Genomic DNA, 72,089 nt, shown 5'->3' with positions numbered 1-72,089 from the left:
AGAAGTGGAGCTCTCACCATGTTTACATCTTCAGTAGTTGGGCCTGTTAATCTTTAGTTTGCATGCTCCATTTCATGCATCTCAGCTCCAGCTTTCTTCCAGTTTCCCTTAGTCAGTGCAGCCCGCATTTTGCGCCGAAAAATGCAGGCTGCTCTCTGCTCTATCCCTGGTCACTTTTTGACTAGCCTAGGTCACTTGCTGGTCACCTAAGTCAGTTACTTTTGGTCCCATGTGGACCTAGTGGACTTTTGACAGTTTTTGGCAACATTTTTGGGTTTTGTCTATATTTTTGTACCTGAATTAATGTGATTTATCCAGCAGACTGTCAATTACTTCCAGATGTCCAAGTTATAGGTTTCCATAGACTTATTTTTCATAAATGTACATGGTATAACTGCAAATTATATGCTAAATACAAAAGAACTTGTATAACTAAGGTAGATATTGGATAATAATGCCTGAATTTTGTATGCAAATATCCCATATAATTCCCAGTGAAACTATAAGAATCCCATGATTTATATCATGAATAGTAAACTCTTTGACATTCACCCCCTCCTAACCTGCACATCCTCCGGCATGTGCCATTTCATAAGATTACAGGTCAAGGAGGGTCTTCTTCTTCATCTTCATTCCCTAAGTCTTTTTCTTCCTGCATGTCTTCAAGTAAAGGGCTTGTATCAAAGTCATCAAGTTCATAAGTTGAAGATTCTCTTCGTTTGAAGAGTTTGATTCGTTTCCCAGCTATTGGAGTCTTTATCATGGTCCCATCCATTTCAGCCAAAGAGTAAGTAGCATTATGATGTACTACTTTTACAACATATGGTCCAAACCATCGCTTGGCTAACTTCCTATGAGCACTATGTTGATTGTCCAAGCTGCTATCATAAACAAGAACCCAGTCATTCTCTTGAATAGCTCTTGGACGGAGTCGATGGTGCTTGTCAAACCTCTTCTTATTCTTTAATCTTGCTGTTTTTAGCCTTTCAATGGCTATTTTAACATCTTCTGGCCTTCTTTCAAGTTGCCTTATGCGTAAAGACAACAATTCTTCCCTATTCATGCCTTCATCCCAAGGCAAGATACTCCATGTAACAATGGATTCCTCAATAGGCATAATAGGTGGCTTTCCATACATGAGTTCAGCTGGCATATATCCTGTTACTGCACTATGGGTTGTTCTATGAGCCCATAATGCGAATGGTAGCATTTTAGGCCATTCCCTCAACTTTCCTTTGCATGATTTCGCTAAAGCTTTAAGAATTGGTTGATGGCCTCTTTCACTCTTACCATTGCCTTCAGGATTGTAGGCTGAAGTAAGGGATAGCTTAATTCCCAATTGAGCAAAAAAATGGCGAGCTTCATCAGCATCCAATTCTCCTCTATCAGCAGTTACTTTAGCAACATATCCATACTTGCAAAATACTTCTTCAAGTAAAAATCTACAAACAACATGAGTGGACTTTGTTGTCAAGGCCTTTCCTTCCACTTGATTTGTGAGATCTTCTCTAGCAAGTACTAGATATCTCATGTTCCAAATTCCTGTAGGCATGGTTACTAAATCAATAACCCATCTATAGTGAATGGATAAAGGATAGGTAGGCTGAAGCCCATCTCTATGCTTTACCATAGAATACATTTGACAAACATGACAAGACTCAACAAAATGCTCAATGTCTTTATACATGTTTTGCCACCAAAATTTCTCTTTTATTTTGGCAAAAGTATCCCATATGCCTCTATGACCAGCCAATAGGTTTTCATGGAATTCTTGCATGACCTGTCTTTGTGTCTTTTTGTTACCTAAGACACGAACACGCGCCCTTCCTTTCTTTTTTGCATGCCTCCAAAGGTAGCCATCTTTAAGAAAAAAACCATAGGCTTTTCTCTTAATTCTCTTGAACTCTTAAGTGTGAACAAACCATAACAAAACATGGAATATGTTGTTTACTAGCTGACCATTGTCCTCCTTTGGTTGATTCATCTATCCTTGCTGATATAAAAGTTGTTTTTATCAGCTGAACCTGTTGTTTTTGCTGAAATTTTTGTTGTACCTGCATTAACAACATCATTTATAAATTCTGATTCTTCTTCATCCATCATTTCTTTTTCATCCATATATCTGGCACATGAAAGCATGTCAGCAAACTGGATTATCTCTTCCTGCAATATGTTTCAAATCAGGATTTAAGGATTTAATATAGGCTATCCATCTTAGCATGGCTATGTCAGGAGTGGAACAGTTGGTTATCCTGCCCAAGAGTGGAAGGCAATCTGTCTCAACTATAACATGTGCGCCCATGAAGTACTCCCTGTCACATTTTAATGCAGTTACTACTCCCCAAAGCTCTCGTTTAATTTTAGCATACCTTCTTTGTCGTTCATTAAGAACCTTTTCTCCAAAGAGGATCACATATCTGTTGCCTTCAAGGTCATCTTGACCAACTGCCCATCCTATTCCAATAGGACTTGTGTCCACTGTGAGTATAATGGGCTGTCCATTAGAGTAGTTAGCTCTCTTTAAAGTAGGAGCTGAAGTCAGTATTTTCTTGAGTTTCCAAATAGCCTGGGTGTGTTCTTTTGTCCATAGAAACCTTTGGCCCTTTCTTAGAAGATGATAAAGACTTTCAGCAACATGAGCAAAATGTGGTATCCAAATAAGGTAGAAGACACATGCACCAAGAAATCTTCTCACTTCTGAAACATTTGTACATTCTTCTTGCATTTTTCCGATTGCATTTATTTTAGATGGAGAAGGCTTCCGGCCATATGGACCACACATATGTCCGACCACAAGAACTTCTTCAACTCCAAAAATAGATTTAGCTCCTGAAAGAGTAAGATGGACTTCTTCTAATTTAGACATGATTTGAGCACAATCATTAATATGATCAAAAACAAACTTTCGACATCCAAGTTCATTGAGTTCTTCATTTTTCTCATGAACTTCACATCCTTTAATTGGAACATCATCAAGAAAAGGAAGAGTCAATTGAGGAATATAATCCCTCAATACTTTATGCATGGCATTCATCATGTGAGCTACTGAATTCGTAGCCCCTTGAGGTAGAGTACACATGCAGACTAGGCTAAGAGGCGTCTTCATTGTAGTAATGTCACGGCTTTCCAAAGCAAGCTGAAATTGGTCGTAGCCTGAATATAAGTCTCCCATGGAATAGATTGCCCTTCCTGCAAAAGCTTTAGCAAACTCATCCACAATTGGTCCTGATCCAACATTTCTAATAGTGACTTTATTAACGGGTTGCAAATCTTGAATGAATCGTAAAGATCCATTCTTCTTAGGTACGGTAAACCATCGGTTGGAATATCAAGCTGAAGATGGCTCCAATATTCGCATTTTTATCTTTTCATTTCAAAGTTCCAATAACTTAGGCAAATGAGCCCTTGGAACCGGAATTGGTTTAAGATTCCAAGGCACATGTGGGACCGTAAAAATTACCATTGATGCCACAATGCTTGGATCCACATAGCCGATTTCATGCGCCTGAAATGAAAAGGCTTTACCATGATTCTTTAACATCTGCATGAAGATTTGCTTTCAACCGGAAAGAGGAAAGAGTCTTCACCAATGTTCAGCTTTTGTAGACTTTCAGCTGTAAATTGATGACCAATATCTTTAGGATCACGAAGGCTTGGTTGTTTGGATACCCTTTCTGCCAATCCTTCGCTTTCAGGTGGCAGAGGAGTAGCTACCGGCTTGACCTTCTTATCAACTGTTTTATATTTTGTTTCTACTCTTGCTTCATCCTTGTTTGGCTGTCCAAAGGCTTCATAATCTGCAAATTCTTGAATTATGTCATACATATCCAATGTACATACCTGTATGGACTAATTTTCAGCTTGATTTTTTGTATGAACGGTTGTATAAATTTCAGCCATTGTATCATTATAATTCAGCCCATAAAATAGTCCTGAAATTTCTTCATCTTTAGGTAAAACATCAATTTGCTTTAGTTCTTGCTCCATATGACTCAAATACTTTCTTTCAGCCCTGTTTATGGCTGAAAATTGTTTATAACAACCCACTCCATTGGCTGAAAAAACCTGCAAATCAGCTTTTGACCTTGCCTCCTTCATATGTGGAGGCAATTCTTTATAACATGATGCACTGCCATAGCCTCCACTTATAGCAGCGCTACCCGAAAACCCTTAAATTCTCGTGCATTAGGAGGAACGGGATGATCTCTCAATCGATCCCTATTCCGATGGTGATTAACACAGACAGTTAGGAATTGAACAGCCTTATCATTATCCTTGCTTCTTATCCGAGCATATGATGAACCATCATCAAGAGCCTTTGTCTCTAAATGAGACTCGGAAATAAATGGTTGTCCAAGAATGATTGGATAACTGCAAGAATCTTGAACAAAGAAATGAAATTCATCTTTTACATTACCAATAGTAACTTGTATATAAGGACATGCTGCATAAAGGTCACCAGAAGAGTTATTGGCTGCCTTCATGCGCCATCCTGGGTCCACATCAATGGGCCATCCACCATTCTCATAGAGACTTTTTGACATAACATTAATTTCTGAACCATGGTCTATAAGGGCAATGCATGGAGTTTCTTTCTCAACCGATTTTGACAACAGTTTCAGTAGTCGCCCTTGCCCAATGGGTATGGGAATAGTGACTACTTGGAATGAAGTGAGTTTCACTTTCTTCTTGCATGTTGTGAAGGAGAGTCTCTTTCTTATGCATGGGCTGCACTTTAGATTGAGAAGTTTCCACCATTATGGCTTCTTCAGTTTCTACTTTATAAATGTCTTCATCTTTGGCTTCAATGGCTGCAATCAATTCTTTGATTACCTCCAATCGAATCCCTTGGGTTTTTAGCTTTTCTTCATCCTGCAAATACACATGAAGTACTTGCAAAAAAGCATGTACAGATTCTTCAGTTTCCTCACCAACATATTGTCTTTTTCTTTTAATACATCAATTATTACATCATGAAATCCTCGTTTTGCAATACCGAGAATTTTGCCTAATGTAAATTCAATTATGCTTCCAAGAATCCTTTCTTCTAGGATCCGTTTAAGATCCGTTGCGGTCTCTATGTTAGACTGCAACTTGTAACTGGGATGTTTGCTTTTTCTTTTTCCTTCCGTTTTCTTTGCTTGAGGGGCTTCTCCCATATCAAATTCTGGTGGTGGCGGATTTTCAGTAGCCTTCTGTTGGTTTGGTTTGCTTCTTGTTATGCGTTTAGTCGGTCCTGAAGAGGAAGGACACGCAACATCTTCTTCTCTTCTTCTCTTTTCTTCTATCATGGCTTCTTGATTATTTATTTCAGCTAGCCAGGCAAAAGCTGAAAATGAATCCACAGGCTCGGACCATCCGGTTCTCCCTCGAATACATTGACTGGCAGTGGTTAAATCATCCTTAGTTGTCTTGCCTTGCTCCATGCGTTCCAAGGCCTGCGTCCACACTTTAGATTTTTCATTAGTTTTACATGCTTTAACAATTTCATTAGTTGGCTCAATTTGCAATCCATAAGTTGCAGCTTCAACAGTTGCATAGGCTGTTCTTGTTGCCAAATCCTCCAATCTTTTCTTCATGCCGCCGTTACCAAAGTTTGGCTCAAGAGGAAGCTCGGTTTCGGTTGCATGAATTTTACATCCTTCCAAAAGACTAATTTTTGTGCTTCAGCTTCACGGAATGCACCGCAATCCCTCTTGTCATGCTGAAGGCTATCACACCAAATGCAGCGTCTTTTGAAGCCTTCTCGTGCAGGTCTTTGGGCGGTTGACCGACCCCTTTCTTCTACTTTAACATCAAGCCTTTCTACTTTAGAATTAATTTCTATTAAATTAAGATGGAGATCTCGCATGCTTTTAATTAACTCATCCATGACATCCTTCTTTGGAGAAGGAACAACAGAATTTCTTGGTTGCTCGGCCATAGAGACAGGAGGTCGAGAAGCTGGAACGGGCTCCTTCATAGGATTAGTTGTTACAGGGGTTGATCCCCATCTTAGGCGCAATCGCTCTCTTCGAGCAATCATATTAACTGCTTCAGTGACATCACTCCAAGCAGTCTTTAATCTCGACTCAGAGTCAGGGTCTTCAAGTCGGTCAGTCAATTTCTCCTGAAGAGAAGAATCTACAACTTTTAAAAATAACTCAATCTTTTGACTTTCCATACCTTGTTGGTCATCGGGATCTAGTTGGGCAAATTTTCTTTCAAACTCTTGATGAAGAGCAATAGCAGTTAGACCCTTATTGGGCCTTTCGACCCATTTGGTGAAGATTTTCTTTGTCGTAAGGCCAGAATCTTCAAGGAAAAATTCTTCTCGAAGAGCCTTTTTGAACACAGTCCATCCAGCATCTTTTTGGGAAAGACCATGAATTCGGTTCTGGAGGCCATGCACAGCCAGGCGGGCAAAGTAACGGCTCCAGGCATGTTGAGGAACTCCAAAGAAGACCATCTTGTCAGTGTAGAGATGGATAAAAGAGGACACATTTTGCCCATTAAATTGCTTGAGCTCATGCCCAACTGCTTCTAAGGCCTTAATGGCAGCATCATCAATCCGTTCTTCTTCTGGTCTCCATTGTTGTTGCAATTGCAACTGCTGCTGAAATTGCAGCTGTTGTTGTTGACTCTCTTGCATTAGACGAACCAAATGTTGCAAAGCATCTCCTCCCGAGCTTGATGATTCTCCCATTGGACTTCTTCTTCCGCAGCGGACCTTCACGTCAGGTTCACCACTGTCGTCGTGTTAAGAGTTGAAGGTCTACCACCGGGGCTTTTAGTGCAGAAGAAGAGTTTAGGATTCAAGATTCAGAAAGGAAAAATGGATTGGGTTTTAATAAGATTCGGGGTTTAGAAATGATTTAGGTACGGAAGGGGAATACAAGCCTTCTCACTTTGTCCTTAGCATACTTGAACAGAAGGATTAAGACTAACTTGAATACATCAAATGCTTCAGGATACATACATCATTTCATAAAGGATATTTTCAGATTTCCAATTCATTTATGAATGTCAAATGCAGGCTCTAATGGCATTTATTTTATGTACAAAGATGGATTTCAATCCTTTGGGTCAAGTATATTGATGCTAGAATCAAATGCATCCAAGATTTGGGCCAAAGATGCATGAAATGGATTGAAAAAGAATAATTTCAGCTTCAGCCCTATTTTAAAACAGAAAATTCTAGCCCATAATCAAGTTCAAATTGAGTGCATAAACTCAAGAAGAAGCACTCTTGATCATCTATGAACAATGTCTTGAAGAAAAGAGGTCATTTTCCTCTATTACAACCATAAAAAACCCATGTTTGCTCATAAAAATAAATCATAACAGTGGGCTGCCCTGTTTTTGACTGGTTATTACAGCCCATAACAGTCCACAAGTCTTCAATATCCTCACCCTTTGCTTGCCCCAAAGTCACTCAAGTACTTGGTCGGGCTTCATTGGACCAATAATAAGGTAGAGAAGATGAGAGAAGTTGTGCATAAGAGCATGTTGAATACTCTTCTCTCAGATTTCCCCTCTTTTATAGACAGTTTCAGCATGCATTTTCATCAGACCAAAGAGACAGAGAAGTGGAGCTCTCACCATGTTTACATCTTCAGTAGTTGGGCCTATTAATCTTCAGTTTGCATGCTCCATTTCATGCATCTCAGCTCCAGCTTTCTTCCAGTTTCCCTCAGTCATCAGTGCACCCCGCATTTTGCGCCAAAAAACGCGGGCTGCTCTCTGCTCTATCCCTGGTCACTTTTTGACTAGCCTAGGTCACTTGCTGGTCACCTAAGTCAGTTACTTTTGGTCCCATGTGGACCTAGTGGACTTTTGACAGTTTTTGGCAACATTTTTGGGTTTTGTCCATATTTTTGTACCTGAATTAATGTGATTTATCCAGCAGACTGTCAATTACTTCCAGATGTCCAAGTTATAGGTTTCCATAGACTTATTTTTCATAAATGTACATGGTATAACTGCAAATTATATGCTAAATACAAAAGAACTTGTATAACTAAGGTAGATATTGGATAACAATGCCTGAATTTTATATGCAAATATCCCATATAATTCCCAGTGAAACTATAAGAATCCCATGATTTACATCATGAACAGTAAACTCTTTGACAGCGGGAGACACCATGTACTGTTCTCTTAGACCATGGGTTTGAAATTAATGTAATGGCATGCAGTTTGTATGAGAATGGTGGATGGCCAAGGGATATGGATCCTAGCTAGCATATATGGATTGTATACAACTCATCATTGAAGCTTTATGGTGCATGACCAAGTGTTTCAATGACTATTGGAGATATCTGAGATAAATATCACTTCTTTGTGCAAGATTTATATAGTTATCTAGTTATCTTAGAGTAGCCATACATTGTGGAATTAAGGATGGAAAGTAAGGTGATGGATGTTGATTCTTCTTATGCTCATGTGCAAAGTAAAGATGGTAAAAAGGTAGTTCAATTTTTAAATCTATTTGTTAATAATCCTCATAATTGAGATACACTCAAAGATGATATGATTTCATCTAGCGCTAGAGAATTAAAGGGTTTTTAGACAGCAATATTATAAATGGAGGCTATGCTAGCGCTCGCTAGAAGATGTTTTTCCTCTAAGAAATCTGAAAACTATCTTTGTGGTGGTTGGTTTTCACAAATGGACAACAAAAAATTGTCAAAAGTGCGGATCTAGAGCATGGCAGGAGCTATGGAGGATGGAAGATGAATATACAACTCATGATGACATAGACTTAGATAGACTAATTGTTACACAAGTGAAATAGGTTCCAAGATAGATTATCTTGGACTCATAAACACATTCTTGTGTAAGATGGACAATGACTCAAACTGATAGTTCCATTACCTTGTTATGAGTGTCAATCAAGTACATGCCTTTATAGCTTTTTGGATAGTACCACTTTCCTCATTGTGCATATGGGATTCTAAACATCTCTTCCTAGAGCATACATCATTTGTCTATCTTCTAGCCTCTTTAGGTCATACATCTAGCCTCTATGGGCAAGTGTCATTTTCTATTCTCAACACCCCCCCTCAAATGATGAGTTTCTACCCTTGTTGGCTCCCCCCCCCCCCCCAACACACACATGTAAACATGGACCAAGAGACTAGCTCTTTGGTACCCTAGTCATGTTAAGGCTTGAAACTTTACATTTTGGTAAGGGTTTTTACATCTACTATGGGAAATAAGATCCACTATAGGAAACAATATCAACTATGGGAAAAATTCTTGGTTGTCAGCAGTGAAAAATTCTTTATCTTCTTCATGCTTCTTTGGTATCCTTTGGTCTTCATGCTTTTCATCTTTGACTTGTTCTTCATTATCTTGTGCTCCAGTCTTCTTTGTGAGGTCTTTTTGGTCTTCTTTCTCAGTGAGTTTGAGATGGGTACATTGCTGTGAATTGACATGACTTGTTGAACTATTTCATAAATCTTGGGATACATAAATTTTGGGATTTTGTATGGCTTTGACTCATTGGATTTTTTAATGAGATCATACAACATCTTATTCTTCATTTTACTTGCTTTGTCACTCTTTACTTTGCTTGCAGCTTCTTTGAGTTTGACATTTCTCTTCTTGTCCTTCTCAAGAAAAGGTATCATTATTTTTGTGAGGCAGCAAAAATGTCTTCAAGGTCTTAAAATAAGATCATTTATTGCTCTTCAAACAAGTAAATCCAATCATCCCTGTAAGTGAAACAACTAGTTCTTCCATGTAGTATAGATGAGTAGTATGAGTCATGTTACTCTTCATGAGAAACATCTGTTTAAAATTCTTCATGATTGGCATTCTGTGATAGGAAATCAACTTCAAATGATCAACAACCCACATGATCTTGACTATGCTAAAAAAGCACAAGTGCCAAGAAGCACTAAATTAGTATCAAGAGATACTAGTTTGATGTCAGGCTTGATGATGAGCTTGAATCCTTCAAATCTTCATAGATCTTCCCCTCCTTTACTCTTTTGATGTGCAAATCTTGCTAGAAGCTTACTAAATCAAGTAATCAGAGTGGTAAGAACTTGGTTCAAGTGGTAGGAGTGAGAAAATGTAGTATTTCATGAGCTTCAACCCAAATGGCTATGGCTTCATGTTTAGGGTTTCAGGACATGGGCTTGATTTTTCACTTATTGTAGCTCACAGAGATGATCATTTTGAAAACCCTTTGAGTAGAGAGAGCTTAGGTATGGAGCTTCACTTGCCCTATGAACTCGGCAAGAATCGCACTGTGTGTAGGGAGAGCAGGCCGTACGAATAGGTAGAGGCGCAAACTAGGCAGTGATGACAAATTATTGGAGCATAGAGTGCTCAATTTCGTGAGTTGTTGTAGTAGGGAGTTGCACCTTGAGTTGTTGAACAACTTATCAAAAGAAATCATGAGCTGAAATGGCCTCTACTATGAGATCCAGGACCTCAATTGGCTACAAGTCCTATTTGGCTTTGGAGGACACATAGAGTAGAAGTTGACACAGTGCTCAGCTATACATGACCTAATGTTGAGCTCTAAGGTGACATAGAGGAGCTTCATGAGTAGAACTAGAGATCTCCAGAAGAATTTTTGTCAAGATCTTGTTTGGTTGAAGAGATCTAAGAGCTTCAAGTAGGGTGGCTATGGTTGCCAGGCAGGGAAGTGAGAAGGAGTAGGAGATGGGGTTCTAGACTTGTCTGAGCTCAAGCTAAGCTAGAGGAGTAGTGCCATGCTTGACAGAGCTTTGATACCATGTCAAAGGTGCGGATTTGGAGTATGGCAGGAGCTATGGAGGATGGAAGATGAATATACAACTCATGATGACATAGACTTAGATAGACTAACTATTACACAAGTGAATTAAGTTCCAAGATAGATTAGCTTGGACTCATAAACACATTCTCGTGTAAGATGGACAATGACATTGAAAATGACTCAAACTGATAGTTCCATTACCTCATTATGAGTGTCAAACCAAGTACATGCCTTTATAGCTTTTTGGATAGTACCACTTTCCTCTCTGTGCATATGGGATTCTAAACATCTCTTCCTAGAGCACACATCCTTTGTCTATCTTCTAGCCTCTTCACGGCATACATCTAGCCTTTATGGGAAAGTGTCATTTGCTATTCTCAAGATTAGTGTAGGTAGTTTCAAGATTATTGTGGCCACGTATAAGGATATTGGGACTTAAAATAGGCCCAACACTGCCTTTGATGGCTCTAGCTTGGGCTCTTAAACATGTGAAATGACCCCACATGACCTCACATTCAAGAATGCATGGGTACTATAAATGATTCTTCTAATTGTTGCATTTATAGATTGTCACCTATGGCATTAGGAGCCACCCCCTATACTAGATTTTATGATCTGTAAATGGGTTGGTAGATGCATAGATCCTTGATTTTACGGTGGGACCTTACCTATTGCTCATAGACATGGTAGGTCTTGGTTGGGCAACATCCGGTCCTACATGTGTGGATAATTGAAGCAACCCTTTATTTAAAGTCCCTTGACTTTGACTTGATACTATTGGATGGTGTAAGTATTGAGTTATATCCTGTTAGTACCACATTTGGCACCATCCCAATCATTGAGGGGGCTTGCCCTCTTGCTATATAGGTAGCCTAAATTCTTGACTTGACTTACTCTCCTATTGTTATAGCCACATTTAGATCATTAAATGTAGTGTTACTCAAATGTAGTTGGATCATGAAATCCAACCCTCTTAGAAAGAATTGCAACTCATTGAAAGGGGGTAATTGGATGGTATTATCCAAACAACGAAAAACCTCGTGTAGCTTCTGGGTGTATATTTTTATACTCTCATTGAATCCATGTGGAGTCTCATTTAGGACATGCAACCAATATTGGCTCCCCTTTTCAAGAGAGAACTCTCTATGAAATGTAGTGTAGAATGCTTGCATAGTGATAATTGAATTTTTTGCAAATTCATAGTACCATTGGGCTACATTTCCCTTCAAAGTCATATTGAAGAACATAAATGATGTGCTTCCTTATCAACTTGATAGTTAAACATAAGTTTTTGGAAGTCTTTGATATATAATTATGTATCTTTGTTTGGACTTCCACTAAAGATAGACAATGGATACCCTAAAGTGGGTAGAGCCACCATTCCTATAAGAATTTGTATTTCTTGAGGTGGTATTAAGGGTGGTTGTGCCATCCCTATAACTACATAAATAAGCTTAGAAGGGATAACGATAATGCTACTAATGGCACCACTAGATGGTAGTGATGATCCACCACTTTGGTTGGTCTTATAAGGAGTTGACCCCTGAGCTTTAGGTATTAAGGGTAAACTATCACTTTTGTGTGTACTGGGACTATTCTTACTAGATGGTCGCGTTGATCCACCACTTTGACTAGTCTTAAAAGTAGCTCGCCGCCTAGCTTTAGGTACTTAGGGTAAACTATCACTTTGGTGTGTATTGGGACTACTCTTACTAAGAGGGATTATAAGACCCCTAACTTTAAGGGGCATCAGAATAGTACGATCCAACAAGTTTTGCAATTTTTTTTTGCATGTTTCCTTAGTTGTTCTTCATGTTGCTCTTGTTGGATTCAAGAGATCTCTAGCATGCGCTTATGTTCTTACCTTAATAGCTATTTTTCCACTTCTAAGCAAAGAGTCGAACCAGGTATTAGGCCCTTATGGGAATCCTAAAGACCCTTGGAAAACACATCACCTACCAAGACCTCAAATAGGCCCAACATTGGCTCTAATAGATCTCATTGGGGGTTCCTCAACACACTAAATGACCCCACGTAGCCTCACGACCATGATGGTTTGGGTACTATAAATGATTCTTCTAACTATTGCATTTGTAGATGCAATTTTGGATTATAGTCTAACTAATTATCCCTCTTGACTCCAAGCAAGGGAGTTTCTCACATGTAGGTTACTATCCTACCTCAAATTACATAATAAAGGACACCCCTCGGCTGATTGCTATGGCCTATATGGGTCTCTTATACCCCAGGGATTGTTGGCCCTAGGTGTAACATGTCCACCTGTTATCTTCAGGACACGTCTTAGCAGTCCATCGGAAAGGATGTCTAGAAAGCTCCACCCGACACTCCCATGGAATGTTATGGGGTTTGCAATCTAGGGCTATCCATGTCTGCCATGTAGCGGAAGTATTCCGGCCGTTCCCGTAGGACTGACCAGAATTAGGGTTTCTTCTTATTGGTCATTTCCTAACGGCAACTAGTGTCAAACCCAAGCGAACTACTTTACGCAGAACGCTAGGTCCGAAGCAGATTCACACTACACTTGGTTCAAGGAGAATGGGAAACGAGAGGGATGTGAAGCTCAACCTCTCTGCCATAAGGCATAGTCTCATTCCGTTCTCCTAAAATAGCGTAAATCGGGATCAATCATAACTCTAGGTCAACACTTTTGTTGCTCGTGTTCTTTGACGATCTTCCTACTGTCCATCATGATTTGAGAAAAGTTATCGGCCAACCAGGACCACCCATCCGTAGGACAGACCTATGGCCACATCCACTGCACTTTCCTCGGGTTGTTTTAGTTATTTAATTACCTAACACATTTAGTTGGACATGTATCAATCAGCTTCCTTAATTAGCCCGTGGTTCCTTCACGTAATCATATCACTTGACATAGAAAAGCAATGTCAAACAAGTTCCTTTTTAACACGTTATCATATTTATCTTTGAAATACACAAAGTTCAACCCATAGGCTTTATCCACAATCCGCCCGAAGGCTATCCAGCAATCCACAGGGATTACTAATCCAAGTTTCTACCTGTAGAATAGTATGCGGGTCTCGAGATCAAATCCCAAGTCACGTTAGCCTCTTGTGCAGGGCCCGGAAGGTGAGGGATTTACGGCCAGAGCCCCCCTGGCACCCAAGCGTCCTCTTGCTCCAAGTAGTGCCTCAACGGATAGACCTCTCGCGGCGGGTTCGGTCCACCTTCCTGGTGCGGTTAACAACCCACTTGGTTAGGGTCAGGTAGGCAGTCGGGGGTAACTGAAGCTGCCTCTCCCTTCAAGACTTTAACCTAAAGCATTAGATATCCATTTATCCTTTAATTCATTGATCAAACAAAGCAAAAACAATGCTCTTAAATTTGTAACAAGAAAAATCATTCCCATTGGTCGTTATTGTTGGCCAACTACTAAGGAGTGAAACCTTCTTTTCGAATGTATGCTGCACTTGATCCGAGATGACTTGCGACTTGGCAAGATCCCCTATATCCTGGGTTAGGGCCGTACCCTATTAACCCGACTTGGTCAATACCTTAAGTACATATGTTATTCCAATTTATTGGTTTGTCCTTTGCTCCAAGCAATTATCTTTACCCCAGAAAGATACTATATTAGGACGATTATTCATCCTCTTGCAAGATAACTTGCGCAAGGATCTGCCAACCTCATTCCGAGGATTGGCCATTCCCTTGTGATCCACATGAAAGGGGCTTTTATTTCTTTTTTTGTGGGGGAAAACAAAGGTATAAACAAGGGACCAAGAAAGAATTAATCAAGGGGGGGAAAGGGGGCTTATGGAGCCCTTGGGAGGAAACTTGTTGGGGGGGGGGGGGGGGGTAATCTTAAAGGCTATAGGAGAGGGGCCTAAGGGGGCCCTTAGGGGGATTTTAAAACATGGGGAGAAAAAGGGCCTTTAGGTTAAAACCTTTTATGGGGGGGAAAAGGGGGCTTATAGAGCCCCCCCTTAGAAGCTTTGGAAGCTTCTAAAGAGCATGTGGGGGGGGGAGGGGGTTTTAGATTCCCACGTGGAGGGAAAAGGACGTTTCGTGGAGAACTGGAGACTGATGGCGGGGCTGAACGGCAGCTGCTGACTGACGGCGTTGACAAACTTTCCCCCCCTTGATGACTTTACTTGCTTACGGCAGCGACCAGCGCCTCTGTCCTCCTCTCCCTCTCAGCAGCGGCATCGAGCTTTCTCACTCCATAGTAGCCCACTTATGGTAGTAGCCACGCTCACAATCTCACTCTCCCTCACGAGTTTTTACACAGCGTCAGCAGGCGGCCGTCTCCCCCTCAGCCTCCACACCCCCTTGGTTTAAATAGGGGAGGGGATAAGATCCTCCCTCCCCCACGCATCAAGGTGCATGCTATAGAGTATAAGCAAGCTCCAGCAAGGAGCTTGCTTTCACATGCTGTTCCCCTCTTCCTTCAGCTCGATAGTTGGCTGGAGGAGAGGGGAATAATTTTTTTAAAAAATGCCTTTATCAAAAGAAATTATCCTTACAAAATGACCTTCCTGCATGAGCACACATCCTAAGCAAGTGTGCTAGCATCAGCTACTACCTCCAACTCCTTACTGAGGTCTGGAAGCTTTAGGATAGGTGTTGATACCAAACTTTGCTTCAATCTATCGAAGCTAGTTTGTTTGGGAGTTGACTATGCAATGTATGTTTGCTTCTTCAGTAAGTCCGTCAGAGGTGCTGCAATCAAAGCATAGTTTTTGATGAAGACCCTATACCATCCTATCAATCCAAGAAAGCTGCGTATTTCTTTGACAGTTGTTGGTATTGGCCATTCAAGCACATCTTTGATCTTGGCTAGATCCACTAAGATTCTTCTGCTGATACGATGAATCCAAGATATTTAATTTGACGCTTGAAGAATGCACACTTCTTCATCTTAGCATACAGCTTATGTGACCTCATCGTCTCAAGGACAATCCGAAGTTGGGGTTCATGATCTTCTTCCTGTTTAGAATAGACTAAAGTGTCATCGAAGAAGACAAGCACAAAATCATCAAGATATGGCCTAAAAATATCTTGCATTAACCTGTTGAAGGTAGCTAGGGCATTCGTAAGCCCGAATGACATAACTAGAAACTCAAAGTGCCCATATCTTGTATTGAAGGCCATCTTTGGGATATCTTCTTCCTGGATCCTTATCTAATAGTAACCAGACCTGAGATCAATCTTGGAGAAGATCTTTGCCCCCTGAAGACGATCAAGAAGCTCATCTATTCTAGGAATAGGATACTTGTTCTTGACAGTTGATTGATTCAACCCTCTGTAATCAATACATAGTCGAAGTGTTCCATCTTTCTTATTGGAGCTCCCCATGATGAACTGCTAGGACGGATGTAGCACTGATCTAGCAGTTGCTTGAGTTGTTCCTTCAGCTCAATTGCTTCTGGTATAGACATCCTATAAGGTCTCTTTGCAATTGGCGCAACTCCTGGTACTAACTTAATCTCATATTCCACTTCTCTTTGAGGTGGGAGTTCTATCAACTCTTCAGGAAATACATCCGCGTATTCCTTTAGCCAAGAAGGTCCTTCACTAGACTCTTGCTTCTGATCTAATTTGTTAAGATTAATCAAATAGATAGATAATCCTTTTTTGACTCGAGATGCTTTGGCCAATTGGATTTTTGGCACTCCAGCCTCACCTTGAGTTGTGACCAAATCCCCTTCAGAGTTTTGAAAGGAAATTTGGCCCTTCCCACAATGAATGTGGACATCACTAGGCTTAAGCCAATCCATTCCGAGTAGACACTCATGGATACCTTAATTCATGACTCTGAATTAGACCAAAGTCGTCTTTCCTCCCAAAAAGAATTCCACCTTAGTAGTTTGCCTGGTACAAGTAACCTCACGACCATTTGCCAATTCCACAAGCAAGGTAGGTGCTTCTATTGTGGCTATTCCTAATCTTTTTGCACAAGCTGGTGATATAAAGGAATGCGTACTACCACAATCAATCAAGGTTTTGAACCCTTTACCTTGATAGTCCAACGGTGTTTGTATCACCGAGAACTAGCGATTCGGGCCTTTCTTGTGTAGAGTGGCATGGACTGTCGCCCTTTCAAACTCTGCTTCCATGGTCGAATCTTCTTCTTCTTCGCACATTTGCCTATTGGCAACGTAGGCGGTTCTTCCTCTACCTCGAGTAGCGGCTCCTTGACCACAGCCGGTTCCTTGGAAAGGTGCTTGGCGATGTCCTCCTCCAAGTTTGGGACATTGCCTCTTGAAATGACCGGGCTCGTTGCAGTGGAAACAACAGAGGTTTTGGACATTGCTTTGAGTAGGAACAGAGTTGTTGACATTGTTATTTCTTGCTTTCTTTCTTTGTCCCTGATTCTGACCTTGAACTCTCTTCATCTGAGGTCTGAATGCTCCTCTGTTCGGGTCATTATAAGACCAAGTTTTGTTACCCCTTGGTCTAGACTGCACCTCCTGAATTATAGGCGCAGCTCGAATGAGTGCATCTTGAAGATCTGATGGACGCATAGATTCGAGATGGGTATTCACTGGTGGGTTTAAACCAGCACAAAATTTGGACACCTGATGTGTCATGTCTATCTGCGATGCATACTTTAAAAGTGAGACGAATTTAGAGTAGTATGCATCAAGAGTGAGCCTCAGCTGTTTTAGCTCGTAGAACTCATTCATTTTTTGCGTGCGATATGCAGGTGGTAAGTATCTTCCCTGCACGGCTTTCTTCAGCTTCTTCCAGGTAATGGATCCTTCCGCAATCCGTTGATTCCTGCACCATTGCTTCCACCAAAGCTTGGCTTCGCTAGTGAGCTTTAGCTTGGCGAGCATAGCCTGATTGGCGGGTGCAGTAATCCTCCATGGATTCAATCCAAATTTCAGCATCTGATTGGATGGTCCTGCCCCTCCTGTCAAATTCAGGCGGCTTAATTTGCTTGAGAAGAAACTTCTTCTCCTGGATTACAGCAATACTTGATGTAGGAGGCGAACTAGGAACCTGTACCTAGGGTTGTTCCTGGATAAAGGTTTCTTGACGTCATTATACGATAATCGTTATTGAGTTATATTACATCTTCAATTCCACTATCAACCAAGCAATCTAACCACTTAACTTTTTATCAATTCTCATGCACAATCACACATTGATAAAAAGAAGTCTTATTTGTATTTATATGGGCATAGCCCTTTTGGAATACAACATGTCCTGGGATGATAAGCCAACTATTTACATTTAGTTTGGGGAGAATAATGTTGTATTACATTTATCTACAGGAACTGAATAATAGTATGGTTTTGATTCGTGGATCTTCAAGAATCGGTAAGTCATTGGAAGTTCAGGGTATCCTTTCCTTTCGAACCCATTCTTCTCATTGCGCCCCAACATTTTAATCCTGTCGGCGGGGATTACACGGGTTACTTCCTCATATACATATGAGCTCATCTCAACCCTTCGACCTCGAATATGTAAAGTTGAGTTTACGTGAGCTTCCACAAAAATGAACAGCTTCACGACTTTCAGGTCTTCCAACCACTTGATCCTCTTTAGGTTGGTTTGTAGGTAAGAAAACCGGTGGGCGGCTATATAGTAGATTCCTGAGGTACCCGTCCATCTTCGTTCCATGTACAAAAGCGATGGATTATAGATTCGCTCTAGGATGTTCATCATCTCAACCCTTTGTCGATAATCAGGGGAATGCATCGCAGTCATAAACATGACTCCGAACACTAAGAACTTGTTCCATGCTTTGTAATTCTGCAAGACAGCATTGAAAGTAAGGAAATGTTTGGAACAACAATATTTGCTTTACTTCATCTTATTAAGATTTCATAAAAACAATTCCTTCGTAACCTGGCTCTGATACCAATTGTAACGTGTCCACCTATTATCTTCAGGACATGTCTTAGCAGTCCATCGGAAAGGATGTCTAGAAAGATCCGCCCAGCACTCCCATGGAATGTTATGGGGTTTGCGATCTAGCGCTATCCACGTCTGCCACATAGCGGAAGTATTTCGGCCATTCCCACGTAGGACCAACCAGAATTAGGGTTTTTTCTTATTGGTCATTTCCTAACGGCAACTAGCGTTGAACCCAAGCGAACTACTTTACCCAGAACGCCAGGTCCGAAGCGGATTCACGCTGCACTTGGTTCAAGGAGAATGGGAAACGAGAGGGATGCGAAGCTCAACCTCAAGGCATAGTCCCATTCCGTTCCCCTAAAATAGCGTAAATCGGGATCAATCATAACTCTAGGTCAACGCTTTTATTGTTCTTTGACGATCTTCCTGCTGTCCATCGTGATTTGAGAAAATTTATCGGCCAACCGGGACCACCCATCCGTAGGACGGGACCTATGGCCATATCCACCGCACTTTTCTCAGGCTGTTTTAGTTATTTAATTACCTAACACATTTAGTTGGATATGTATGGACATGTATCAATCAGCTTCCTTAATTAGCCAGTTAGGCACTCGTTCCTTCATGTAATCATATCAGTTGACATAGAAAAGCAATGTCAAACAAGTTTCTTTTTAACACGTTATCATATTTATCTTTGAAATACATAAGGTCCAGCCCGTAGGCTTATCCACAATCTGCCCGAAGGCTATCTAGCAATCCACAGGGATTACTAATCCAAGTTTCTGCCCATAGACTAGTATGCGGGCCTCGAGATCCAATCCCGAGTCACGTTAGCCTCTTGTGCAAGGCTTGGAAGGTGAAGGATTTATAGCCAGAGCCCCCTGGCACCCAAGCATTCTCATGATCCAAGTAGCGCTTAACGGAGAGACCTCTCGCGGCAGGTTCGATCCATGTTCCCGTTGCGGTTAACAACCCCCTTGGTTAGGGTCAGGTAGGCAGTCGCGGGGGTAACTGAAGCTACCTCTCCCTTCAGGCCTTCAACCTGAAGCATTAGATATCCATTTATCCTTTAATTCATTGATCAAACAATCCTTCTTTTTGAATGCATCCTGCACTCGATCCTGGATGACTTGCGACTTGGCAAGATCCCCTATATCCTGGGTTAGGGCCGTACCCTATTAACCTGACTTGGTCAATACCTTAAGTACATATGTTATTCCAATTTATTGGTTTGTCCTTTGCTCCAAGCAATTATCTTTACCCCAGAAAGATACTATATTAGGACGATTATTCATCCTCTTGCAAGATAACTTGCGTAAGGATCTGCCAACCTCATTCCGAGGATTGGCCATTCCCTTGTGATCCAATCTCAAGATCATACGACTCTGCACTTGTTGCACAAGTGTCGCATCGAACTACGGGACTATTCTACCCATCAAATGGAGTCATGAAACAATCTGTTTCTGATTACATTAGGCTGACATTGTGAGTCTTAGGGTCCCAAGTTCCATCTTTTTAGCGAAAGATTCTTAGGGACAAACCCTAGATCACTTCCCAAATATGTTCTGCTGTCCCTACATTCGGTGAATGTGGGCAAGTATTTAGGGTATAGGAGTTTCAGTTTTAGCAATACGTGCAAATAGGTCACGTATTAAATCCTAGTGAGATCTTTGAAATTCAATTATCTCTTTCTAAAACGAGTACTCCACGGGTTTAGGTGTTTAGGTTTATGCCAATTTGTTTAATTCTCAAACATAATTACGCTATCATTTCCATAAACACATGACTCATTATCTATGCGTAAATTGATTTTCAACCTTAACTTATCGATTTAAGATCAAGCATAGGTTAGGTTATAATCTAATTCCAACTAATCATCCTATAAATTGCGAACAAGATTCACACTAAACAAGCAACCTTTTACTAGTAATTATGCATTTGAAAAAATGATAATTGACTAGAATTATGCAACGTAAGAAACATTTCATGTCTTGCAATTCCCTATGGGTTATTAGCACTTCCCATGATGACTTATTGCAAAGAAGATATGGTCTAATAATGTGACATGCAATTTTATACTTCCATGCCTAAACGGAGTGCACTATCTTAATTCCATTTTTGTAAATATGGACTAAATGCATATCAATTTTCTAAAGCATTTAAGACGAAGAATGCATCCTATTTCCAACAATTATCCTCGCACAATTATAACAATACCAAATAAAAAATAGGAAGGAAAACCTGGACTTGTGGTGAGATGTCCACGTGGATGCTAGCGGACGATCCTCCTGTGCCACGGAAAGAAGCTTTTCTGGAATCCCGAGGGGGAAGGGGATACCAACCCTTGTAGCTAGGTTTCCAAAAGAACCTCGGAAAGGGGGGGAAATGGGTGTAGAAGATCCCTAAGAGTGGATTCTCGTGTGGGGGACAAAGGGTATGAAGGGGCTTTAAAAAAGAACTTTTTGTATGGGGATAAAAAAAAAGCTTAAGGGCCACATGAAAGGGGCTTTTATTTCTTTTTGTGTGGGGGAAAACAAAGGTATAAACAAGGGACTAAGAAAAAATTAATCAAGGGGGGGAAAGGGAGCTTATGTAGCCCTTGGAAGGAAACTTGTTGGGGGGGGGGGGGGGATAGTCTTAAAGGCTATAGGAGAGGGGCCTAAGGGGGCCCTTAGGGGGATTTTAAAACATGGGGAGAAAAAGGGCCTTTAGGTTAAAACCTTTTATGGGGGGGAAAAGGGGGCTTATAGAGTCCCCCCCCCCTAGAAGCTTTGGAAGCTTGTAGAGAGCACGTGGGGGGAGGGGGGGGTTCAGATTCCCACGTGGAGGGAAAAGGACGTTTTGGTGGCGAACTGGTGACGGATGGCGGCTGAATGGCTGATTGGCGGCATTGATAGACTTTCCCCCCCTTGACGACTGTACTCCCTCACGGCAGCGACTAGCGCCTCTGTCCTCCTCTCCCTCTCAGCAGCGGCATCGAGCTTTCTCACTCCACGGCAGCCCACTTATGGCAGCAGCCACGCTCACAATCTCACTCTCCCTCATGAGTTTTTACATAGTGTCAGTAGGTGGCCCTCTCCCCCTCAGCCTGCACACCCCCTTGGTTTAAATAGGGGAGGGGATAAGATCCTCCCTCCCCCACGCGTCGAGGTGCATGCTATAGAGTATAAGCAAGCTCCAGCAAGGAGCTTGCTTTCACATGCTATTCCCCTCTTCCTCTAGCTCGACAGTTAGCTGGAGGAGAGGGGAATAATTTTAAAAAAATTGCCTTTATCAAAAGAAATTATCCTTACAAAAAGAGGGTTCACGTGTGCTATTGGTAGTATGGCATGTTACACCAGGATATGCCATTTGAAACATATAAAACATCATAACATTCTTCTCTCTTAGTATTTATCATTCCGTGAGACTTTTTATAGCCTCATATAATCTTTCTCTCAATAATAAATGTGCTAACCTATGGCTAGGGATCCTCTTTCACTGCACGTGGATCAACAAGTTTTTCAAGCAGTTGCTATGCATTCAAGAGGTTTATTATGAAACCATGATTTTATGCTCTTTCCATGCAATGTGGAATGCTCTGAAGTGCACAAACAAAAGAAAGAAAAACCTTATGTTCCATGTGGACAACTATATCTTTTCATGCTTTTAATAACAATACGTATTGTGCTGATATAGAAGATAGCACCAAGAAAATCCATGCTACTATCTTCCTTATGCTTAAAAAATGGCCTATATCCATATAAAAAAGATAATAAAATTAGCACATTTAGTTACATTTTTCCCTTCTCACCACTCCCTATCGACAATTTTTGCAAGTATTGTCATATTCTTAGGTATGTAATGAAATGAGAAAAATCCGTTAGAGATGCACCTTAATACACAATATAAGGCCACAATGAAGCAATATCCATGTTATGGAATGCATACAAACATTGCCCAAACATATATTTATTATTTCTGCAATATGGGGATCTATCTAATCATTCCATTCTCCTCAAAATTCCATTTTTGCAATCTTTCTCTCAATTTTACTCATATGAACACCTTTTAAAAATTTATTATTATTATAGAAAGCATACTAATAAAGCATTTAGAAAGCCTTTTTTTGACTTTTACTTAGTAAGAATACTTTATATGCACATACACAATTTATTTTTTTAATTTTTAAATAACATGAGACTTACCATAAAATATTTCATAAAATAAATTTATTTTTAATCATTTCTAGGCAGCCCGCTAGTGCTCCACGTAGCTGCTAATAACCACCTTCATGCTCCCTCGCTCCATTGCTCACATCATATTATGATGTAGCATCCCTTTCTCCTCTCCCTCTCATTCTATATAAACACCCATTATGAGGAGAGTGAAGGAGAAGAGAGAAAGACTAGATTTCCAATTTTCTACATAATGCATCATTTTGAATGATTTGAGCAATGATTGGAGGTAAAGAAAATAAGGAATTCATAGCCTAGAGTGCTCCTCTTAGATTTTACAATTGAGAAATCCCAATTTCATGAGAAATGAGAGGGTACCGAAAAAAATATGTGCCCCTCAATCATGATGATTTTGAGCTTCTTTAAGCTCTTTGATCACTTAATTAACAAATATCTAGTTCTTTTCCTACATATTCACACTATCAATAAGTGACTTTTTTAAAATTGAAGGAGAAATGAGTAGGGATTTGAGATCTGAATGTACAACTATGTTCCTAGTGTTGTCTCCTATTGACTTGGATTCTTAGATGTTGTTTCTTGTATGTGGATCAAGTAGCTACTTTGTAATGCTAAAGTGGTGTCTCTTTAAATGGTTTGTCTAATAAACTATGATTAATAAACATATGCTTCCAATGAGTTTTGAGCCATCCTCTTGTGCTTAAAAAACTCTGGTGTCTCTTCATTTTTATCGCAAATACTTCATTTTCTACTTTAGTTTTGGTGCTTAGTCACACCTTTCAAGGGCTCAAAAGGGTTATGCACATCAGGCTAAAAAAGAGTTGAATATGGTAGTTTGGCTGTTGTAGATGACTATATTTTAGGGCTATTTGTAGGGTTGAATTTTATTAATACATTGGCTGAAATTATTGAAGTAATTAATGTTGAAAAGAAGGTTGAAAAACATATCATTCATGTATGTATTTTGGAGACGTTTGATATTATAAGTGAATTTACTAAATATAAATGCAAAAGTCTACAAAAGAGGTCTAAAGCATTGGTGGAATAAAAAATAAAATGGTTGACAACAAGGTTAAGCCCGTTGTATTGCCTTTACTCCCTAATAGTGATGGATTGAATGAGAAAGTGGCTAAACAACCCAGTCTTCATGATTTGAATGGTGTAGGATATAAATTTATTGGAAAAACATTGAAAGAGTTAATGGTTGGATGTAATCATTTTTTTATGCTAGCAAAAAGGGATTGTTTTATGAAGATGTTAGCAAAGCATGGAAAGGCTTTTGCATTTCATCTTGCTCAAATTGGTTGCATGGCTTTGATTGTTGTTGCTCCAATGGTAATCTTTATAGTGTGGTATGTTCCATGGAATCTTAAACCAATTCTTGTGCCTCGCTTATACTTGCCTAAGATGATGGAGCTCTTAAATGAGAAAATCATGATGAAGATTTTGGAGCTATCTTTAGCTATATACCATAATCACTGGATTTTATAGTCTCAAAGAAGAATGGGGCATTGTGATTTATATAGGATATGCAACCAATCAACAAGGTCATAATAAGGAATGTAGGTGCAGGGTGGCCTATTATAGATGAGTTTGGAGAAGCCTTTTAGTGAGGATATTTATTCCATGAGGGATTTAAACTTTGGCTATGATTGACTTGATTAGAGGAAGTGCATTTCACTCTATTGGGTGCAAAATCTATCTTTGATGTTGAGGAGGTGCTAATTGTAGGGCATATGTATGGCACCTATGGTCAAAATCCTTCACTAAATATGATTGATGGGATTAGTAGAATGCAAGAGGTATGCTCCAATGTATTAGAAGTTAGGAGGTTTTTGGGTGCATGCATTTTCTATTTGATATGGATCCCTCATTTCACACATGTGGCTACAAGTCTTTATCAGTTATTAAGGGAAAAAGGTTTCATTGGGGTAGGCAACATATAAAGGCTATTCAAAAGCTAAAGAAGTTTTTGAATTCTTTACCAATCTTGAAGAAGATAAATTATTCAAATGGGAGGCCTATCATCCTCATTGTTGATACAATCCCTATTGAAATTGGATGGGTAGCGGGACATGATGATTGTAATATTTCCGCATGAAATATTAATCAACCTTAAAAACCCCGCACATCTCGTGCAAAAGTAGCGCAAAATAATCTCCCGCATCAATTAATGTTGGTGGCTAAGTGTTCCCTCCGCACGCAATGATAAATTCCGGCTCCGTGACATGCATACGAGGCCGCGGCTTGAAGACCGCAAGGCCGCACAAGAACACCCTTTACGAGAAAGGTAAAGGATAATGGTAAAAATTTTGCAAATTTTTTATTATTTACCCCCTCCCCTCAGTCGATGCATGGCAGGGGAGAGAGAGTGGAGCTAAGTGGAAGAGAGAGGAGTGTGGTGTGGAGAAGCATGAGGGAGGGGAGGCATGCAAGCCAACCACGTGGGAGGCTATCTCCCCCCCTACACACTATATGAACCCCCCTTAGGCTTGAGGGCGGGAAGGAAGGGAGGATCGTGAGCAGTCGTGCTGCCGCCATCGCCGCCATGAAGTCCACCAGGCTGCCGCCTAATGCCGCCTACTGCAGCGCTGCTGCCGCCTACCCCACCCCCATCGCCATCATCATCATTATTATCATCACCTTCATCCTTATCCTCATCATCATCTTACTTTCTCTCTCCACATCATAGAAGACACGAAGCTTCTTTAGAAGCTTCTAAAACAAGGCCTCCATAAGCCTTGTTCATGTACACAATCTCGAGTTTCTTTAAGAACCACGATTATAAGACCGTGTCCTGCGCGAAGGAGAAAACATCGACCAAAAAGGGATTCGTAACACGTAAAGAGCCAAAGAGGAGTTGCTGAACCAGAATTTGACTCGTCAATGGCTCCCAAGAAAATGGCGAGAGGAGCTCACTCGGGAGTTTCTACCCTAAGCACATGTGTGGACAATACCTCGAACCCCAATGCCCAGGTTCTTAGAAGTTTCATTCCGCATAAAGGGAATGCATTAGGCACATTTAATTTTCATGAGGAATTTATGAATGCAATTATTCATTCGCCTTACAAGATTTAGTTGCATGTTGCACTTTGCTTGCACTTCCAAGTTGTAATCCTATTGCATAGGTTAAAAGGTGGATTTGTCTAAATGCTTCTTTGGGTTCCTCGCAAAAAGAGATAGCGCATAATGCATTTAGATAATAATCTTCGAGTTGTGATTCGTAGGAAATAATCGTTGACGACCATAAAATGTTGTCCAAGTAGTTTCATTCCATGAAAGGGATTTATGTACCATGCATATTGCATGCGATGATAATTACGTCCTAGGTTGGCCTAAGTGTCAAAGGACAAATTAAATCATTAATGGTCTCATGGCATTCATGCATGAACTTCTTTTATCGAAGATGGATTTGGGAATGGATGAAATTGTCATATTAAACCATGAATTCAATTGCATTAAACGGAAGGTTTATAGGCATAGTTCTTGATGTAAATCTATGTAGGTTTTATGCGAGTTATCCCCCAAATTGTCAATCATTATGATTTTAACAAGGAAAAGAAATGGTCATTGCAAACCCTATAGTTGCATAGAAGGGAAATTCTATGATTCGCATACTTGCATGGAATGTTGTATCTTGAATTTATTTATTTGCATCTCTTAGAAAAAGTATTTGCATCTCTTCTAAGCAAAGATCACTCTCATTGCAAGACAATTAGATTGTTGTAGGTAAATCACTTGTAATGGCATATCCCTCAAGGGATTCGTAAAAGCATAACTAGTTGGTATGACGAACACTTGAAAGTGCTAGGTAGGGTTTAGTACGTTAAAAATTCTACCTAGTATCGCACTTCGGATGCCAAGTCAAGACTTTTGACTTGAAAAGTCCTACCCACATTCACAGAATGTTAGGGTTAGTTAGACGCCCATTCAAGAATGATCTAGGGTTTTTACCCTAGGGAAAATTGGCCTAATACTAGACTTCCGATTGAGTTTAGAAACCCTAGGACCAAATGTTGTCGGCCTAGTAAGGTTAGGGTTGGGTTGGGTCAAGAGGACTCCCAAGCCCTACACCTTGAGACCAAAGGTATTCTCAGCTAGGGAGTACCGTTTGATGGGAGAACTAATCCCGTAAGTCAGATGCGATCCCTATGCAAGAAGTTGCAACGTTGCATGGTTTTGTGTTAAATCACAAAATAGAGTTTCCACTCCTTAGAACGAGATTGGCAAGTCTTAAGTTCAAGTCAAAATATCTTGAGGATGAGTAGTCATCCTGCTACATCACCCTTCTGTGAGGCTAAGTTGCCAAGATAGGGTAACTATGAATTGCCTAGCAAGCAATTGACAAATCAAGTTAGGGCGACAAGGTTGCCCAAGATTTATTGTCTTTGTTTAAGGAACCTAAGGTGTTTGTTAATTTGGGTTAACAGGGTATAAACCCTAACCCAAGGATGAAAGGGTAAACAAACAACAAAACCCTTGGGGATCTTGCCAGGTCGCAATTGATCCTAGATCAAATGCTGGATGCATTTGGAGGGAAGGATTCACACCTTAGCAGTTGGCCAAACTAACGACCACTAGATTGATTGTGTTCATACAGTTAAGAGCATTGTTTATACTTCTTTGCTCAATGAACTAAAGTTAGAAAAATAATTAATGCTTCAGGTTGAAGGCCTGGAGGGAGAGGCAACATCAGTTACCCCGGACTGTTTGCCTGACCCTATCCAAGGGGGTTGCTAGCCGCGCCGGGTATGTGGACCGAACCTGCCGCAAGAGGTCTCTCTGTGGGTGCTACTTGGAGCAGGAGGACGCTTGGGTGTCAGGGGGGCTCTGGCCGTAAATCCCTTGCCTTCGGGTCCTGCACAAGAGGCCGATGTGACTCGGGATTGGATCTCAAGGCCCACATACTAGTCTACGGGTGGAAACTTGGATTAGTAATCCTTGAGGATTGCTAGATTGCCTTTGGGCGGATTATGGATTAGCCTTCGGGCTGGATTATAGGATGTATTCCAAAGACTGATAAATAAGATCGACGTTTTTGCCTAAAGTAGTTCACCTGGGGTTCGACGCTAGCTACCGTTCTAGGAATTTGACCACTAGGAAACCCTGATTCAGGTCGATCCTAAGTGGGAACGGCCGAAATGCTTCGGCTTTGTGGCAGACTCAAGAAGACCTAGATCGCAAACCCCGTGAAATTCCGTGGGAGTGCCGGGCGGCGCTTTTTGGACTCTCTTCCCAATGGGCTGCTAAGATGTGTCCTACGAGTAAACAGGTGGACACGTTACAGTTGGTATCAGAGTGAACCAACAAGGAACTAATATTTATAAGAAAACTTAATGTGGATAAGTAGAGTAAATGTTGCCATTAAGAACATTTCCTTACTTACTTATCGATGCTGACTACAGAGTCACGAAGCATGGAACAAATTCTTGGTGTTTCAGGTTATGTTTATGACCATGACGCGTGCTTCGGATTATCGTCGAAGGCTTGATATGATGAATATCCTAGACCCCATCTACAATCCTTCATCCCTGTACGTGGAATGAAGATGGACGGGTGATTCAAGAATTTATTACATAGCTGCCCACCGATTTGCGTACCTTCAAACCAACTTAAAGAGAATCACATGGTTGGAGGACTTAAAGATCGTGAAGCTGTTCATCTTTTTTGAGGCTCACGCAAATGCAACCCTACATGTCGACGGTCGAAAGGTCAAGTAGAACAAGTATGTGTACGAGGAAGTGACTTGAGTAACTCTTGCCGACAGAATCAAGGTGTTGGGACGTTATGAAAAGAATGGCTATCAAGGGAAAGGACACCCTAATCTTCCTATGACCTATTGATTCCTGAAAATCCATGACCCCAATCCATACTATTACTCAGTTCCCGTAGCTCAATGTAACACAATCTTATTCTCCCCGAATTAATGTATCAGCTTGCTCTACCATCCCAAGAATAATTGTACTCAAAAGGGCTATGCCCATATGAATGAAATAGACTTTTTATCAATGATTGTCTTGACTTTGAGAATTGATAAAGAAGTTAAGTGATTAGGTCACTTGGCTAAAAGCTGAATTGGGCATGAAATCTAATGTGAGAAACGTTTAGCGAGTTTTTAACGTAAAGAATTTTAATGCCCAGGCACAACCACAAGTGCAGATTCATAGTCCGACCCCTACACCAAATACAGTTATGATTTAGGAGAAGAATTTTCTTCTAAAGCAAATCAAGCCACCAAAATTTGATGGCAAGGGAAGGACTATCCAAACTGATGCCGAGATCTGGATCGAATCCATGGAGGATTATTTCAAAGCAGGCAGTACTGCACCCGCTAACCATGCAATGCTCGCCAAACTGAAGCTTACAGGTGAAGCAAGACTTTGGTGGAAGCAATGGTGCAGAGACCAAGGGATCTCAGAAGGGTCAGTTACTTGGGAGAAGCTTAAAAGAGCTGTGTGAGGAAGATATCTACCACTTGCCTACCGCGCGTAGAAGATGAACGAGTTCTATGAGCTGAAACAGCTTGGTCTATGTCTTGATGCATACTATTCAAAGTTTGTCTCTCTTTTGAAGTATACGCCACAAATGGATATGACACAATAGGTGTCAAAGTTTTGTGCCGGATTAAACCCACCTATAAACACCCTCGTCGAGTCAATGTGCCCAACAGACCTTCAGGATGCGCTCATTTGAGCTGCACCCATAATATAGGAGCTGTAGGCTAAGCCACGAAATAAGAAGACTTGGTCTTACAAGAATCAGAACAAAGGAGTGTATAGGTCCCAGGCTAAGAGAACACAGGGACAAAGCCAGGGACAAAGGAAGAAAGCTAGGACCAACAATGTCAATAATTTTGTTCCTACCCAAGGAAATGGCCACAATCTCCATTCTTCCATTGCAATGAGCCTGGTCATTTCAAAAGGCAATGTCCCAAGCTTAACGGAGGACAACATCAAGGACCATTCCAAGGAACCATCTGTGGCCAAGGAGCCATTGTCATGGCCAAAGGAAGAACCTCTAGCATTGCCAACAAGGACAATGTGATGAAGAAGACCCGACCATGGAAGCAGACTTTGAGAGGGCAACAATCCGTGCCGCTATTCATAAGAAAGGCCCGAATTGCGTTGATTCAGACTCCATTGGATTATCAAGGTAAAGGCTTCAGAAGCTTGATTGATTATGGCAGTACACATTCCTTCATTTCACCAGCTTGTGCAAGAAGATTAGGAATAGCCACAATAGATGCACCTACCTTACTTGTGGAATTAGCAAATGTTTGTGAGGTCACTTGTACCAGGGAAATTGCTAAGTTGGAATTCCTACTGGGAGGAAATTAGACTTCGGTTAGATTTAGGGTTATGAACCTAGGTATCCACGAGTGTTTGCTCGGAAATGGATTGGCTTAAACATAATGATGCCCACATTTAATGTGGAAAGGGCCAAGTTTCCTTTCGAAATTCTGAAGGGGAATTGGTCACAACTCAAGGAGAGGCTGGGAAGCCAAAAATTCATCTGGCCAAAGCATCTCGGATAATAAAAGGAGTTAGAAAGGGGCTACTTGTCTATTTGATTAAGCTAAATAAGCTAGATCAGAATCAGGAGTCTAGTGAAGAACCTTCATGGCTAAAGGAGTACGCAGACGTATTTCCTGAAGAGCTGACATAACTTGCGCCTCAAAGGGAAGTCGATCATGAAATCAAGCTAGCGCCAGGAGCTGCACCAATTGCAAAGAGACCATATAGAATGTCTATTCCGGAAGCGATTGAGCTAAAGGAGCAACTCAAGAAATTGTTAGATCAAGGCTACATTCGTCCTAGCAGTTCACCATGGGGAGCTCCAGTGATGTTCCAGAAAAAGAAAGATAGAACACTTCGGCTATGTATTGATTACAGAGGGTTGAATCAATCAACCATTAAGAAAAAATATCCCATTTCAAGAATAGATGAACTTCTTGACTGTCTTCAAGGTGCGAATATCTTCTCCAAGATTGATCTCAGGTCTGGATATTATCAGATAAGGATCAAGGAAGAGGATATCCCAAAGACGGCATTCAGCACAAGATATGGACACTTTGAGTTCCTAGTTATGTCATTCGGGCTGACAAATGCTCCTGCTACCTTCAACAGGCTAATGCAAGATATCTTTAGGCTATATCTTGATGACTTTGTACTCGTCTTCTTTGACGATACCCTAGTCTACTCGAAACAGAAAGAAGATCATGAACCCCAGCTTCACATTGTCCTTGAAACAATGAGAGCACACAAGCTTTATGCCAAGAAGAAGAAGTGTGCATTCTTCAAATGACAGAATGAATATCTGGGATTCATTGTATCAGCGGAAGGAATTTCAAAAGATCCAGCCAAGGTCAGAGTGGAGTAGCCAACATCGACAATTGTCAAAGAAATACGTAGTTTTCTTGGATTGACAGGATGGTACAGGGTCTTTATAAAAAACTATGCCTTGATTGCAGCGCCTCTGACGAATCTACTGAAGAAGAAAACATCAATTGCATGGTTTGCTGAACAATCTAGCTTTGATAAACTAAATCAAAGCTTGGTATCAGCACGTATCCTGAAACTTCCAGACCTTGGTAAGGAGTTTGAAGTGATAACTGATGCTAGCACACTTGCCTTAGGATTTGTGCTTATGCAAGAAGGTCATCCTGTAGCATACTCTTCGAGGAAACTGAAGAGCCATGAAAGGAACCATGCTACCCACAATCTAGAGCTATTGGCTCTCATCCATGCTCTTAAGCTTTGGAGACACTACTTGCTAGGTAACAAGTTTACCCTAGTGACGGATCATAAAAGTTTCAAATGGATTTTTATCCAGAATGAGCTCAACATGAGGCAACGTCAATGGATTGAAGTGCTAGAGGAATATGATTTTGAAATCAAATACTCGCCTGGAAAGGAGAATGTAGTTGCCGATGCACTCAGTCTCGCAAGGCATTTATAAATTCTCTAATCTTGCAAAATCCATCAACAGTTAGATCTCTAGCCACAAAGATATCCATGCCAAATAACCCAATTCATGAGCTAGCTAAAGAAGAGGCATGCCATGATCCAACCTATCAGAAATTGCTAAGGGAGATCCCTATCAAGGATCAAGACCTGAAGCTACAAGCAAAGTATCTAGAATTCTCTATCGATAGTGGAGTTGCCTACTATAGAACGAGATTATGTATACTGGCAAGCTAGTCACTCAAGCAGAAAATACTTTGGGAAGCTCACGACTCCCCTTTTTTTCAGGACATCCTGGCTATGCCAAGACCCTCAATGGAGTCAGAAAGAGCTATTATTGGGAGAGGCTTAAAGGTGACATTATCAAATATGTCACTAAGTGTTTGTCATGTCAATGTATTAAGCCCAAACATGTTAAAATACCAAGAAAATTGCAACCACTTGACATTCCCAAAATGAAATAGGAATTCATTAGTATGGATTTTGTTGTTGGCCTGCCCCAAGTTCAGGGAGGATACAACTCCATTATGGTTTTGGTTGATATGCTCACCAAGGTTGCACACCTTATTCCTATTAAGACAAACTATAAAGCCTTGGACATAGCAAGGTTATTTATCAAGGAGATATTCAAATTGCATGGATTATCCAAAAGAATCATTAGTGATCGTGACTCTCTCTTCACATCACACTTCTGGAGAGCCATCTTCGAGGCCATTGGGACTCAACTCTGTTTCAGTATAGCTTACCATCCCCAAACCGATGGTTAAACGGAGTGAGTCAACCAAGTCATTGAGGATATGCTAAGGACACATTGTTGCCGTGAACCCAAAAAGTGGATTCAATATTTGCCACTGGTCGATTTTGCCTATAATGCTTCCTACCAACAAAGTATTCAGATGACCCCTTTTCAAGCATTGTATGGGCACGATTGTCGAAGTCCTTTAAACTTCTCAGATCCAACCTTGAGGGTTGAAGCCTCAAAAGCAGATGCTGGAAGATATGGATGACCAAATCAAGTCAATAAGATAGGACATCCAAGCCGCCAAGGACATATAGAAGGCTTACGCGGATTTGAAACGGCAAGATAGATCCTTCGTTGAAGGTGATATGGTCTTCATTTGCGTAATCCAAAGAAGAGTTCCCTATCCTTGGGTGAATACAAAAACCTAAGTCCAAGGTATTGTGGACCTTACAAGATCTTCAAGTGCCTAGGGCCTAGTACCTATAGATTGCAACTCCCTGACAACCTAAAGGTTCATAATGTATTCCATATCAGTCTATTGAAAAAGTATGTACCTAACCCTAGTCATGTGCTTGATGATCAACAAGTTGTAATGCCTAGCCAAGGAGTCCTTGAGCTATGGCCCGACAGGATCTTAGATGTTAGGAAGAGACATTTGAGATCCAGGACCTTGAGAGAATATCTCATCCAGTGGAAAGATTATCCCAAAGAGGATGCCACTTGGATGGATGAAAGTACTCTCAATCAACAATACCCCCAATTCTTCTCTAGATGAGGACATCTCAATTCCTCTAAGGGGGAGAGAATGTAATATTTCCGCATGAAATATTAATCGACCTTAAAAACCCCGCCCATATCTCGCAAAAGAACTGCAAAATAATCTCCCGTGTCAATTAATGTTGGTGGCTAAGTGTTCCCTCCATGTGCAATGATAAATTCAGGCTCCGTGATGTGCATACGAGGCCGCGGCTTGAAGACCGCAAGGCCACACAAGAACACCCTTTATGGGAAAGGTAAAGGATAATGGTCAAAATTTTGTAATTTTTTTTATTATTTACCCCCTCCCCTTAGTCGATACATGGCAGGGGAGAGGGAGTGGAGCTAAATGGAAGAGAGAGGAGTGTGGTGGGGAGAAGCATGAGGGAGGGGAGGCATGCAAGCCAGCCACGTGGGAGGCTATCTCCCCCCCTACACACTATATGAATCCCCCTTAGGCTTGAGGGGGGGAAGGAAGAGAGGATCGTGAGCAGCCGTGTTGCCACCATCGCCACCGTGAAGTCCACCAGGCTGCCGCTTGATGCTGCCTACTGCAGCGCTGTTGCCGCCTACCCCAATCCCATCGCCATCATCATCATTATTATCATCACCTTCATCCTTATCCTCATCATCATCTTACTTTGTCTCTCCACGTCACGTTGCTGTCACAGAAGACAGGAAGCTTCTTTAGAAGCTTCTAAAACAAGGCCTCCATAAGCCTTGTTCATCTACACCATCTTGGGTTTCTTTAAGAACCGTGATTATAAGACCGTGTCCTGTGCGAAGGAGAAGACATCAGGTAGAAAGGGATTTGTAACGCTTAAAGAGCCAAAGAGGAGTTGTTGAACCAGAATTCGACTCATCAATGGCTCCCAAGAAAATGGCGAGAGGCGCTCACACGGGAGTTTCTACCCCAAGCACAGGTGTGGACAATACCTCGAACCCCAATGCCCAGGTTCTTAGAAGTTTAATTCCGCATAAAAGGAATGCATTAGGCATGTTTAATTTTCATGAGAAAGTTATGAATGCAATTATTCATTCACCTTACAAGATTTAGTTGCATGTTGCACTTTGCTTGCACTTCCAAGTTGCAATCCTATTGCATAGGTTAAAAGGTGGATTTGTCTAAATGCATCCTTGGGTTCCTCGCAAAAAGAGACATCGCATAATGCATTTAGATAATAATCTTCGAGTTGTGATTCGTAGGAAATAATCATTGACGACAATAAAATGTTGTCCAAGTAGTTTCATTCCATGAAAGGGATTTATGTACCATGCATATTGCATGCGATGATAATTACATCCTAGGTTGGCCTAAGTGTCAAAGGACAAATTAAATCATTAATGGTCTCATGGCATTCATGCATGAACTTCTTTTATCGAAGATGGATTTCGAAATGGATGAAATTGTCATATTAAAGCCTGAATTCAATTGCATTAAACGGAAGGTTTATAGGCATAGTTCTTGATGTAAATCTATGTAGGTTTTATGCGAGTTATCCCCCAAATTGTCAATCATTATGATTTTAGCAAGGAAATGAAATGGTCATTGCAAACCCTATAGTTGCATAGAAGGGAAAGTCTATGATTCGCATACTTTCACGGAATGTTGTATCTTGAATTTATTTATTTGCATCTCTTAGGAAAAGTATTTGCATCTCTTCTAAGCAAAGATCACTCTCGTCACAAGACAATTATATCATTTTAGGTAAATCACTTGTAATGGCATATCCCTCAAGGGATTTGTAAAAGCATAACTAGTTGGTATGACGAACACTTGAAAGTGCTAGGTAGGGTTTAGTACGTTAAAAATTCTACCTAGTATCGCACTTGGGATACCAAGTCAAGACTTCCGACCTCAAAGGTCCTACCCACATTCACGGAATGCTAGGGTTAGTTAGACGCCCCTAGGGTTTTTACCCTAGGGCAAATTGGCCTAATACTAGACTTCCAATTGAGTTTAGAAACCCTAGGGCCAAACGTTGTAAGCCTAGTAAGGTTAGGGTTGGATTGGGTCAAGAGGACTCCCAAGCCCTACACCTTGACCAAAGGTATTCTCAGCTAAGGAGTATCGTTTGATGGGAGAACTAATCCCGTAAGTCAAATGCGACCCCTATGCAACAAGTTGCAACGTCTCATGGTTTTGTGTTAAATCACAAAATAGAGTTGCCACTCCCTAGAATGAGGTTGGCAAGTCCTAAGTTCAAGTCAAACTATCTTGAGGATGAGTAGTCATCCTGCTACATCACCCTTCTGTGAGGCTGAGTTGCCAAGATAGGGTAACTATGAATTGCCTAGCAAGCAATTGACAAATCAAGTTAGGGTGACAAGGTTGCCTAGGATTTACTGTCTTAGTTTAAGGAACCTAAGGTGCTTGTTAATTTGGGTTAACAGGGTATAAACCCTAACCCAAGGATGAAAGGGCAAACAAACAATAAAACCCTTGGGGATCTTGCCAAGTCGCAATTGATCCTAGATCAAATGCTGGATGCATTCGGAGAGAAGGATTCACACCTTAGCAGTTGGCCAAACTAACGACCACTGGATTGATTGTGTTCGTCCATTTAAGAGCACTGTTTGTACTTCTTTGCTCAATGAACTAAAGCTATAAAAATAATTAATGCTTCAGGTTGAAGGCCTGGAGGGAGATGCAGCATCAGTTACCCCTGACTGTCTGCCTGACCCTATCCAACGGGGTTGTTAGCCACGCCGGGTATGTGGACCAAAACGCACCGGGAGAGGTCCCTCCGTGGGTGCTACTTGGAGTAGGAGGACACTTGGGTGCGAGAGGGGGCTTTGGCCGTATATCCCTTGCCTTCGGGTCTTACACAAGAGACCGACGTGACTCGGGATTGGATCTCGAGGCCCGCATACTAGTCTACGGGTGGAAACTTGGATTTGTAATCCCTGAGGATTGCTGGATTCCCTTCGGGTAGATTATGGATTAGCATTCAGGCTGGATTATGGAATAGCCTTCAGGCTGGATTATATGATGTATTCAAAAGACTGATAGATAAGATCAATTGTTGAAAAAGAACTTGTTTGACATTGTTTTTCTATGTAAGTGCTTAAGTTCCGTGAAGGAACCGGTGAATAATTGGCTAATTAAGGAAGCTATTTTTGTGTGTCAAACTAAATGTGGTAGGTAATTAGATAACTAAAGCAACCCTCAGGAAAGTGTAGTGGATGTGACCATGGGTCCGTCCTACGGAAGGGTGGTCCCGGTTGGCCGGGAACTTTTCTCGAAGGAAATTGACAGCAAGGAACGATGACCTAGAATCTACGATACTCGAGTCCCGATTTATGCTATTTTAGGGGAACAGAATGGGACTATGCCTTACGGGCAGAGTGGTCGAGCTTTGCATCCCTCTCATTTCCCATTCTCCTTGAACCAAGTGCAGTATGGATCTGCTTCGACCCTGACATTTCTGCATAAAGTAGTTCACCTGGGGTTCGACGCTAGCTATCATTCTAGGAATTTGACCACTAGGAAACCCTGATTCAGGTCGATCCTAAGTGGGAACGGCTGGAATGCTTCCGCTTCATGGCAGACTCGGGATGACCTAGATCGCAAACCTCGTGACATTCTGTGGGAGTGCCGCACGACGCTTTCTGAACTTTCTTCCCGATGGGCTGCTAAGACATTGTCAAAGAGTTTTCTGTTCATGTTATAAATCATAAAATTCTTATGTTTGCAGAAGAACTTCATTAGGATTCACATGAGAAACTTTCATACATAATTCAGTCATTGTTACCCAACATCCGACTTATATATCACTTAATTTCATAAGTTCTTTTGTAACTGTCATACAATTTTCAATTGTACCATGTATATTGACAAAAATTAAGTCTATGGGGACCCACAACTTGATCAACTGGAGGTAATTGATAGTTTGTAGGCTAAGTCACATTGGTTCAAGAGGAAAATTTGGCTGGAAATCAAGAGAAGTGCCAAAAGTCCACTAGGTTTGTATGGGACTTGGAATAATGGTCTTATATGACTTATAAGTGACCTAAATGGTCAAACTAAAGAGTGGGAGCTGAAGAGAATGCAGCCCGCATTTTTCGGCGTAAAAAAAGGACCTGCATGCTTGTGGTAGATGGAGGGTGAGCTGAAGGCTATGGTGCATGCTCCCAAAGCATGCAAACTCAAGACAAACTGAAGCAAAAGAAGGAGATACAAACAAAGAAAGGCGAGAGCTCTTCTTGCCCATCAATGAGTGGTATGAGAGTCCATAAAAGGGGGAAACTTGAGAAAAAGTATTCAGCCTACTCTTATGTACGTCTTCTTTCATTCTTTTACCATATTCATGGTCCAATGAAGCCCGTCTTGTACCCAAGTACTTGAGTGACTTTGGGGGCAAGCAAAGGGGAGGATTTTGAAGGTGTATGGGCTGTTTTGGACTGAAAAAACCAGTCATAAATAGGGCAGTCCATTGTTCTTATCCATTTTGATGACAAAACAAGTGATCTATGATGTGGTTGTAAGAGAAGGAATTGACCTCTTAACATCAGGCTTCATTTGTGAATGATTAGAGAAGCTTATTCTTGGGATTATGTGCACTTTTGGAGCTTAATTATGGGCTGGAAATTACTGTTATAAAACAGGGCTGAAGTAAATTTTATGCTTTGTCAATGCATTTCATGAGTTTTTGATCTATGTCTTGGATGTAATAGAGTCTACCATCAAAATACTTGTATCTTGGAGTTGTTATCCATTAATGTTCATGAAATAGAAACCGTTTGAGCTTACATTTGGAGTATGCATTTCGATTAAATCTAAGATAATCCCTAAATGTATTGGCTTATTATCCGCATATGCATTTGATGTAATCAAGACAAAGTCTTTTATTCCATTCATGTATGCTAAATAAAAGAAAAAGCTTGAGGTCTTCTTCTTCAACTGAGTCATCTCAAAAACCCAAATCTTATCAAACCCCAATCTTTTCTCCTTCTCCTAACGTTGAATCCCACACTCGTCTTCTGCTCTAAACCCTGGTGGAAGACCTTCAACCCCCAACACACTAACAACTTGTCCTACGAGTAAACAGGTGGACACGTTACAATGATGCTAAAGAGAATATATATACTATTATATTTGAAGCAAAGGTACTAAGCGAGAGTCAATAGAGGTATCTCCAAGTAAAGAGGGAGCTTTGGGGGGTGGTTACACTTCTTAAATGTGACTGAGAGTATTTCATAGGTGCTCATGTAGTGGTGGAGACAGATTATCTATCATTATTGTGTATGCTAGCCAATTGTGCTACTGTGGACATTGCTATATTACATAGGATAGCTTAAATTAAGTTAGTCAACCTTGATTTATAACATATTGTAGGGAGAAAAAAACCAATGGTGGTTGATATGTTATCATGATGTTATGATGAGCATGCTATGAAGATGAAGATGGCATGATGGATGAGGATGAAGAGGAGGATTTTCTTGCCAAAAATGATGAAATTATAGTAGGGATTGCATTTACAACTATTTTATATGTAGGTATAGGTATCCTAGATAGAGGTACAACTATCATAAATGTTGGAATGCAATAAATTTAGCAAGTACAATAGGTACACTATCAGGGAATGTTGTTTTTGCTAGAAATTTAGCAACAAAGAATAAGTTTTCAGCCATGGGAAAAGTAGGTACAACAGGAAGAAAATATCATAGGTGTTATATTTTACCTATGGAAGTGTTTCTAGAAGAGGATTATTGAGGGGAATGGTTGAGAATAGGCCAATATCTCAACAATCTTTCCAAGTGGGAAGAATGGTCGAGAGAGGAGTTCAAGAGGATCAAGAGAAAGTCATATGGTTTCTTCTTGTAGGATGGATATTTTTGGTAGCATGCTAAGAAGAAGAGGGGAGCTCGACTATGAGTTCTTGGAGATTGAGCCACATAGGTACATGTTATGCAAGATTTCCATGAAAGCTTGTGGGCTTGTCATAAAGGTGTGTGGGCACATTTGAGAAAATTAAAGAAAGATGTTGGTGGTAGGGGATGTATGCAGATATTGCTTACTTTGCGGAATCTCATGCTACCTATTAGATTTATTCATCTGTGAGGCATCATGATGGATTGTGGCCAACTTATCTGTTGTCTCTTTATTTTAAATGGGTAGCTAACTTATCTTGTGATATCATAGGATATATGTTAGGGCTGAATTAATGTATGTTCAAAAGCCTGTGTCATGTAAATAAAAGAGATGGTTGTTACATGGAGTGTGATACCTTGGAAAGAGGGGTTGAATAAAGAGGAGTTCTTAGTTTCAAGCATAAGATAGTAAGAAAGAAGGCAAGAAGACATTAGGGCAATAGTGAATAAGTTTAAGGCAACGAGGCTTTAGAATAAGAAACAGTTTGATAAGAGATATAGATTCTAGTAGCCTAGAGCCATACATGAAGGTGACTAGGTGCTGATTTATGATAGCAGCTTAGAAAGCCTAGGGAGTCCACCTTATAGAACATGTAAGATACCACGTGAGTTCAAAAGAAAGGGTATTATATTTAGTAAAATTTATAGGATTATATTTACAAAAGGGGGTTTTTAATTTTAATGTGAAAAAAAATCGTAAGTTTGTAAAGTAAAAGGGGTCATTTTAAGGCCTTATAGCATGTAAATAAAGGGTATTTGTTTATATATTTTAAATGCACGTTATATAGATGATTTCTTATAGGTGGACTCCCCGGGTTAGAAAGTCAGCATACTATTAGTCAAAAAATATTTAAGCGATGGTTTGGTCTATATACGGTAAGGTAGGCATTTGAGAATGCTACCTATTCACTTGCTGAATTGGATGGGACAACATTGTGCATTCCTATAGTAGCTGGCGGATCAAGCTCTTTAAGTGAAGGGAGTCAACAGCATATGAATTGGATGAGCTAGATGCAATCATTTTAAACCTTGATAGTGTGGAAAAAGAAGAAGAGGATGACATGGATATGGATGAGGAAGACTTTGAATGTGTTGAACACTAATACTTTAGCATATGCAAAAGGATGTATAGGTTTAGAGACCCAAGCAAACAAAATGGCTATAAGAGATTGTAGTGAAGAGGTAGGAAATATTTAAAGATGTTGAAAACTATTTTAATTGGAAGGAAATTAATGGTACTGATGCATCTAAAATGGGCTTTGATAATTGGGGAAGGCTCAAATTTTGGTTGACATCTAGGTTCATATGCAGAAGTTACAAGGTTGGAAAGGGCAATGTCTTCTTGGGATTGCATGCTGTAAAGAATAGTTGTAGGCTGTGCATAATATTTTAGGGGCTAACAACTTCAAAGTTTCATCTTGGTGTCTTTAGAAAAGTTGTGTTCCTGAGTAGCACTACATTTTTTTAAAAAAATCTTGATGATATGAGTTACAGTTTGAAAGATATTGCATTTTCCTACACAATGGTCCTGTAGGATATATTTTTGGTACTCAGTTTGATGGTTGTAATCTATTGTATGTGACATGTGCTTTTCCAAAGCTGCATAAGGCTGAAATGTGGATACCAAGAAAAGGGAAGAGGATCAAGATATACAAAAAGAGAAATACATAATAGGTCTCTTCAATGGTGAGCCTAGTAAAAGATGAGCGTATTGATAGAGATGAGGAAGAGAAAGTGGCAGACATTGAAGAGGAAACTAAAGATGAGTTGATATATGAACTTGGAATGCCAAGTATATTTATAGGTATTGAAATGTTAACAAGAGCTATCATTGCCAAGGATATATGTTGAGGGATATTGTTGCATAGATTTGATGCGAGACCTTGTGCATAGCGAATGAAAGAAGCTCTCCCTTACTCTCTCTTCTTATAAAATTTAATCGCACGACTCATAGAACTCAAAATTAACCTAAAGAAGAGTAAAGTAAATTTGAGCGATACATTATTGGGTGCAATTTTCTCCCATACATGGAGTAGGCATCTCTTTTGTGCCATATTTATAATATTAAAGTGAATCTTGCTTTGCCCAAAGATAGGCCCTTTACAATCACTCTTTTTGCAAAAGATTTTGAGTTAATTGAATTGATGGTTATAATTAGTTGCACAATCCATAATTGCTGAGAGCCATAAAATATTTCTAAAATGTATTCCAGAATCTCAATATCAATTAATATTTACAAATAGGATGTATGTGGGCCCTAGAAGAAACGGTGCTATGCTTATTTAAATAATTTAATGAAGAAGTCTTTTTCATAAGTTGCACTTAGTTACCATGTATATCTACTTCATCTTGCTTTACACATGAATTGTCAAAAAAATAAAAAAATCATGTTAGAAAAATAATTCACAGAATAAATGCAGTTAGCCATAATAAATAAATTAATAATTTTAATTCCATAAATTAATAACATCATGTAGATATTAGCACTTGAGATATAAATATTGTGGTATCACCCACATATGACTTCACCCGCATTCACACATGCAAATCTCACACCTGGAAAAGATAGGCATTCCATCAACCTTTTGCCCAAGATTTGCTCTTAGGAACATGCCTTGAATTAATAGAGAACCATTTAAGGCACTCATCCCGTCAGCGTGCACACAAGGGAGAACCATTGAAGATGCTTATCCCCTCGCATAGGTGCCACTTGGCAATATACCCCTGGGGTGGAATAGCAATGGTCCTCATTTGCTATTGGTTGACTATGGAGTTAATAAATGTAAATAATAATGCAAAGCACATGCAGTCATCCCATTGAGCTCCCTCAACAATATGGTGTTGAAATTTTATAAGATAGCGAGAATAAGTATTATGAGTGCGGGTAGTCATGTAATCAATTGTTCAATAATAGATTCAGGAATTAAAAGCTCATTATCATCTTCAAGAAATGGTGGAGAATCATACACATAATAGATAGGCGATGAACCTTTAAATGGACGAGGAAAACTAATATGAAAGATATTATGAAATTTCCAATGTGAAGGCAATTCTAATCTAAAAGTAATAATATCGATAGAATGAAGAATTTTGAAGGGTCCATAAAATCTAGGGGCAAGTTTAACATTAGGATTCTTCTCAACAATATGTAGTCTACGCTTCTCAATTCGTAACCAAGCATAATCACCTTCTTTAAAATTCATAGCTTGGAGTTTCTTATTAGCTTGCTTAACATAGAATTGATGGGCTTTAGTAATAGTGGAATGAGTATGGATCCAATCATCAACAGAAGGTACTTTGTGACTTAAATGAAATATCATTGTTGGTAACTTGTGTAATGTCCCCATTACTTAGTTTATTTTAATAAACAATGTGTGTATACATTCAAAAAATTGATTTATGTTGAAAACAAAATGGTAAAGATTTGCATATTTTTAAAACTAGCTCTAAATATAAAGATAATTGATGAGGTATTATATTCCAGTTCAAGAAAGGAAGGCTTGGGAAACCATCTCAAGACAAGATTATTAAAACTATGTTTGTAGTATAGAACAACAAAAAGAACTAGCCTAGTGGATAGTCACTTGGCAGTTAAGTGCACTTGGGTGATGACCCTGCCGAGATGGGTGACCTCTCGGGAAGCTTTTCCTACAAGCTAGTGGAAGCTTCTTGAGCACATCCAACGACGCCAATGAAGCCTTCGTAGCCCATTGCCAAGTATGTCAAGGCCAAGATGCCAAGGTCTATGCCTTGGTTGCCGCCTTAGCTGAGCCCGCCCAATGACATGATACGCAGTGCTCGCCGTATCTTTATCTCCATGCTACGTTCCAAAAACGGAGCCCCTCTCTAACATTATCGATGATGTCATAAAAAATGCTAAAAGCAAGCATTTTCTCTTTACCCTCCCCCTCCACGATTACCATATAAACAAGGATAGAATGTCATATCAAAACAACAACCCATGCAGAAGTATTTCTACTATTGAGGCGACGAAGCTTTGCTCCAATCAGCTAAGCCTCTCTCTCTTCACACCTATGCGGAAGTGGTGCTGATATCTATCAAGCTTTTTCCATGGCTCCCAAGAGACATCAAGATGTTGAGTGAGGTCATGCTCAGAGAGCTCCCTAATCCAAGGAATTAGTCGCTGCTACTGAAGTGCAAGTGGAAGCTACCCCCAAATCCATTCAAAACAAAGGACTGGTTATTCCACAACAAACTAAGGTTGTGGTCATAAACCATAATCACAATGGATGGCCGAACGGAGATAATCAGGTTTAGTACATAAGGAAAGGACTACTTTTAAGCTATTAACTCTATAACTTCCTAATTGTTCTAATTTATGTTATTGCTTGCAGCTTACGATAAAATGAGGGATAAGTTAGTAATGTTAGAAAAGCCCATAGAATAAGTCTGTTACATAGATTACGATTAGTTTAGAATGTATTTAAACTTATTAAAACATGTTAGTATTATCAATTGATTTTTAGGAAAGAACACGGGAATTGATGAGGGGGATAGATTCTATGCATCGTATACATTGACAAGTGTGTTAAAAATGTTTTATGGTTATGTCTGCTTTTGGATTTGAGAATGATGAATTATGTCTCTCATGATTCCATGCTTGTAACAACCGGACGAGTTGTGGTTTTTTGTGGTTTGGGATGTTGGGGTCCCCAACCCACCAATGCTCCCTAACACTCTGTGGAGTGTGAAAAAACTCGCATGTGGGTGGGGGTCCTATGCTCTCGAGGGAGGTAGGTGTTTTTGGTTTTTGATCACTCGAGCACCTAAGAGGGTAAAGGGCCAAGTGATAAGTACCCGTGCTATGTAGGATAGCTCTTGAGACTCACGGAAGCTTAGAGGGGCTTTAAGCCAGTAAATTTCCAATTGATCGCAGATGGATTATGATCACATATAACCCAATTCCATGAGATTGGAAGGTCCTATCCTAGGCTAGATAATGTCTTTTTGTGGAAAGACGGTTTTGTACCACTCTGCAAAGTGATGGTTCTGCTTGTTATTTTATGAAATAAAGTATTTGGTTTTTGAATTGTTTGTTATGTGCTAAAGATTAGTTTAATGAACCCAATTTAACTGAGTAATAAAAGGAAGCTATTTTTTAAATGTCCAAACATCGTGGTAGTATGATTTGCTAATTAGAAAACTAAAGAAAACCCAATTGAGGAAAGTGGGAGGCTTTGATTCTGACGATCAAACACCTATAGCTGGTGCGCAGATCGGACGCAGGTAGCTCACGTAGTGAATTCCCAAAGGTCCCCAAGAACAAAGTACTCTACTTTTTAGCACAAAAACCAATGTAAAAGCAAGCACGACATGAGACAAGAGACAAATTGGGTTGAATCTCCCCCATGCCTTGTGTGAGCGCTTCACAAAGCATGTATTTAATGTATATTTCCAATCTTTTTGCTAAAAAATAGCCCAATTACAAAAATATGACAAGCTTTTAGCTTTTGAGTTTGCTTTCTACCAAAAATAGGAAAATAAAGCTAATGGATGGTGCCCAAAGAGTCTGGCACGCCCAATCTCAATGTCCAAATAAAAATAACATATCCAGGCGCATAAGCGCATACAAAATAATAATAAATAATCGATGTCTCTATAGACATAATCAAAATATAGGCGTGGCGCCTATCAAAATATAGTCCAAAGATCGAAAACCCGCTAGACTCCAATGCTTTCCTCCGCCACTGCTGCTATCTCTACACATCAACTGAAGCATTCACAATCGTTAGTAAAATAACACAATTAAACCGACAAAAGTGAATACCTAGCAGTCTTCAGCTACATAAATAAATCAACTGGTTAGAAATAAATCCTAACCTTAATTTATTACGAGTGCGCACTCTAAACTCATAAACGTTTATTAATTTAATATGCATTTTGCGGAATCACCTGCTATGGAATCACCCATGTACACACTAAATTAATGAAACGCCCGAAAAGGACAGGCGTCCCCATCAACTTCTCGCACAAAGAATCCTCTTTGCGTATGAGCCCCGGTCATCTAAGTTTACGGAATCCACCGTAAAACCTCACGGAATCCACCGTGGAATATGTCTCCTGGCATCATACCCCCGAATATTTCTGTCTCCGTTTGCTGAAAGTACTTCAACGAACTTGTAGATAGGTAAAACAGCTTGCTGCGAACAACTTTCCAGTTCTGAGTTTTTGCAAACGAACAAGTCTTCTAGGAGTTTCGAGCGTTAGTCAGTTCTGATTTAGTCTGACTTGCAGAGTTGCAGACTTAACAGACTTGCAGGGTTGTTGACTTGCTGGACTTAGCCGATTTGCAGGACTAGCAGGACTTGTTTAGAGTTGACTTGCGAAACTTGACTTCTGGTGCGCAGGACCCGGAGTTTACAGACTTCTCTGCCTTGTTTGACTTGAGAGTAGCTTGATGACTTAAGCTTAATTTATTAAGCTTAAGCTTAATAAGCTTAAACTGGCCGCCATTTTCTGATCGTGACGGGGGGGGGGGGGGGGGCGTTTTTGTCAGAGCGAAATTTTCGGAGTTCCTCTTCTTGATCGATTCGACGATTATGAAGCTTATAAGCTTCTTAAGCTTTGTATTAAGCTTTTAAACTAAGCTTTTTGAAGAAAGAGATATGGCTTTCTTACTGTTTATCACGACTTGTTCATGGAGTTGAGGGAGTGGTCCTCCGCCGACAGAGAGTGGTCCTTCGCAATCTGATAGTAGAAATAGGGGTTCTTGATCGCCAGAAGTCTGCCTGTATCGACGGTTCGCGATGAGATTGACTGTAGAGGCCGTTTGTTCCTGGAGCTCCGCCTTCGCCCGAGATTGGTAGCGATTGGAAGCCCTTGATCTCTGCTCCGCTCTGATACCACTGGTGCGCAGATCGGACGCAGGTAGCTCACGTAGTGAATTCCCAAAGGTCCCCAAGAACAAAGTACTCTACTTTTTAGCACAAAAACCAATGTAAAAGCAAGCACGACATGAGACAAGAGACAAATTGGGTTGAATCTCCCCCTTGCCTTGTGTGAGCGCTTCACAAAGCATGTATTTAATGTATATTTCCAATCTTTTTGCTCAAAAATAGCCCAATTACAAAAATATGACAAGCTTTTAGCTTTTGAGTTTGCTTTCTACCAAAAATAGGAAAATAAAGCTAATGGACGGTGCCCAAAGAGTCTGGCACGCCCAATCTCAATGTCCAAATAAAAATAACATATCCAGGCGCATAAGCGCATACAAAATAATAATAAATAATCAATGTCTCTATAGACATAATCAAAATATAGGCGTGGCGCCTATCAAAATATAGTCCAAAGATCGAAAACCCGCTAGACTCCAATGCTTTCCTCCGCCACTGCTGCTATCTCTACACATCAACTGAAGCATTCACAATCGTTAGTAAAATAACACAATTAAACCGACAAAAGTGAATACCTAGCAGTCTTCAGCTACATAAATAAATCAACTGGTTAGAAATAAATCCTAACCTTAATTTATTATGAGTGCGCACTCTAAACTCATAAACGTTTATTAATTTAATATGCATTTTGCGGAATCACCCGCTATGGAATCACCCATGTACACACTAAATTAATGAAACGCCCGAAAAGGACAGGCGTCCCCATCAACTTCTCGCACAAAGAATTCTCTTTGCGTATGAGCCCCGGTTATCTAAGTTTACGGAATCCACCGTAAAACCTCACGGAATCCACCGTGGAATATGCCTCCTGGCATCAATAGCTGGGTGGACCCGATAAGTCAGGTAACTTTCAACACTTGATAGAGTTGATTAAATCGTGACCCTCCCAATATCGATAGGATTAGTTACCAGGTTTACCACCATTTTAGGGAGTTGGAGCTGAGATTTTACCTTATGGATAGGGTGATTGAGTTACACTCTCCCCTGTCTCTCACTCTCTTTGAACCAAGTGCGATGTTAACCTCACTCCCGCCTTTGATTGATTACAAAGTGGTCTTTCTTAGGTGGGCATTAGATTACTATTAGGAGTGGCTTGTCCACGCTTTCCCTATGAAGTAGAACTAAGATTGCCATGTTCAACTAAGTCTTAGGTTTCCCATGGGGAGATTGGATGGTGATGTTCATGGATATGAATTTCGGTTGACTATTAAGAGGACTTCTCCGGGCCTGTTGGAGGAGGCACCTCACAACTTGTGACCGCATGTAATTTCAAAAGGTGCTTTGTTGGTTGTAGAGTGACATGTATTATTATAAGAAATTTATAAAAGATGTAAATGTTGATTCCATGTGCTAGGTGAAGAGATAGTATAGGCATGAATTAAATCAAGAATAGTACTATTAGTAGCTTCAATTTTACCATTAGTCTCATGATAAAAGGCTGAAGAAAAATAAATTTTATTACCAAGGTTAGAGAATAAAGTTATCCAAAAATTATTGTAGAAACGAAGATCACATATGAGACAATAATATTTGACAAATCATGATGTACAAAGATATGCTTAAGAAAAATATTAGCAGCTTCTTGTGAACAATTAGAGTTTTCTTGCATGGAATAAAATATGCTTGCTTACTAAATCTATTGATAATGGCCCAAATCATATTATTTTGTGAAGAAGTTAGTGGCAAACTAGTAATAAAGTCCATTGAAATTGATTTCCATGGTGAATTAGGAATATGTAAAGACATGAATAAATCATACTACTTACCATGATGCCTTTTAATGCATTGACAAACAAGACATTCAGAAACAAAGACAGAAACATCTTGATTCATATGAGGAAAAAAAAAATTCTTGCAAATTATGAAGAGTAGAAATGATGCCATGATGATACATATAAGGTGGATTGTGAACTTCTTGGAGAACAAAATGACAAAATGGTTGAGTAATGGCACACAAACTTTTCTCATAAAAAAGGAATCCATCAGAGACAAAAGAATTATTAATAGGAATCCACTAGTTTTGAGATAAATTTAACCAATCATCATGAAAATTAGAGTCATGCAAATAAGTATTTTTCATAGCATCTAATGAAGATGTAAAAAGCATAAAAATATTATTTACGGATGGTCTATGACTTAATGCATTAGCTACAATATTTTCTTTACCAGGCTGATATTGGATTAAAGGATGGAAAGACTGAATAAAAGATGCCTATTGTATATGTATATTAGAAATTTGTGGTTGAGAAAGAAGGTGTTTGATACTTTGTTGATCTATATTAATCATAAAATTTGAATCCATTAAATAATTTTTTAATATTTACAATGCATGTACTATATCTAAAAGTTCATTGTCATGTATACTATACTTAATTTCAAAAGGTTTCAATTTACAGCTAAAGTATACAATTGGATGATTGTTTCCATCAATACAACACCAATGCTAGAACCACTAGCGCCAATAATGATTTGGAAGAATGATCTATTGAAATTAGGGAGTTGTAAAACATGTATGTGGGTTAGTGTATGCTTTAATAAATCAAAGGATCATTGTTGGTTATCATCCCAATGAAATACAAGACATTTCTTTAATAATACAATTAATGGCAAAGCAAGTAATGAAAAGTTTCAAATAAATTTACGATAAAAATGGACTAATCCTAAAAATGAGCAGACTTCATGCACATTTTTGGGTGTAAGCCATGTATTAATAGCCTCAATTTTACTTGGATCGACTTGAATTCCCTTAGCAAAGACAATATGACATAAGTATTCAATTTCTATTTGAAAGAAAGTACTCTTTTCTAGGTTAGATCATTTTGTTTTAGTAAATCAAAGATTAAAGATAAATGATTTTCGTGTTCTCTTTCAGTTTTACTAAACACAAGGATATCATGGAAAAAGACAATAGCACAATGCTGCAAATTTAGAGAGATTCGATTCATCATTCTATTGAAAGTGGTAGGTACATTAGTAAGATCAAAGGGCATTATTAGAAATTCATAATGGCCAAATTGGGTTCTAAATGCAGTTTTATAAATATCAGGGGGTAGCCATGCATACTTGATGATAAGTAGACTTAAGGTCAATTTTGTTAAACACAGTAGCACCTTGCAATTTGTCTAACAGATCATCCACATGAGAAATTGGATATTGATTTTTAACACTAATTTTATTTAGAGCTCTATAGTCTATGCATATTCGATAGGTTTGATTCTTTTTCTTTAGTAAATGAACGATAGCTCTAAAGATGAAGTGCTAGGTGGGATTAATTTTCTACTTAATAGTTCAACTTATTTTTGGATTTCTTTTTTTTCTATCTAATTATAGAGATAAGAAACTTTGTAGGGAGATTGACTTCCAAGTAAAAGATCAATTTGATGATCCTTAGGTTATGATGAAGGAAGTTGAAGAGGCAAATCAAAAGATTTTTTTTTGAAAATTTATTAATAAAATTTTATTGTCTTATGGTCAATCTAGACTTAGCAACTATGACTTCTTTAAGTGATGCGAGAAAAGCTTTAGATTGTTTTCAAATGGCATGCTTCGCCTAAGTATGGCTAATTAATGGATATAACTCAGTGTCTATTAGTCCTTCAAGAAAAAGAGTTTTACCTTCATGTTGAATATACATTGAATGCATATTATAGTCAATATTAGGATTAAATTGATGCTGCCAAGGCATACCTAAGATTACAATGGTAGATTGTAAAGGTGCCACTAGAAAATTTCATTATTCTCTATAAGATCCAATGTAAATTTCTAATCCATGTACTTCTTTAGTTATGTTATAACATTGCTCTAGAAAATACAACCTTAATTTTATAAATAGAAAAAATAGTTTTAAGTTGTAATTTTTTGATTAGCTTTTCTGAAACAAAGTCATGCGCACTTCCATCATCATGCAAAATAGTTAATTCATATTAAGGATTTTACATCTCATTTTCAATAAAGCATGGCTAGATATTTTACCAGCAACCTCATTAATGTCGTAAAAGTTTTCTCCCATAAGTGCAGCTTCATTAAAATTAGGCATTGCTTCAAGGTCTTTAGTTGCTTCGTTAGCTCCAAGATAATTTAAACATGTAGTGGGCGTTTTCCAATAACAAGTGTTGCCTATAGGACAATGACTTGCAATATGGCTAGAGCAATTACATTTATAACAAATTACATTCTTGGAATTGATATTTGAGACACTTGATTAACATTTTTAGGCTCAAATGACTTAGGCACATTAGAAGATAGATGAGAATTCTGGGGATTAGCTTGCTTACATTATTATAAAAATTTCTCATCCAAGCTTGGCAATTAGGACGATTCTTTCCAAATTGAAATTTGAAAGCACGAAAAGTATTAAAATGAGAATTGTTGTTATCCATATTATTTCCATGGAAGCTCGAAGTTATCATCGATCTTTAGATTTGCCAAAGAGATAGCCTTGTCCAGTGTATCAGGTTTAAACATGTTGACTTCAACTTGAAAAAACAGAAGAAGTCCAATTCTTTCCAAATTGAAAGTTGAAAGCATGAAAAGAATTAAAATGATAATTGTTATTATGCATATTATTTCCCATGGAAGCTAAAAGTTATCATGGATCTTTAGTTTGTTTCTTTTTGGCATCATGTGCCAAAGAGATAGCCTCGTCCAATGTATTAAGTTTAAACATGTTGACTTCAGCTTGAAAAAATGGAAGAAGGGTGGACATATACTTCCTTTTAAAAATTGATTCAGCTACATGCAAAGACCATTTGAAGTTATAGCAAAGTATTATGGCAAAATCTTAAGGTGTGCTAAGGAATGGTCTCTCGCTCTTGCTACATAAAGGCATCCCATTGTTGTTGCATGCAAAGCTCTAATTGGGTAGAAAGAAAACTAGTAAGAAACTTATTACAGAATGCTTTCCATGTAAGAGGATGATCAATACTCTTGCGTGTGATATCCCACCATAAAGAAGCTTTATCGACAAAATAATGTGAAGTACACTTGATTTTATCATTTTTAGCATAGCTTATATTATCAAAATATGAATCAAATTGACTTAGCTAATATCATTGTAAGTATTAAGTTTAAAGATATGTTTGATTATCTTCACCTTTTTACAGTTGGATTGTGCTTCGAGGGTGACATTGATGGTGCGGACCACAGCACCATTGTCAGAAGAAATTTGAGAGGATGGATGCTTGAGAGATCATAGCTCTTGCTCTAATTGGATATTGACGCTCTTCTTTTGGTTGCATGGCCAATATATCCATACATTGCTCCATGGGGTTGGTTCACAAAGAAGCGGCAATACAAAATTAGGCAAGAAAGATGGAAATTTTTTATGAGGTTCCGTAGCCCCAGAGTGACCGCATATGAATCACCTCTTAAAGGCTCGAAGTCACCGGTGACTTGGAGTGATCTGCATAGTCTGTGGGGGTAACTTGGTGTGGAGGCTTGAAGTTGATTAAGTTGAGAAAGATTAAGCAAGGCTTATAGACTTTAGCTAAAAATGCGATTTTTAGGACTTCAAGTTGGAGTAAAAAATCCTGGCGATGGTCAAGAATAGCCCCCCTCCCCTCGAATTATAAATTGAAGCTTTTAAGCTTCTTAACACTGACTTAAAGCTAAATAATAAACCTTAATTCAACTTTTTCAAATATTTTTTTATCATAAACTTCATAGAATGATGGTGCCATGAGAGGGGGATTGAATTTTTCAATCTTGGCTTGAACTGTAGAATTTTTGAGCAAAGATAGAGAGGTTTGGGATTTTGAAGCCTTGGGAATCTGGCCGTGTAGTTGGTTTGTTGACCGTAGAGCTTGATTTCTCGAGGTACTCACCTTCACATAAGATGATAGGTGATTGAAAGTCCCACATGTAACCTAGACTCTAATACCATTGTTGTGTAGATTAGATGCGAGACTTGTGTATAGAAATGAAAGAAGCTCTCCCTTACTCTTTTTTCTTTTAACTCATAAAACTCAAAATAGACTTAAAGAAGAGTAATGTAAATTTGAGAAACATACTGTTGGGTGCAATTTTTTCCCATACATGGAGGGGGCATCTCTTCTGTGCTGTATTTATAATATTAAAGTGAATCTTTCTTTGCCCAAAGATAGACCCTTTACAATCACTATTTTTGCAAAAGAGTTTGAGTTAATTGAATCGATGGCTTAAATTAGTTACACAACCCACAATTGTTGAGAGCCATAAAATATTCTTAAAATATCTTCTAGAATCTAAAATATCAATAAATATTTACAAAGAGGATGCATGCATGCCTTATAATAAATGGCGATGCATTTATTTAAATAATTTAATGAAGAAGTCTTTGGAATAAGTTACGCTTGTTGTTGCATATATCCAATTCATCTTGCTCTACACATCAACTGTCAAAAATTCAAAAATCATATTTAAAAAATAATTCATTTAATAAATGCAACTAACCATAATAAATCAATTAATCATTATAATTTCATAAATTAATCAAATCATGTAGACGTTAGCACTTGATATATGAGTATTGTGGTATCATCCACATATGGCTTCACTCGTATTCATGCCTACAAGTCTCATGCCTGGAAAAAAGGATAGGTGTCCCCATTAACCTGTCTCCCAAGATTCACTCTTCGGAATGTGCCTTATTGTTGGAGGGGTTTTAGTTGAAAGGTTGTATCCAATTGGGATTAAAGAGAGAAGGAAGTAGAGAATAGGAGATATAAGAGAAGAAAAAGAATAGACAAGAGGTACACAAGATAAAGACAAAGCTCAATGATTCAAAGTACTATGTATTGATAGAACTTGAGATGATAAACAAAATCCTTGACTAAGACTACTCCAAAGCAATCTCCAAGCATTAGATCTCTTGGAACTCCTTGGTAGACAAAAAACGTACACCAAACACTAGCTTCTTCTCTATTGCTTAAATCACACATTTGATGGTTCCGTTAGGGGAGTAAAACTCTCTAGATCAATAAGAAAGTTGGATGATGATGCACTCCAAGGTTTTTCACACTGTGTTTGCATAGTGGCATGACATCCACCCCCTTTGAATCTGCACATCCTCCAGTATGTGCCAAAGTCCTAGTTGTCACCAGATTTTGAGTCCTCCTCATCCTCTACGACCATATCCTTTGCTTCTTCATCTTCTTTCACATCTTCTTGACTAGCCCTTGTATCATGGCCACTATTTTCTTCCAGTTTTTGCAACTCATAGGCAATAGATTCCCACTCCTTGAATAATTTGATTCTTTTTCCTACTACTGGAAGTTTTATGGCTATGCCATGCAACTCATTTCATGCATAAGTAGCATTATCAAACACGTGTCTTATCACATAGGGTCTGAACCATCATTTGGAAACTTTATGCATAGCACTATGTTGGTTGTCCAAACAACTGTCATAAACTAGCACCAAAACCCCATCTTATATGGTTATTGGTCTCAATTTATGTCTTTTGGTAAATTGTTTCTTGTTTTGTATCCTTGCTATCCTTAACTTTGCAACTGTTGCCTTTATGTCTTATGACTTTCTTTCCAACTATCTAATACGTAAGGCCAACAACTCCTCTCAATTCAACTCCTCTTTCCAAGGTAGCACACTCCATGTGACTGTCATCTCTTCTATTAGCATGATAGGTTTTTGACCATACATCAATTCAGTGGGGCATATATCCAATCCCCTTGTAATATGATTTTGGTCTCATCTACTATAAGTGCTGTGGCCCAATCTCCTCTTGGTCTGTCCAGTGCGTCCTTGAACCATGGATAATTTGATAGAAATTCTTCAATTTTTTGCGCTTTTGGCCCTATCAAAGATCCCACTTTTTCTTCAATTAGATAGGAAAGACTCCCTCTATTCCTCTTTTTCTTAATAATCCTATCTTCCTTTGTCATTCTTGGTATCTCCTCTAGCCTTAATAGCCTATTGTCCCACTCTTCCAACCCTCCTTTCTTGTCCCCTTCAAGTGGATTGACTATTGCCATTTGATTTTTTTTAGTATAGATAGTCTCGTCAGATATCTTAAGGTCGTCATAGTCATTACCCATATTTTAAGAAAAACCCATAGGCTTTCCTCTTGATCTTCTTAAACTCCTCATCTAACCACTTGTCTCTCTTTGTTAATGTGCTGATGTATTGACCAATTCTTAGCCACCCTCCTATATATTTGTCTTCTAGAAACACTTCTACACAAGATGCATAACATCTAAAGTGTTCTCTCTTTGTTGTCTAAGATTTTGTTAGTGCTACACCAACTCCTTGCATTGCTAAATTAATTTTCAAAGCATTTGTACTTGATAAACGAACTACTATATTTACTATATTTAATGTTGTCTTGCATTCATGAGAGTTGTACCTGTAGTTACAAGAGTTTCCAATTTAGTTTCACAAAAAAATGCAATTTTTAATTGCAAGAAAGTCATCTTCTTCCTCCTCATCCATCATCCCATCTTCATTCTCATAGTGTGCTTGAGATAACATGTTTGCCCACCATTGGGTTATCTTTTCCTACAATATGCTAAAATTCAGGGTTCAAAGATTTGATGTTTGCAATCCACCAGAGCATAGAAATGTATAAGGTAGCACAACTAGTAACCATACCCAATATTGACAAACAATCAGTTTCAATGACTACATGAGTACCCATAAAATACTCATCACATTTAAGGGTTATCACAATTTCCCATAATTCTCTTTTGACCTATGAATACCTTCTCTGTCATTCAGCCAATACTTTAGTGCCAAACTGAATTGCATATATTTGCCCTTCCTCATCATCTTGCCCGATTTCTCATCCAATCTCGATTGGCTCGTATCAATACTAATAATGATAGGATTCCCATGTGAATAATTAGCCTTTCTCAATGTAGGAGAATATTTCAAGAGCCACTTGAATTTCCACATTACTTTTTGATGCTTCCTTTCCTAGTAAAACCTCAGACCTTTTCTCAAGAGTTGTAATGGGCCATAGGAACCCTCCCCTAAGAATTTTAAGAAAATGATTTTTTAAAAAATCCCTAGTTCAAATTTTTTGTCTTCCCCCCCTCTCTCCCCACCGACAGCAGTCGAGGGAGGGGGAGAGAGAGTGGGAGTGGTGGATGATGGAGGGGAGGCATGCAACCTCCAGGTGGAGGGGTGGCCATGCCACCTACCTCCTCCCCTCCCCTATATAAGGGGATGCTTCTTCCCTCCCCTGGAAAAAGACAGGAGGCTATGATGTCCCTACGTTGCCACCTTTTTCCCCAGCTGCTGCGTAGGCCACCAACCTGAGCCACCTTTCCCTTGACCGTTAGTTGGCCCTGTCTTCTTTCCCCCCCTTGCTGGCCGCGATGCACATATTCTCCCCTGGGCCTCCTAACTGGGGTGTTCCTTTCTCCCCTGCTGTTCTGCTGAAACGGGCCCCTGGGGCCTTCGACTATAATCAACCCTTGTTACCAAACATTGCGGGACCCTCCCGGCCCCTCCAAAAAAACCGCCTCCCCCCCTGATTGCCACTCCCAGGCCCTCCAAACTAGCCACCTCCCCCCTGGTTGCTTTGGGGCATGGGGAGAAAAAAAGAAGAAGAGGAGAAAGAGGGAGAGAGGAGAGAAGTGGAAGAAGTAGAAGAAGGGCAGTAGGAGAGAGGTAGAGGAAGAGGAAGTAGAGGGAGAGAAGTACAAGAAGAGGAGGAGGAGAGAGGTAGAGGAGAGAGAAGGGGAAGAAGGGAAGAGGGAGAGAGAAGGAGAAGGTGAGAAGAAGAGGGAGTGGGAGAGAGAAGGAAAGAGAGATAGAGAGGGAGAAGGTTAGAAGAAGAAGGAGTGGGTGAGAGAAGGGAAGAAGAGGGAAAGAAGGAGAAGGAGGGAAGAGAAAGAAGGAGGGAGAGAGAGAAGAGGAGGAAGAGGGAGAGAGAAGGAGAAGGTGAGAAGAAGAGGGAGTGGGAGAGAAGGGAAGAGAGAGAGAGAAGGAGAAGGTGAGAATAAGAAGGAGTGCGTGAGAGAAGGGAAGAAGAGGGAAAGAAGGAGAAGGAGGGAAGAGAAAGAAGGAGGGAGTGAGAGAAGAGGGAGAGGGAGAGAGAAGGAGAAGGTGAGAAGAAGAGGGAGTGGGAGAAAGAAGGGAAGAGAGCGAGAGAGGGAGAAGGAGGGAAGATAAAGAAGGAGAGAGAGAGAGAGAAGAGGAGGAAGAGGGAGAGAGAAGGAGAAGGTGAGAAGAAGGAGGGGAAGAGAGAAGGGAAGAAGTGGGAGAGAAGGAGTGAGGAGAGGAAAAGAAGGAGTGAGGAGGAAAAGAAAAAAAAAGAAGAGGGAGAGAAGGAGAAGGAGAGAGGAAAAGAAGAAGTAGAAGAAGAGAAGGAGGAGGAGAGAGGTAGAGGAAGAGGAAGTAGAGGGAGAGAAGTGGAAGAAGAGAAGGAGGAGGAGTGAGGTAGAGGAGAGGGAAGGAGTAGAAGGAGAAAAGAAGTGGGAGAAGGAAAGGAAGAGAGAGAGAGAGAGAGAGAGAAAGAGAGAGTAGGAGAATAAGTGGAGAAGAAGAGAGGAAGAATCACTCCCTCGGTAAAGGACCCCATTCAGTGGTCTTTCCCACTGAACCCGAACAAGCCGAAACCTGTTAAGGTTTGGACTACCCAATCTCCGCAAGGCGAATGGCTCACAAGAAGAAAGTCGCGGAAAGCTTAGGTGCCCAAGCCACCGGTGTCGAAGGGTTTCGAAAGCAAAGTCGCGACCATAGAGGACTTTGAATAATTTCAGGATAGAAGACCAATCAAGTGAATAAGCAAAAGAATAGAAGACCAATCAAGCCCCAGCAACACTTAGTTTCAGTTCTAGGCCTAATATGATTGCAATTGCCTCCTGTAATGTTGATTAGTTGGAAAAATACAGCTCTTAGAAATCACTTGCCCTGTGACAGTGTGGCACTGAAGAGCGGTATAAGAAATGTGATCCTGATTTCATAGATTGTTTAAGGGATACCCAATGTTGTGTGTATGGTTGAGTCCTCAGAATAGAAGGGTGAAATCTTGCAAATCCAAGTATTTGTCCAGCTCATCTTGTGAGATAATTGACAGCTGCAATTGAGGCTCCTGTAACAAAAACACTAAGAAACAAGCCTGCTTTGTACCTATGATGGATGTCATGAATATGATAGAACCTCCAATATTGCTCTGTTATCAACTGTACAGGCTATAAAAGCTGCGGTTGAGAAGGTGTACATGGATGAATATAGGAACTGGACACATAGCTCAGAAGCTCCTAGTTCACTCAAGAAGCCATGGCAATAACATCACAGGAATGCAGCAAATTCTTTCTTGATGCAGAAAGATTTTTAGTCACCTTTTGTCGGTCCAGCTATGAGCTTTGAATCAAAGCAAATTTGTAGTTCTAACAACTTGATACGATATTTGAATTGCATGACATTGATCTTTTTGTTGTTTATGAACAGGCTGCTTGGTGCAGGGGTGCTTCTTGACATCAATTTCAGTACTAGGTCTGAAATTTTACATCAAGGAAGATTCTTGAAGGGGAAAGCCAGCAACAAGAAGGGAAATGTTGCTATAATTGAATAATTGTTTCTCCATCTATGTACTGATATTTAGTCACATATACGACATCCTTACACCTTCCATATCCCCTAAAGCAGGAAGTATCTCTGTGCATCAATAAATTTACATGACCTTTCATCAAGACGCCTTGCTTCATAGGGAATCTATTTCTCTCTATATTCTGCACGTCGAAAAACACCAGAGCGGCCACTCCAGAAGTACCTATAATGCCGATGGCGTGCAGTCCCCCATTTTCTTTACTTCAAACAATCCAGCACTTGTTCCAAAATTAGACTCTTGAAACTCCTCAGGGCGATTGACAATGAAAACTCCACAAGCTTTCGCAATTCTATTATTGTCAGCTTTCGTATTATTCGATTTGCTCTTATATTATTTTTACTTAAGTGGTGTCAGGCAAGGTTGCTGATTCCTTTCTCAGTTATGACCAAGTCTGGTTTTAAACAAGCGATCTGTGTACAGAGATTCAATTTATGTCCTTGCTTTCTGTGCTGAAGGAAAAAACTCGTCCCTTGACAATATTCTTCTTCTTCCTCCTATTGGGATCGAAAGGAGCCATCTTTTCTGAAGTTTGTCTCTCCTGGAACACCTCCATTCGCCGATTTCGTCCCTTCAAGGATTCGTAATTCTCCTTTAGGATGGGATAGATCAATCTTGTGATTCCCCTTTTCTCCCTCGCATAAAGAGGTAGACATGTATGAATCTACGTCGCTTTTTCTCCTCCTTTTGCGTTTTCTTCCCCCATGCCCGATATATTGCGCTTAGAAAAGCAGCCCCTTCCTTTTACCAGAAAAGCAGCCCAAGTCTTTAATAGACTAACATGGCATTCTGCTACCAATCAGCTGCTAGGATCATGTGAGGTTAACCCATTCCAATGCCGTTTAAGCTGTCCTGTTTCATGAGCTTCAGGATCAAAGCTTGCTTGAGTACTATTGTTCAAAGTATTCTTCTTCTTGCTCCTGAGAGTTTGGAAACCACTTTGATCCACATCATACACCTAATTTTGCAAGTCTCCAATGGTTTCCCCTGGTGGACAATGATTTGGAGGATGTACCAAACCATCATATTTCACGTTTTTCTTCCAGTCAAGGCTTCTTTGCTGCTCCAAATTCATGAGGCCAATTGACTGCAAGATTATCTATGCTCTGCCTGAATGTGCCTTGAATCAGTTTCCTGGTTGAAGTTCTGTTGGGTAACTCTCTATTGGATAATGTTCCAATGTATTCACGGTCCATGTGGTGCCCAGCATTGCACTCCTGTTGTGACATTTGATAGTGCTTTTTCCAAAGAGCTTCAGAATGGAAGTTTGGACAAAGGCATGTATTTTGTGTCCCGTTTTCATTCCCTTTTAAGACATCTGCACCACAGCCATAATAACAATCTTCATGTCCAACTGAAATTGCAGAGGTTTCTCCAGTCAAGGGCTTTGAAATCATATGAATATCCTCCCTTGATCCGTCACTAATGATCTCTGGTTTGTCTGCATTTGAATTGATTCATTCACTTTGACAATTCAATGAGATTCCTAGAGTTTCACCTTTTGCCCTTTTTCTCAATTGAACTTTAGAGTTCAATTTCTGTTCAAGTTCTAGAACCCTTCTAGCAAGCTGCTGGGCTTCTCTGCCTTGTAATCTGCTCACTGTACTTGGAGAGGTGCCCGTAGGACTGCAGCATCAAGCCACATAAACGTGTCTAAACTGTATGCTTCTAAGGCGAACTTGCCATGATTTGAGTCATCTACTAACAGTTCAGTGTATGACAGAAGAGCACCAAGAGCTCCAGCTGCATTCTTAGAGGCCAAAACCAAATCTTTTAGCTGTTCACTTGAGCCTTTGGCTTCATCTCTCACTTGGCATACATCTCAATTATGCTGCTTCCAATAGATGTATCTATTTCCAATCCACTATTTTCCATGTCCAAAAGTAAATTTTCACCTTTGTCAATGGCTCCCATGTTACCACATGCCTTCAGCATAGAGGCAAACATGAAAGCATTCGGAGAAATACCATCGAGTTTCATCTGTCTGAAACATTCTAATGCCTCATGGAAAGGTCAATGTTCTGCATATCCCGCAATCAGTGTCGTCCAGGATACGACATCTTGAGCTGACATCTCAATGAACACTTCTTATGCATCTGAAACCAACCCCCATTTCTCATACATATCAACTAAAACATTACAAATAAGTTCCTCTTGCTCCAAACCCTTCTCCACTATATTACCCACGCAGAACAAAAGTGCAAACATAACGACTAAGTATGTACAAAGTAACAAATCCCACACACACAACTTTTTGGTGGATTCCACACCTCGGATGCGCAACAGTACGACACCGATAATGCTGAAGGGGTGAGCGGGATGACCAACGCAGCACACACGAATCAAACCTAGGTTCTAAGCGTTAAAAAATTAATTTCAAAATTATTTCTCATGGAAGGGATGAAAGGATTGATGTCGTGCATAGGGTTTTTTTGTTTACTCTAAGAACTAAGTTGCATGCGCGAATGGAAGAGGTTGGAATTCACATAAAATGATAAGGTTATCGCCTTACCTCACATGAAATGATAGCTTTTACTCACATAAAATGATAGGGTTATCACCTTACTTCACATAAAATGATAGCTTTTTAACTAGTTCAGTGCATGAATAGTCATTTGGAATTCACGTTTCGCAATCATGGTTAAAAGAAACACATGAAATATTGATTTCTGTTCATGAGATGCACTTGCATCGTTAGACAAAACCCTAGACTTTCATAGACGCAAGTCACATGTGTTCCGGTGCATTAGAAATAAGTATTCGTTGCCAGGAATAAAGAGAGATAAAAGTGTTTAGGAGGTACAACTATACTAAACGCACAATGTGCATGATGGTTAAGGTTGATTGGGAAATCCTGCATAGAACCGCACTAAGAAAATTGGAAAGATCGCATGCATCTAGATTGCATCCTGAAAGTCTAAATGAAAAATCATGTGTTGCCATGTGTGTTAACTAAGCTTGGTTGGAATTAGAGATTAAAAGACCCTTGCTTGGGCTACGAATAAGGCATGTCCGTTGCCTTGACTGACCAGCTAATGCTTGAGTTAGGGACTAAGATACCCTAACGTAAAACCCAAGGGAAAAGGGCAAGTATAAGTCAACTTACCAAGACCGTTTGCTTGCATATCTTGTTTGAAATTATTGGGATCTTGCCAAGTCGCAAAAAGACCCAAGATCGGGTGCTGGGAACATCCGAGAAAAAGGGAGTCACACCTTAGCAGTCGGCCACACAAACGACCTCCGAAAATGTTCATGCTTGTACTTAGATACATTATTTGATCTCTTTGCTCAAGGAACTAATTCAAGGAAAACACTTAATGCTTCAGGTTGAAAGCCTGGAGGGAGAGGCAGGAATAGTTACCTCCGACTGTCTGCCTGGCCCTATCCAAGGGGGTTGTTAGCTGTGCCGGGTATATGGACCTAACCCCCCATGAGAGGTCTCTCCGTAGGTGCTACTTGGAGCGGGAGGGCGCTTGGGTGCCAGGGGAGGCTCTGGCTGTAAATCCCTTGCCTCTGGATCCTGTACAAGAGGCCGACGTGACTTGAGATGGGATCTCGAGGCCCGTGTACTAGTCAACGGGTGGAACTTGGAGCAGCAATCTTGTAGATTGCTGGGTTAGCCTTTGGGTGTGATATTGGATGTACTCCAGGATTTTTTATAAATTAAGAGCAGTTATTAGAAAAAAAGGAACTTGCTTGGCATTGTTTTTGTGTCAGTGCCTAAATTAAGTGAAGGAAACCGTGATTAATTTGTTTAATTAAGGAAGCTGATTTTGCATGTCAAAACGTAATGTGTTAGGTAATTAGATAAATAAAGCAAAGTGAGGAAAGTGCACTGGATGCGACTTAGGTCCATCCTACGGAAGGGTGGTCCTAGTTAGTTGGGAACTTTTCTCAAATGATGAGATAATAAGACAATGAAGACTTAGTATCAGTAGATGTAGAGTTTCCGGTTTATTTTGTTTTAGGGGAAATGAATGTGACTATGCCGTTCGGCAGAGAGGTTGAGCTTTGTAACCCTCTCGTTTCCCATTCTCCATGAACCAAGTACAGCATGAATCTGCATCAACTCTGTTGTTCCTACACAAAGTGGTACAACTGGAGCTCCACGCTAGCTCCTTCCTAGAGACTTTGCTGATAGGAAAGGAACCCTGACCTTAGATTGATCCCAAGTGGGAACGGCTGGACACTTCCGCTCGGGGCAGACTCGGGAAGACCTAGATAAAAAACCCTGTGTCATTCTCTGTGCATTGTAAGATATCTTCAAGCAGTGAAGGATGCATTCGTTCCAATGGAATGAACACAGTTTGCAATGTTATCTTTTTTGATATAGTGTTCTCCTCGTGCATTGGACATATGACCATGTCCCAGTGCAAAACTATTGTACACGCCCTAAAAATATGAATTAAATTCTTACTCTTGTCCTTTTCTCTCAACTTTGAGTGTGTATCTTCGTTGTATTTTCAATTCTTACTTATAGTTTTTGCTAGTATTGTCAATTTCAATAGGAAAAAATGCAAAAATTTGATATTTCTTGTAGCAGACTTTACTCTTGATGCCTCTGTATAGTCTATGTGGTGTGAAGTTTCTAAGAGCCAATAGTTGCGATGTTGATTTCTCAATTATCAATCCATCCATAATTTTGGTATGGGATAATTTTTAAAATGCTAAACTTTATTGGAATGTGATGAAACTTCACACGCACACTCATTAGGTGGCCAAGAGCCCAAATTATTTTTTTTGAAAAAAAATCATGCAGACCCCTGGTTAGAAGTCTGGCATCTGGAGCCACTTTCGGGCCTTTTTTTCCAAAAAAAGGGCTCTTCGCCACCTAACGAGTGTGCGTGTGAAGTTTTGTCGCATTCTGATAAAAGGTTATGGATTTACGATCGCACAATGGACAGTGTGTATGAAGTTGCATTAATCCAATTTTGGGGTTTAAATGGATTAAAAGTTCATTCTTCTTCTTATTTTCACATATTGATTTCTTTTCTTTCTCCATTCTCACACCCCCAACCTTTGTCTCTTGTCCATCTTTCCCTCCTCGAGCTTACATGGCACAGACCAAGCAAGCATGTTGCCATTTCAGCCCCGTGGGAAGACCTCATGCCAAGGCCCACCACCTGGGAAGCACAAGGTGGAGCCTCCTCTAGTGCACCAGCAGGTGCTCCCCATAGAGCACAATGACACCATAGAAGAAGAGGAGATGGAAACTAGGCACTATCTCCCTTTGGGAGATAAGGAGAATCCAACACGGATATGAGCTTCTCATCTCGAAAAGTTCTTTTCATAAGGTTGTTTGGGAAATCATGCAAGAATTGGAGCTGAAAGGGATGGGAAGACTTTGGGTGCAAGTGCGGGATGGCCTACCAGAAGATGGACTGTTTTAGCTATTGAGGCCCTACAAACAGCAGAGGGGTTTCTCATTGACTTGTTCGACGATACACAACTAGTGGCCATCCATACAAAGCATATCACAATCATAGATAAAGACATGAACCTTATCATTCGGCTTCGACATGGCAAGGGGACTCCTCCATAGGTTATGAGATTAATGATGCAAGGTTTTGTAATGAGTGTTATAGCACCATAGCATCTTGGAAGGCCAAAATTTTTTGTGTACTTTGCCACATTGAAATATTTTTATATATATATACATAATATATCATGCTATGTGTACTGAATTCAAATAATTGAGTAAAGTTGTTTTGTTTTGTTTCTTGAAACGCATGACTCTTAATTTTTGTTTAGCATATTCACATATCAAATTTAGTAGTACATACAGATACGAGTTATGGTATTGCTTATGCACAATCGCAAGGGCCGTACTATGTGTTGACATAATTAAATTAGATTATGTTAATGTATGTGAATGCGTCATTCACGTACCACACATTATCGTCACACTTACACGAACCACACATTTATTCAATAAACATTTATTTATAAGGACAAAGTAAAATATCTTATATTTGTTAAGAAAAATACATACAATGGTAGTGATGGAAGATATAGAAAGCTGATAGCTAACAAGAACTCTCAATTGTTCCTTGGCTTTTTCATCAGTGTGGAGAGGAGGGGCGATTGGTGAAATATTGGCAAAAAATGATGCCTGTAGCTGCCTTGTCCAAAGTTTGGCATCTAGGGCCACTTTTTGGGCCAATATTTCATCAGTGGAATCCAAGGGACCCAATTCACCCTACCGTCAAGTTTCATTCCATAAAAATATATGATAGTTAGAAATCTCACCTTCTCCAGATCATCTTGTATCTTCATTTCCTTGTGTGTCAACGAGGCACCTCTTTGGGTAGAGGAATCTACAAACTCCTTGATAGGAAGCTAGGGCCTTGGTTCGAATAGATCATGTTGTAGTGCTTCAAATTCAGCATCTGGCACAAGATAATTTTCTTCAACTAAGGTAATATGCTCATGTGCTGCTATGATGGCACTCACTATATCTAAGCTTGTGCCCTCATAACTTCCAATCTCTGCCATCGTCGGATGCATATCCATGTAATCATAATCGATCAGGTCTTCCATTGAATCCCTAACTAGGATGGAAAAAAACTCCTCTTCCTTCATTTCTAATTATTGCAACACATCTGATAGAAGCAATTATTGTACACCATCTACTTCAATGGGTGTCAAGGTGGCAAGGTTGGGTTTTTTGACTTGTGGCTGTTCTGAAGAAGATGGCACCATGAGAGCCAACCCTTGCTCTGCCACCACCACACTCGATGTTCCTCTTCAATATTTATGACATCTTGAATCAGTTCTTCTCCCATGTATGTGATAGCAACAACATGTGGAGTTGTATCTTCATTGCTCTCCTTCTCTAAGGGTGTATCCAATGCAATGAGGTAAATTTCCAATGTGCAATCACACTCCACGAGATCCAAAGGTGCTGTATCGGGTACATTGCCCATGGGAATAGTGCATACTTTGTGCGAAGGATTCATGTGGGCCAAACATCTATTCACCACTTTTTGGTGATTCTTCCCTGCCTGAAATACCATGAGCTGTTCTAGAGGCACCCAAGTCACGGATCCCTCGATGGAGTATGTGCAGGTAGTAATGGTGCTCACAAGGTCTTCCAAAACCTGAAGGTAGGGATCCAATGATGAGAGCACACTTTCAAGGTTGAAGTTCTTAGAGAAAACTTGAAATATCTCGTCACCATGGCTGGCAAAGATAGTCTTGTATATCCATTAATCAAAGTGTGCACGAGCATCCATCATAGCAGGTAGGAGAGGTATGGTAGATATAAAGAGATGAAGAGAGAAAGTGTGATATGAAACAATGAAACAAGAACTAAACTAGTTCTACCTTAAAAACCTTAAGTCTCAAACCATTAAGGGCTGTTCACATACGATTTTTAGTTATGGCATTACTTACATCTTTGTAAAGTTTACATGCGTATGTAAATGTGTTGATGTGGAAAGTGTATAACATGTCTATGATTTTGCATAAATACCGTAATTTCGAAATATTGTAAGTTTGCAAGCGACAATATTCTATTGGCTAAAAAAATCCAAAAATTTATAGGTGTTGGATATTACAACTTATGGTGTTGGGATTTTTAGGAAGACTCTACAATTTCTAAAATATGTGGAGCCACACACTTTCCACTGCTAACAATATCCTCAACTCGGCTTTGAATTTTCCTATCATCTAGTTTAAAATAGAAGCTAACGGGTGGATTCTACATTAACATTGTAATTTCTTGGCGCATTTTACTTAAGGGCCAATCATCCTCCATTTGCAACACTTGGGGCTCGTGGCCCTCAAAAATTATAGTAACATCCACAACTGCACTTTCATGCATGTCTTGATCAAGGCATAACCATTTACCCTTGAGCATCCTCCATCTACAATACTTGAACACTAGGCATAAAGTTTGTCATGTGACAAAGTATCTATAATTGGAAAGGAAAGTTAGCCAATTCATCCTTGTAAGATAATAGTCAACTAAGAGAGAAAATTTTTACTTGAAAGCCATGTCCCTTGTTGTGACTCAACACTCCACTATACCAAGACTCTATGTCATTTTTGATGTCCAAGTTTTTCCTAGAATCCTTGTTACATAATCCTCTAATGCACTTTTTATGACGTACGTGCTTTTGGTACATCTCAAACCCTCACATTCCTTGAACATGTGTGCAAAAATTGCAATCGGTATGAACCAGCTTAGATGTACATTCTTTGAGCCAGTGCTTGGCTTCATAGAATTCAATATGTCTATTGAAATTTTTGTGCTACACATGTGCAAAATGTCACTACTACAAAATGGCTATTCTATGCTATTGAGATTCGATATGTGCATAGAATCAAGGGTTCCATATTGTCGACCCCCCTTGGGCAATATGTACTTGGAGTTATAGAAAAAAAAAGGTCCTTTGTGAGCTGCTTAGCTATATGCCCCTCAAAGAGCAATCTACAAATTGTGAGGTGGTAACACTTAAAAGAACCTGTGAAACTCTTAACATTTTACCACTCACAGCAATTCGAAGGGTATACTTTTGTAAATATGAGACAAGTAGTTACATAGATATAATAAAATTTATCATTCTCAATGAGTTGCAAACAGTTAATGTTTGCAATGTTTCGTTGAAAGGGCATGATGGGTGCAATATGTATTTGTTTTTGCATGAATACATGTTGTACAAATGCCTCTATTACAAGGTGAAAATCAACATTCCTTTGTCTAAGAGCTAAAACTTTACCCTTCCAGTGCTTTGATACATCAGCAATTGGAGATGCTTTACCCTGAAAGCTCCCTTCATACTTGGATACATATGGATACGTATTAGTGATCCAATTTACTTCTTCATCTTTTCTGTTACGTACTTCTATCGATAGAATGCTTGTTCTTCTTCCAAGCATTTTAACCTATGCATTAGATATAAAGAAGTATGTATTAACCCCTAAATAATAATCATTTTAAGTTTTCTAGTAATCACCAATATGCCATACAAATCAACATGGAATTAAGAGATGTTTACACTTTTGTAAATAGACACAAGCATTGATATCAAAACGCATGTGGATATATACATCGACACAAAGTATAGATTCAATTTCAAGGCATAACTTTAATCATACCATTTATATGAAATATAATGAAAAGAATAGCACAAGAATACTTAGAGAATTTTACCAAAATAAATTTTATTTTAATGAATAGGAGTCTGAGTTGACTCAGTACATTGTATGAAATGTGGATATTATAGAGTAATTGTTACAAGGATAGCAGCCACATGGCATGCAAATCTTGATAGGCACATTGGATTGACACTTGAGATATTCTAAGACTCAACACGTTGTGTGTTATATGGATGATATGATACAAGAGTTTCATGGATCACTGCCAATTGGCATGAAGATCTAATTGGACACACATGACTAATAAAGTAGAGGGTTTTTAAACCATTGACTTCCTGTAGATCCATATCATCGAGCATAAAGTAATCACTCACCACATCAAAATAGTCGACCGAGAATTCTGTGCTTCACCTAAACTTGTACAATACCTGCATGTACAAAAAATACATGCATGAATCCCTTTTAACAAAAATACATGCATGAATCCCTTTCAACAAAAATACTTGTATGAATCCCTTTTAACAAAAAATATCTAGATAGCTGCATGAATAGAAGCAATATAAAATAGGGCCAATTTACCTATAAGTTGATTTGCTGAAGATAAGAATGAATCGTTGCTAATCAAAACCCATTGCAAATGAAGGTCATAAGAAAACATCAATCCCATCAAACATAAAAGTCACTAATTAAATGAATAAATTTTGGCACCACAAAATATGGCAGATCTACCCATAAATTGAGCTATAGAATCTCTGTTTTACCTTGTGTTAAGTGCTGCAACAACAATTGATCCTTAAGTTAGAACTAGCATCAAACCCTATTGTAAATATAGTAAAAAATGGATAATGCAAAGAGGAAGAAGGAGATAAGGGAGAGAGAAAGAAATGAGCACCTATCTAATCTTGCCCAAATTGATCTCTACAAAAGACAATAGCAAGAGTTAGTATTTACATGAAGGTATACTGAAAAAACAATAGAAAAGAGGAAACATAGAGAGAGGAAGAGAGAGGGAGAGAGAGATGAGAACTTATACAATATCACTCAAAATGATCTCTACAATAAAACAACAATAAGGGTTAGAACTAACATCATGTTGTATTGAAAAGATAGCAGCAAAAGAGAGAGAGAGAGAGATTAACACCTTTGTCCCTTGCTCCAAATAAACTTTGCAAGAAAACAACAATTAGAACAAACATCAAATTCTATTGAAAATATAATATAAAAGAGAAACAACACATAGAGAGAGGGGGAAATAAAGAGGAGAGAGAGAGAGAGATGAGCATCTCAGCCTCCTGCCCAAAACAACCTCTACAATAAAACAACAATAACAGTAAGAGATGACATCAAACCCTATTAAAAAAATAGCAAACAAGAGAAAATGCAAAGAGAGCTGGGCACCTATGTTTTGCCCAAAATTTGGAGCTGTATGGAGAAGAAAGTGCAGAGGTAAGAAGAATGCTCAAAACCCTAATTACTCTCAGCACAAGGAGCTTCAATGGAGACGAAAATTCACGAGTATAGAGAAGAGAGGGAAAGTGGTATGTTGCTCAACTTTTGGATCAAACTGATTTCGTGAGAGGGAAGAAAATCAAATTTGAAAATTCTCCAAAAAAGAGGAGAAATATGAGGTGAGAGACACTCAAATTCTGTATACTATTCATTCTCCCTTTTTTAAATCTCCCACTACCCCTTTTTTAAATAAAATCCCAAGATTTGGAGAGAGAAGATTCACCCTCCATGGATGTCAACATCTAGCCTTCCTATTGGACAATCCAAAAGGCCCACATCTTAAACTATATTATTTTTAAGGGCCCATGTGTGAGTTCATTTTTTTCCTAATGTGGATGATCAAATCAATATTATAAGACAAGATATTCAAGCTGCCAAGGACCAACAAAAGGCATATGCTAATCTGGAAAGGCATGAATGAATATTCAATGAAGAAGACATGGTCTTTGTTTGTGTCCATCCAAAGAAGAGTTCATTGTCTTTAGGAGAATTTAAGAAGCTAAGTCCAATATATTGTGGACCCTACAAGGTTTGTTAAAATATGTGGGATCTAGAGCATGGCAGATGCGGAAGCTATGGAGGTTGAAAGAGGAAGAAGAAACTCATGAAGACATTGACCCTAACAAAGACAAATTGTCACACAAGTGAATTAGGTTCCAAGATTGAGACTTAGATTCATAAATACAATCTTGTGTATGTACAATGACATAGACACTTTACTAGAAAGAAAAGAGTACTATCATTACTATTGAAAAAGAGTGAAAGTATAATGCTTTATAGGAATTGAGTGGTAGCACTTTCTCCTACTGTGCATATGGGATTCTGGTCCTGAGCCCTCACTGCTCTTTACAAAGGGACTAAAGTAGGTGTGATTGCAAATATCTCAACACCCCTTCTCAAGCACAACCAGAAGCACAAAGCCTATAGAGGCTGTAGTGAAAGGGACACCTCCAACGTGTGGGCACACCATAAACATGGCAAAACACTAGAGGCTATCGTAAAAAAGGCTAAGTGTGAGTACCACAAACATGGTGGACATCTAGAGGCTGTGATAGGGGCCTCATAAAGTGTATCAAGGCTTTAGTACAAGGATTATTTGAGGAGTTTATAACTTTATGTTTGAAGCACTAGGGTTAGGGAATACAAGGCTAAAAAAGTGTATTTGAATAGAGGGACTAATGAGGTCTGTCCTTCTCCTGGTGGTCTTCTTCTTCTTCTTCTTCCTTTCCTCCGTTTTCTTCGTCTTCCTTGACTACAACTAGGTAGGACTTTTGGGACCATTTTCTGGCGTGCAAAACTTCTCGGTGTGTCTGGTCCTTTTGCAGAAGTCACAAAAGAGCTTATCCCTCTTCGCTTTGTACCTGTTGCAACATATAAGGCATGTTCATCTCTGGAGGGTGTGCTTGGTTCTTCCTTAGTTTTTAGCTTCTTTTCCTCCTCTAACAATGATGCCTGGATATCAACAAGTTTAGGGTTTGGAATATTGATTAGAGTTGTTGATAAATTATTATATTCAGGAGGCAAACTCTTAAGAACACTGATGCAAACATCTTCTTCCATTTTAATGTTGATTCTTGCAAGTTGGGTTAGAAGTCCTTCCATGTAATTCAAATGTGTGGCAAGTGATGTGCTCGACTTCATTTCAAGCCTAAAAAACTCAATCAAGAGACCATACATTGATGATTTAGACTGTGCACCAAACAAAGTGTCAAGTCTCTTCCATGTATCCTGTGAAGTATCACAGTTATCCACATGGTGGATATAGCTGTCGTCTAGCTCCAGTTTGATAATGGCCTAAGCCTTATCATCATTCTTTTCCCATGTGATAGCAAGGTACGCATCATGAGGCTTCTTTTCTTTTCCAATGGTAATGGCCTAGAGGCCCTTCTTCATTAGGATGAGTTTGATGCGGGTCTGCCCAGGTGTGAAACCTGACTCCTTTGAAACAAGCAATTGGAGAGTTTTTGCCCATGTTAGATGACTAGAGAAGCAATAAACAACTTCAGAATTCTCAAATTTTATCAGTGGAAGAGCAGATTATAGTGTGTCAAGAGACACAAGTAATGATAGTGTGAAAACACACTATGTGACGACTATGTCTAAGTTTATGTTGAATTCGAATCTTCTTAGTTTAGGATCATTGCTCTTCCATCTTAATCCAGGGTCTTCCCCTCCTTGATTTGATGCTAGAACAGTAGATCAAAGTGGCAGTGGTTTGTTCTAGGTGGCAGGAGAGAGAAAATGATGAGATTTTTGAGCTTCAGTGAAGTTTGGCTATGGCTTCCTAGATTAGGGTTTTGACCTAGCCTTAGTTTTTTTGCTGATTATGGGAGCTATAGTGGATCATTTTAAAAACTTTTTTATGGAAATGAAGCTCTCTTCATGCTGTACCAAAGCCCCATGATGATGGACATGATTGATGACGGATTTAAGCACGCAAGGCGGATGACAGTAGAGCAGCAAACGCATTTTCTGACACTTTTTGAAATTTTCTCCAATGGTGGTATCAACGTGCATGAATCGTGATGATTTTTTTGACAGGACAAAACATCTTGAGCTAGGAAAGATCTTCATAGAAGGAAGCTCTAGGAGATGTGCCTTGATTGAAGAGAACTCAACTCTCCAAGTCAGGTAGGTCTTGCAGGCTATGGCAGACACACAAGGTAGCAACTATGAATAATCTCAATGTTGAGTATGAAATGGCCTAATTTGAACTCTGAGATGACAAGGAGGAGCTCCAGGAGTAGGCCAACTCTTCTCTAGAAGAAGTCTTGTCAGGATCTCTTCCGGTTGAAGAGATCTAAGGGCTTGAAGCAGGCTCGGGGAACTGACTATATGTATATCCTCTACATCACGTGCATTGAAGGTCTATTTATAAATATCCTTATTTGTGAATTTTTCTTGAATAAAACATAACCCTTTTCTATGCAATTTGTAAATAACCCCTTTATATTACACCCTTCTGTATGTAAAAAATGTATACAAGGTGTATTTTCAAAATACCTTATTTTGAACCCACATCATGCACACATATATTCATGAGTAAGTTACTCGAGGAAATGCGATAGGTGCAGGGTGGCTATGGCTGCCACAAGGTCAAATAGAGAGGAAGGAGTAGGAGTCTATGAGCTCCTAGACTTAACTTGAGATGGACTGAGCTCAAAGCTAATTTAGATGAGAGTAGAATGGAGCTGGAGGAGCAGTGCCATGCCCCATTGTGCTTTGAGATGGACTGAGCTCAAAGCTGATTTAGATGAGAGTAGAATGGAGATGGAGGAGCAGTGCCATGCCCCATTGTGCTCTGATACCATGTCAAAATATGCGGGATCTAGAGCATGGCAGATGCAGAAGCTATGGAGGTTGAAAGAGGAAGAAGAAACTCATGAAGACATTGATCTTGACAAAGACAAGTGATTTAGGTTCCAAGATTGAGACTTGGACTCATAAACACAATCTTGTGTGTGTATAGTGACATAGACACTTTACTGGAAATAAAAGAGTACTATCATTGCAATTGGAAGAGTGCAAGTACAATGCTTTATAGGAATTGAGTGGTGGCACTTTCTCCTACTGTGCATATGGGATTCTGGTCATGAGCCCTCACTGCTCTTTACAAAGGGACTGAAGTAGGTGTGATTGAAAATATCTCAACAAGATTCTCAAGTGCTTAGGATCAAGCACTTACATGATACAACTCCCAAAGAATTGAAAAATCCACAATGTATTTCATGTTAGCCTATGGAAAGCATATGTAGCTAACTCTAACCATATTCTTGATAATCAACAAGGTATAATACCTAGACAAGGAGTCCTTGAGCTACAACTTGACAAAGTAGTTGATGTAAGAGAGAGAAAATTGAGGAGTAGAATCCTTAGAGAATACCTTATCTAGTGGAAAAATTATCCTGAAGAAGATGCTACAT

Source organism: Lygodium microphyllum, chromosome 26 (assembly GCF_053477565.2).
Source record: "Lygodium microphyllum isolate KBCC chromosome 26, Lygodium_microphyllum_v1.1.10, whole genome shotgun sequence".
Taxonomy (NCBI): domain Eukaryota; kingdom Viridiplantae; phylum Streptophyta; class Polypodiopsida; order Schizaeales; family Lygodiaceae; genus Lygodium; species Lygodium microphyllum.
This window is presented reverse-complemented; position numbering follows the sequence as displayed.